Genomic DNA, 60,948 nt, shown 5'->3' with positions numbered 1-60,948 from the left:
CGAGAAGCCAGATACCTCGAAAGACTTAATTGAGATCAGTGTTTGCATGTGTCATACTCTCCTTTTTGTCGTTTCAAAATTTTGTTTCAAACACGTGTGAATTCCCGCAAAATTTTTTGGTTTTTTTGATTTGATGTTACCCAGGGCTGTTTTAGTTATGTCATCTTAAAGTGTAAGCGTAACTGCCGTGTACTATCGCTTGAGTCTGCGCAAAAGCTTCTGTTGGCAATGATTCAATGTTCAATGTTCGTAGTTCTTTTCTGTGTCGCTAGGGTTATGGGTTATATATGAAGTGCTGCTTCTGAAATAAAATTAGTTGCGAGTGTAGCGAGTGTCGTGTTTTCTTGTCCTCTTCGTCCCCGTGAAAATTGCGCTACTACACCATATGGTCAGAAAGCAAGTACTTGGTTCGCTACCTTGCACTGCGGAAAGTGTAGGGGAAGACAGTAAAATAAGCAAGAGGAAGAAAGGGAGGGAGGGAAGCAGAAACACGCACAAATGCACATGAGTACTACGATCGCTGAACGAGGTGCGTTGCTCGCAAAAACTTCAGCAGAGCCTCCGTCGCTTTCCGAGCCAGCGATCCTCCCAGGCAGTTTAAAAACTCCAGCTTAAAAAAAACTGCCTGGGTCGATCCTCCCAGGCAGTTTAAAAACTCCAGCTTAAAAAAAAAACATGGAAATAAAAGGCCTGGCAGTTGGGGGGGGGGGGGGGGGGGAGGGTGTTGATAGTTAGTAGACATGGTGGACATACTGCAGCTGCACGCTTTCTATTTTATCCGACACACGTCATTCGCACACTCTGATTTTCGAAAACTGTTTCGAAAAAAAAAGCAAACACTATGTGAACGTGATGCAGTGGAAGGAGTCATTTTAACGTCTGTAACATTGCATGTAAGAAGTGTAGAACAACTCCAGGTGTCAAAAACACGTGAATCGTGCAACATAACAAAGCGTTGAGACCCAGATAATCATAGACAGATCCAAAAAGCATCAGCAGAGTAAGCATCTGCGCTCACTTTGTTGATGCCTTACGGGCGTGTAGTGGTCCTCTCGCTGATTCGCAAAAGTAATAATTTAGGCGTAGTGGGCTCTTAAGCAGTGTACATGCAGTAGGCATTCTCGCACAAATTGAGACGGCTAACGTTACGCGCACAGTTGTTAGTTCTCTTACGGCATGGTAGAGGTATGCACAGACAACTAAAGCTACAATTGACAAGGCGATACGCAGGGCGCCCGATTACACCACTGTGTCAACCTATTTCTTTTGAAGTTATACGTATGAAGGGGAAACTCAAGGGTGCTTCAAGTCTTTGCAGTGCCATCGCATTTTGTGTCGCCAAGTCAAAATAGGCTGATTCTGACGAGCAATCAAGCTGTGGTGGCTGGTTCGTCATAGTTTGCGTAAGTACACGGCATGCATTGATGCAGATGGTTCCTAGTAGTTTTCAACCCTATCTTTATTGTGTTCACCCATCAAGATAACGCTAGAACACCATTGTAACAATCAGTTTATTGTTTATCTACATAGACAGCGGAATTTTCATGTAGGCAATAGCCGCTTCTAGCTGAAATATGCTTGGAATGGTACAATCGCAATATTTGTAGCAGGCAAACCTTGAACGAAACGTTGCTAACAGCAAAAAAATCTTGCATAAAGTTCGAAAATAATGATCTGAGTGCCTTCTGTCTTTCTGTCTGTTTGCTTGGGAGGGATACCGATATTTTCTTACTAAGTCGTTCATCATAGTATGCGGCTGAAGCGCGTACAATATGAACGAGTTCCCGCAGTGTATGCCAAGCAAATCATCCTTTTCAGTGTGGAAAGAATAAAACACATTGTCTTTATTAAGAGCGGAAGGAAAACAGTGTTTATACACATAACACAAGTGCAATATGTCCCGCAGAACAAATCATGGTCATGTAGAACCACTTAATTTGAGTCCTTGTTTGGAAATGGTGCCACCAGGCCAGCTGTGACCTATAGGCTGATCCATTGAGCACTACGACTTCACCGGCGAATTAGGAGTATGGGCGCTCTAATGAATGCCCCTTGATCTACGCCTTGAGCGACGCGATCGGCGATGTCGCGCAGACTGTGCTGTAGCGCGCGGTTGACGATGGTGAGTAGGAGTTGTGTTCTGCACAATAGATGGGACTTCCATGGTTGAGTTCTTGACCGGTGCTTCAGTACTCAGCGTGATAGATTTCGAATTCATGCTCGCTGGATTTATCTTGGTTTCGAGAGTTGAAGACGTGCTCGAAGTCATGCGTGAGCTGTTTGGTGGTGTGGCGTCATCTGCTATTTTCGAACTGTTGACAATTACAAAAGCTTGAGACGTTGTAGCGAAGTTCTTACTTGTTGGTGGCGCATTAGTTTTACAAGGTTCTTTCTTATTTTTTGCAGTACTTGAGTCGTTACTTGAGTTGCTCCCTGTTTCTTTGGTAATGAGGGGGCTAATAGTACTGGTCAGCTTTGAAGGATTGGTTTTTGTATTGTTTGAGTTGTTCCCTCTCGGTGTTGTTTGCGTATGATTAAAATTTTTGACAGGCAGTACAATGCGCGGTCCTGCATAGGAGATGTTTGCTGTCACGGAGCTCGTTGCAGCAGAAGATAAATTGGTCCGAAAGAGTAATCCGGGTGTATTGGTAGAGCTAGTTACTACTTTGGCACTGAATGTGTTCTCTTTTGACGTGTCTGAGGCAGCACTTATATTTTCGGCAGATGGATAACCGCCAGATGAAACGCCGGAGTTGCTTCCGGCTTGAACGTAGCTTTTGGAATTATTCAAATGATTACCAGCTGAAGTATGATTGCGCGCACTCGTCAAATTATTGCACGGGGGCGATTTTGCAGGTCCATATGTAGATGTACTTTGTTTTTCGGCAGTCCGTGTTGAGTCAGTAGGCATTTTCTCCGTTCTCACATCGTAGTGCCTAACTTTCGAGTCGTTAAAGGCTTGCGAAAGCCCAGCGGTGGTAGTCCAAATGTTCAAATAACTCACCGTGAGCTTTTGCGATGAAGTATTCTCTTCGGAATGAGAAGCAACATATGAAGTCGAGTTGCCGGCAAGAGGAATGCTTGTTGTACTAGTAGAGTTTTTGCATCCTGGTGTAGTCTTTAGTTTAGTCACTAAAGATCTGTTCGTACCGCTAATGTTATCGGTCGTTGTAAAAGTCTGCGCTGGCACGTCTGAGCCATTTCCATAGTTCAGAAGACCAGATTCCTCATCCCTGGTGTTGGGCTTGTCAGTCGAGCTCTTGCGTCCAGCCGTAGCATTCGTGTCACTTGGTTGGCTATTTGATGTGGAACTATTCTCATAACTCGACGTATCTTCAAAAGGAAAAGTGTTGAACCTCATGGTTGAATCACTCTCTACTTCGGCAGTACTGGCTTTAGATGATGAGCTGCTGTCCTCAGAAGGTGTGTTGGAAGAAGTAGTGTTCTTGCACGGCCGCACCGTCGTTGATTTACTTGCAGTATAATTGCCTTTCTCCGCTTTATTAGAGTTAGCGCCTGCTGAACCATTATGTACCGCACTAAAGATGTTGTCTTTTACTGTCTCAGTTGGTGCAGGAGTTGAACTGTTGTAGCCCGTCTGAGGAATGCTTCGTGTAGTATCGGAGCGTTCGCCTGGTGAAGTTCGGCTATGTTTTGCTGAGAAGACATCGCCTGTTGCCGCATGTTCTTTAGTATCACTTGTGTTCTCAGGAGTCAGATAGTTTGTCGGTGTCACTGTGGAATATTTCTCAATTTTTGTGGAATTACATATGGCAACAGAACCATTCGCTGCTGATGAAATGCCATGTTTAATGCTAGAGTTTTCGCCTTTTATGATATTCGCACCGTCTTCAGTTGGTGGGGTTACACCACGCGACGCCCTAGTAGAAAAATTCATTGTCGCAACGTTTGAGGTGTTTTTTGCTTTTACAGAACTAGGCTCCGTCGAAGCATGACTAGATGTAACAGTGGTATTCACAATAGAAAAAGTAGTATGGTGCTCAGAATGGGATGAATGGTCCGATGTCGCATGGCTGTTATTTGCTTTTTGAGAAATACATGGTGCAACGCTTGAGTTGTGGCCTTTTTGCGTGAAATTACGCTCCGGCATTGTGCCACTGCTCGTGGCATAAGTGCTCAGCAAAAACAGGGAGTCATTACTCCCTGACGATATATTTGTATTCTCTGCGAACGTTTGCGAAGTAGTACCTACAGTCGAGTTTAGATTCATGGAATAACTGGTGGGCGCAAAACTAGAGCTGTTGACAACTTGCGGTGTAGAGTATGTGGATGTAGACCTGTGCTCTAATGACGTTGGGCTAGCAACAGATGACGCTTTCGTATGTTGCGTGCCTGCCTTTTCCGACTTTCCTGAGCAGTTGCCTGCTTTCCCACTGCTAAATGAAACAGTAGAACTACGCTCAAGGGAAGAGTTATCGGCCGGTGTGGTCACACTATTCTGTTGTTCTACGCTGGGCTCAGAGCGCGACAAATCTTGACCTGTTGAATAGCTGATAGCATCTCTGGAATTGTTTTCCGTCATGGAACTTGAGGAAAGTGAGGTGTCAGACTGAGCAGTGCCGGGTGTCGAAGAAATTAAAAATTTTGCCGAAATGTTCGGGTTGGCCGTTGATTGCTTGGTTACAGTATAAGTCGGGTTCGTAGTATGCGAAGAAATTTTTGTTCCATTTGCCGAAATATTAGCTTCTTCATTTGAGTTTTCATTTGAGTTATTCATGTTAGTCCTAACGATTCCAATAGTGGAATCGCCTGAGCTGGAATTTTTACAAGGCTGAGTATTTCGTATCACTGAATTTGTCTTGGCATGTTCAGTAACGTTTACAACGTCATCAGTACTTGTGGTATGGCTCGTTTGCTCAGCAGGAGATGATGTAGTCATGTGAATGGAAGTGGAAATTGTTGCCGTTTTATTATTTTTGCCTGTCACATAAACTGACGCGTTATTCGCAGTTGGTTTAATTGTTGACAGGTCGCTCACGTTACTGGAGCTCTCGGTTGGCTTGGAATAATTGGTTGGTAGATTTTCTCCACTTTTGTTGCTAACTGACGTTGTCTCGGAATCCTTCACACTAACATTATTACAACCTTGGTCCTTTGTAATTCCTGGTGTTTCCGAGGAGCTGTGTCCGGTCTTCGTCGTTCTGCTCACCCCATCACTGGAAGTTGTAGCTTTAGAAGTGCTCATCGTCTTGCTTGAGTGGTCAGTAGGCGTCAGTGTGACTGAGGATAGTGTAGTGGTCTCGGGAGAGAATATGAGTGTTACAGCAGATGGTTGACGGTCCATTGATTTAGTAGTGGTTTCTGACAAGCTATATTTCGTTGCGAATGTCACGTTTCTCACGTCTGTCGTCCTACCGGCATTCTTAGTGGCATCAGGTAGAGTAATGGGACTTTTTCCTGTATCATTGGTTGTCGATGCTCTAGAGGGATCCTTACCACCTGGGAAAGATCTAGGTTGAGCAGGTGTTATTACTGAAACGTCAATGGAAAATTGCTTTCTGCCGGAAGCCGTGCTCGTTGCAACAGTTGAAGTTTCTCTTTTAGAACTACCATATCCTAAACTTTTGTCGTCAGCCGGGTGAGTCGGTGCGAATGCCGGTGTCGTATATTCAGCAGACGCTGCAGAGTCACTTAACGTTTGCCCAAGTACATCATCAGTTATATTTTTCACAATGATGGGTTTGGTGGAAGCTGGTGCCTTTGACGTAGTTGTCGCAACGCGTGTGGTGCCGTTGGAATGTTGTGCAACAGACGCCGCTAGTATGCTAGTTGAATGTGCCCTATTTGTGCTCGCGTTGTGTGGGGTTTTTGTCACTGCTGCTGGAGTTGTTTCGTTTTCTGAATGGTCTGATATCTTGTTTGTCGTTCCGGATACCTGTGAATCTCCTGGCGGTATTCCTGTACCTTCTTCGCTTGTTGAGTTGGTAGTTTCTCTAACGTCTGTGTTCGTGCTGTTTTGATGTGCACTTGACTTGCTTGCAGCAACCGTAGTTGTGTGACCAAGGCCAGTAGCAATGCTTGCTTCATGTGATGTTGATGTAAAAGTTTGTATGAGCACAGTTTGGCTGCGGTTAACTGATGTATTATTTGACGTTGGTGTTATTATTGCTGGTGGTGTTCTCATACCGGAATTTTTCGGGCCTGGCTCGTGAGCTTTTGTTGAAGCAGTAACGATGCCCTCTGTTGCAGAGCTTGATGTTTCAGCTGTGTAATTAGATATCTGAGAATTGCCAGGTGGTTTACCAGTACTTTTGGTGGCTGATGTCTCAGTAAAGTGGGTGACAGAGCCCCCCACTGTAATGTTTGCGCTGCTTTGCTTATTTGATAGATCTTTAGTTGTGATAGTTTCTTTTGTGGTGGTATCTCTGCTTGCCGTATAGCTTGATGTTCTTGCAGTTGAACTAGTTGCGAACACACTTTCGCTGCTGTTTCTGACTGTTGTAACAGACATCCTTGATGCAGTAGTCGAAGATTTCATGCCTGTGTGTTTTGGTCCTGTAGCGTTAGTTGTGGAATCGGTAATTTCTGCTTTCCAAGCTGAAGTGCCAGATACGGTACTTGAGTTCTGATATATTTGGGGATTCCCACTCACAATTATCGGGCTTTCTTCTGTCGATGTTGTAATATATGTTGCAGCAGAGCTTGGCGTGGTGGTGTAATTGTCACTGTTAACGTTTACGCTGCGTGTTGTACTCGAAGCGAAAGGATCCTTATCTGAGACGGTGATGTCTGCATCATATTGAGTTGTAGAAAGAGTGGTCACCAATGTACTCTTGTTCTTCATTTCATTGTGAGATGACGCGATTGTGCTGGTGGACATTGTTATATGCTCTCGTCCTACATTAGCTGTCTCTTGAGTGATATTTTCTGATACTGGCGAATTCGAAACAATGCCTTCCGTTATGTGAGGGGGAAGAGAAGCATGTTTCGTGCTTTTTTCGATTGATGTGCTGAGTGATTCCGTCGTTAAACTTTGCCTGTCACTGCTGTTGCTGTCAGTTTCTTTAGATTTCGCACTTTCTGTTGTAGAAATAGGATTTGTTGTAGTATTTCTGTTTTCAGTGGCGATTGGTGCGTGAGAACTGACACTGACAACCCTTCTTGAGGTCTCGGGCATTTCTGAAACTGATGCCGGTGATACGCGCGTCAATGACGTTGTCACATCTGTGTATGCTTCGTGCGTTGTTTTAACTGTTTCTACAGATTCAGGTTCTGTAATTGCCGAACTTGTCACATTCTTGTCATTCTCATCTATGCTAGAATTAATGGTCGCCGTCCTTGTATATTTTTTCGTTGACGGGCTCAGAAGGTTTACAGTTGTGCCTTCTCTGGAACCGTTATGACTGTCTTTTTCATTTATATTTGAGTCATTTGCCAGGGGATGAAGTTTCGCAGTAGTCGTGCTCAACCTAGCATTGGAAGTAGGCAACTTGGATGCTTTTGTGACAACCTTCGAGATGCTACTGGTTTCTTTTGTAGTTGAGACAGTTGTAATGGCCGTATTCGTGTATACATTATGTGCGCCTTTGGTCGTTGTAATTTCAATTGTAGTTTTCTCAGTGGAATAATTTGGTACTTTACTCGTTATCTCGGATATATGCGAAACGCCGAGTGGTGTCTCGGCACTTTCTTCGTTTGATGGCTGTGTCGTGCCTGATAGTGAAGTATTTGTAGTTCCCTTTATTTTTTCATGTGTATTTGACGTATCTGGCGCTGCCGTGGATGAGTTACCGAGCCCAGTAGCAATATCTGGCTCGTGAGGTGTGGATGAGGACGTTTGTACGGGCAGCGTATGACTTTTATTCGTTGATGAGGTGCCATACGTCGAAGTTACTCCCGTTGAAGGGGACCTCATACTCGAATTTTCTCGGCCAAGCTGATCAGATTTCGTGGGTGCAGTAATGGTCGCATCTATTGAAAAACTCGATATTTCAACGGTATTATTAGGTTCACCTCTAGCGCTCTCTCTACTAGTTATCTCAGTGGGGTTGGTGACAAAATTTTCTGTTGTAATCTTTTGGCTTGCCTCATTATTCGATTGGTGTGTAGTGGCAGTAAAGGTTTCTTTCACGTGGGCATCTGTGCTCGAAAAATGCGTTGATTTTGCCGTAGAAGTATTCGTGAACCCAATTTCACTGCTATTTATTATTATCGCATCGGATGTCCGTGATGCAACAGTCGAAGCTGTGGCGCTTGCGTCTTCGATTACTGTCGAGTGACTTGCTGTTTCCGTACTTTCTGCGTTCTCTGTTAAAGTGCTTGATGCGGTACTTGAGCTTTTGTATACCTGGATATCTTCACGAGTCACTGTTGCGCTTTGCTCACTTGACATAGCCGCAGATCTTGAAATCGAACTTAACGTGGCAGCGTCATTATCATGACGAACATCGTGTATTACTGTCACAGAAGAATGATCAGTCGCCGTGGCAAAACTCTTATTGTCATTTGGAGATTTTTCGGAAGTGGTAACAGCAGCGGAAATCCTCTTATTATTAGTTGATTTAGTTTCAGATGCCGTGGTTGGGTTTGTAGAGGGTATATGCCAGTGTGTTGCATTTGCACCCTGCCGAGTCACAGTTTTCGTTGTTGAAAAATTCGAAACAATTTTTGTGTCGTCAGTTATGTGAGAGTCCTGAGATAATCGCTGTGTGCTCCCTTCAGTTGACGTTCTAAATAATCCTGTAGTTGAACTTTGTCTGCCGTAAGTATTGCTGTTGCTTTGATCAAATTTCTTTGTTGTTATTGTAAAAACGCGATGTGTTTCCGTCGCTAGTCTTTCATCGGAAGTTGATGCATGAGGACTGAAAGTCACAGAACTTCTTGAAGTATTCGATATTTCAGAAAGGGATGATGCTGACACGACTGTTGAAGCTGAAGTCACACCAATGTATTCCTTGTTCGCCGTATTTCCTCTTTCCACAGGTTCAGTTTGAATAGTTATGGGAGTTGACTCATTATTTTCGCTTACTGGTATGCGGGATTCGATAGACGTCATTTTTTCAATTTCCTCTGTTGATGTGCTCATAATGCCCGCAGTTGAACCATCTCTGGCACTGTAATTACTATCCTGTTTATTTGATTTATCTGATGTATTCGTAGAAAGATCACGTATTGTGGGCGCTGTGTTAAAGCCATCAGTGTGATTTCGCATGCTGGATGTTGTTGTCCCAGCCTTTTTGGTACTGGTTGCTTGTTTTGTAACAGATGCCAATGACGTGCTAGTTGCAGATGTTATATTTGAACTTGCATTGTTTTCGCCTAAGGGTGTTGTCGCCGTCGCTGTTTTTTCAGTGGAATAATTTGATGCTTTTTTCGTAATCTCAGATGTATGTGAAACGCGGGGTGGTAGTTCCGTACTTACTTTGTTCGATGCAATAGCTGTACGTGTTGCTGAGCTCTGTGTGGTTTCATTTATCTTTTCGTGTGTATGTGACACGCCTACGGCTGGTGTAGATATTTCACCGAGCAGAGTAGGAATACTTGTTTCATGAGCTGTAGATGCGGAAGTCTGTAAGTGCCCAGATAGACTGCTATTCGCTGATGCAGCATTGGACGTTGAAGTTAATGTCGACGTTGACGTCCTCATACCAGAATATTTTGGACTCGACCCTTCAGTGTTTGTTGGAGTAGTAACGGTCTTCTCTGTTGAAGAACTTGATGTTTGACCAGCGTTATCAGGCTCCACTCCTGCCTTCTCTGTGGTAGATGTCCTAGTAGAGTGGGTGACAGAACTCATTGTATCGTTTTGGTTGGCTCCATTGTTCGATTGGTATGTAGTGGCAGTAGAGGTCTGTTTTTCGATGGCATGTGTGCTCGTCACATCAATTGATGTTCCAGTCGGCGTACCCGTGAACGCAGTTTCGCTGATGCTATTTGCTGTTGAAACAGACGTCCTCGGTATAATAGTCGAAGGTGTCGTGCGTGTATGTTCCTGTTCCTTTTTTGTGGCATTAGTCGGTGTTACTGTAGTTTCTGCCTTTCTGTGGGAAGTGCGTGAAACTGTACTTGAGGGTTCGTATGTACGGGAATTTCCACTCATTATTGTGATTTCTTTTGTGGTCTCAGAAATGAGTTTCGTAGCCGAACTTGGTCTCGTAGCGTTGTTGTGATCAATGTTTACATTGTGTGTTGCAGTCGTAGAGGAAGGGTCATTACCAGAAGAAATACCACCCTTATTAATTGTTGTCACACCTTTTGATGTTGCACTGGCTTGCTTCGTAACAGATGCCACTGATGTGCTTGTTGAAGATATATTTGTATTTGCATTTCGTATGGCTTTGGTCGTTGTTTCCGTTGATGTTATCTCTGCCGAATAGTTCGATACCTTACTTGTTATCTCAGGTGGATGGGAAGTGCCGGATGGTTTTGTCGTACTTTCTTCGTTTGATGGCTTTCCCGTGCTTGTTACTGAACTTTTTGTGGTACCGTTTTTGTTTTCTTGTGAATTTGACTCACCTGCAGCTGTTGTAGATAAATGAACGAGCCCACTAGCGATGCTTGCCTCACGAGGTATAGATGTAGAAGTTTGTGGGACCACAGTTTGGCTGCCTGGCACTGAGGCGGGATCAGATGTTGAAGTTTGGTATGTGGACGGTGTTGAAGCCCACATACCAAACTCGTGAGCCTTTGTTGATGCAGTAACGGTCTTTTCTGTTGAAGATCTTGATGTATTACCCGTTGTATTAGATGGTGTTCTTGCTCTCTGTGTGGTGGAAGCAGTAAAGTGGGGAACAGAGCTCTCTCTTTTGTGGTTTCGGCTGCCTTCATTATTCGATTGGTTCGTGCTTGTCATGGAGATATTGTTTGTCTCAGTATCTGTGCTCACCCCATCAGTCGATGTTACTATAGAAGTATCCAAGGGCACACTACTGCTTGAGTTTTCGTGTGCTTTAACAGGTGTCCTTGATGTGATAGTCGAAGATGTGATGCGTGAGCCTTGTAGTTCTGTGGCGTTAGTTATTTCGGCAGTTTCTGCGTTTCCTGTAGAAGAGAGCGATACGTCACTTGAGTTTTCATATATTTGGGAATCTCCACTCGTTATTCTTGTGTTTTCTTCTGTCGATGTAGTAACATATCTAGTAGCTGAGCTTGTTGTTGTCGTGTTGTTGTTGGAACGGACATTTGCATTGCGTGTTGTGGTAGTAGAGAAATTATTCGTTTCTGAGGCAATGTGGTTGTCGTCATTTAGAGACGCAGAAGTAGTGCTAAACAACGCACTGCGGTTATCATTTGTTTGTACCGTTTCAGTAGCGGGAATTAAGTTTGTGGAAGATAATATATGCTTGTTTGTCGCATTGGACATCTGATGAGTAACCGTTTCCGCTGTTGGAAAATTAGAAGCAGCGCTTGTTCCTCCCGATATGTGAGATTCAAGAGATGACCGTATTGTACTCCTTTTGGTTGATGTGCTATATGATCTTGTGGTCGAGCTTTGTTGCTCGCCATTACTGAGGTCACTTTCCTTAAGTTTTCCTGTTGCTGTTGTTGTAATGTGATCTGTTCCAGTAGAGATGCTCCCAGTAGAAGCTGCTGCGTGCGAACCGGCTGTCACAGTACTTCTTGAAGTGTTCAGTATTTCGGAAACGGATGTTGGTGATACACTCACCGAATGGAACGTTTCGTCCGTGTTGGCTGTGCTAGACGTTTGCGAAACGATATGTGGCATTTCCGTAATTTCTTCGTTTGCCGACTTGGTCGTGCGTGTTACGGAACTCTCTGTGGTCCCGTTCTTGTTTTTATGTGCAGTGTACTTGCCAGCAGCGGCCGTAGAAGAATGACCGAGTCCACTACCAGTGCTTACATCTGGCATTGTAGGTGTAGTAATTTGTACGAGAGCAGTTTGGCTGCTGTTCGCTGATGTTATATCGGACGGCGATATTTTCACATCTGTGGCTTCTTGGTCCGTTTCATGAGGTTTTGTTGGGACAGTAATGGTCGTCTCTTTTGAAGAGCTCGATGTTTTTCTTGTGTCATTATATTTAGGAGACTCACCAGGTGGTATTGATGCACTGTTTGCGGGACGTGTCGGAGTAGAATGGTTTATATAGTCCTCGGTTGTAACATTTTGACTGCTATGATTATTCGATTGATGTCCAGTGGTGGTAGAGGCATGCTTCGTGACCGGCTCTGTGCTCACCTCGTGTGTCGATGTTGCAGTAAGTGTGCTTGGGTCCACGCTTTCGCTTCTGTTTCTGGTTATGATTCTGGAAGACGTCATGCCTGTTTGTTCTAGTACTGGGGTACTAGTTGTTCCATCAGTTTCAACCTTCATTGTTGAAGTGCGCGACGCTGTACTTGAGTTTTCATATATCTGGGAATCTACAGGCGGCTTTCTAGGACTTTCTGTTGACACACGGAAAAATAGTGTAGCCGCACTTGGTGTGGTAATGTTATTCATGCCACCAGTGTTTCCGCTATGTGATTCTATCGTTGAGGACCGATGAGTCCCCGTGGCTACGCCTTCCTCATTCGTAGGAAATGCTGCAGAAGTGCTGATTAACAAATTTGTGTTAGCCTTCGTTATGTCGTTGTCAGATGCTGCAGTTCGGTCAGTGGTAGTTGTGGTACTCGTGATAGGTTGATGCGCTTTATTTGTTGTTACTTTTGAAGACACATTTGTGCTTTCCGTAGTGTGAGAATCAATAGACGTTTCCTCTGTGCTTTTTATGGTTACTGTGCTAATGGATTGTGTGGTCGAACTTTGTCGGTTGCCATTCTCGTGGTCGTGTTCATTTGATTTGTCTGTTACAGTTGTAGACATATTACGTGCTCCAATAACAGCACTATCAGTCGGAGTTGTTAGCTTAGAACTCGTAGCCGTAGCATTTCTTGAGATATTCGATGTATAAGATGCAGGTGAAGCTGAAATACTTGTAGCACGTGTGGTCACATCACTGTTTGCCTTGTGTGTGGTGTTAACTGTTTCCATGGTCACTAAGCTTAATGGGTTATTCTTAGTTCCCGTTATGCTAGAATCGACGGACGCAAGTTTTGTGCTTTCTTCTGTCGACGCACTCGTAAATAGTTTAGTTGAGTCTTCACTAATACTGTAAGTACTGTCGTGGTCATGCGATTTGTTTTGAGAATTTTCAGAAGGTTGGCTTATTCCTGCAGTGGTGGTGAGTATATGAGTGGAAGATTGTGCCTTGGACGTGGAAGTCATAGAGTTTGTGGTGGTGCCTTTTTGTTGCGTAACAGAAATCGTGAATTCGCTACTGGGTGATGTCACATCACTGCTGTCACTATGTTTGGCATGTATTCTTGTTTTTGTTATAGTCATGGTCTTGTCTGTCCATTGCGTTGATACCTTGCTTGTGGTATCAGATTTATGCCTATATCCGGGAGGTATCGCTGTAGTTTCTTTGTTCGATGAATCAGTAGTTTTTCTCACTGAACCTATTGTGGTAGAAGTAACGTTGTGATGTGTATTTGACTCGACAGCAGACTTCGTAGAAGAATTACTATACCCTGGAGCAATGCTTGCTTTCTGTGGTGAAGACATTGAAGATTTAGTGAAGTCTCTTTGGTTGCTTTTCATTGTAGTGGTTTCAGACGTTGCATTTTCATTCACCAGAGTTGCTCTCGTACTCGAATTTTTTTTCTCTGTGTGAACACCTTTTGTCGTAGCACTTACGGTATCAGTAAAAGAGCTTGCTCTGTCACTTACACTATTAGGTACATCGGAATTTCTCGGCGGCATCCTTTTGGTTTTCTCGGTGGATGTTTTAATAGAGCGAGTTACATTACCTTTTGTAGTACCGCCATGACTGTCCTGGTTATTGACTTGGTCTGTTGCGGTGGTAGAGGTTTGTCTAACGGCCGTATCGATGCTCACTTTGCGGTGGGTCGACGCTGCAGTAGAAGTGCTCGTGAACACACTCCTGCTGGTGTTCCTTTGTGATGCAAGAGATGTCCTCAACATAGCATTGGATGATGTCATGCGAGTGCTTTCCAGACTTGTAGAATCAGTTGCTGTTTCAGTGGTTTTTTCTTTCCCTAGTGAATTGTTTGTTACAGTACTAGAGTTCTCCAATATACCGGAATCGCCAAGCCGACCGCTTGTGCTTTCTTGCGTTGATATAGTCAAAGATTCTTGAGTGGAACTTGTTATGACAGTGTTATTATGGTGATATACGCTTACACGGGGTGCCGTTGTTGTATTGAAATGATGACCCTCAGTGGCAATACTTCCATTCATTCCAGATGCTGCAGTAGTGTTTATTACACTTTTGTTATTCTTATTGATAGCATCGTCAAATGCTGTTGTCATATTTGTGTAAGTTGTAGCCGCAATTGGCTCCTGTGTTACGTTAGCGGTTTCCGGCGTTAAAGTTCCCGCAGCTGTCAAATTTGAAGCAATAATGATGGTCTCCGTTGTGTAAGAATCAAGAGATGTCTGTTTTCTGCTCTCTATGGTTGAAGCGCTAGAGAAGTGTCTGGTTGAAATGTGTGGGTTGCCGTCATTGTTATCTTGTTCATTTGATTTAGTTGTTGCTTTTGTAGAAATATGATCTCTTCCAACAGCTGCACTGACCGTGGAGTTTTTCGTTTGAGAACTGGTTACCACCGCAGTTCTTGAGCTGTTCGATGTTTCTGATACGGATGACACTGATACGCTTGTGGAAGGTGTGGTTGCGTTATTGTTTCCGTTGAGTGTAGTATGAACTGTTTCCACACTTATGGTTTCTGTCGGTGCCGAACTTGATTGATCGTTCTTGCTGCCTGTTGTGCTAGTGTCTGTAGACACAAGTTTTGTGCTTCCTTCGGTTGAAGTTTTCGTAAACTGTTGAGTTGAATTTTTCGTTTGAGAACTGGTTACCTCCGCAGTTCTGGAGCTGTTCGATGTTTCTGATACGGATGACACTGATACGCTTGTGGAAGGTGTGGTCGCGTCAGTGTTTCCGTTGAGTGTAGTATGAACTGTATCCACACTGATGGTTTCTGTCGGTGCCGAACTTGATTGATCGTTCTTGCTGTCTGTTGTGCTAGTGTCTGTAGACACAAGTTTTGTGCTTCCTTCGGTTGAAGTTTTCGTAAACTGTTGAGTTGAATTTTTCGTTTGAGAACTGGTTACCTCCGCAGTTCTGGAGCTGTTCGATGTTTCTGATACGGATGACACTGATACGCTTGTGGAAGGTGTGGTCGCGTCAGTGTTTCCGTTGAGTGTAGTATGAACTGTTTCCCCACTGATGGTTTCTGTCGGTGCCGAAATTGATTGATAGTTCTTGCTGTCGGTTGTGCTAGTGTCTGTAGACACAAGTTTTGTGCTTCCTTCGTTTGAAGTTTTCGTAAACTGTTGAGTGGAATTTTTCGTTTGAGAACTGGTTACCTCCGCAGTTCTGGAGCTGTTCGATGTTTCTGATACGGATGACAATGATACGCTTGTGGAAGTTGTGGTCGTGTCAGTGTTTCCGTTGAGTGTAGTATGAACTGTTTCCACACTTATGGTTTCTGTCGGTGCCGAACTTGATTGATCGTTCTTGCTGTCTGTTGTGCTTGTGTCTAAAGACAGAAGTTTTGTGCTTCCTTCGGTTGAAGCTTTCGTAAACTGTTGAGTTGAATTTTTCGTTTGAGAACTGGTTACCTCCGCAGTTCTGGAGCTGTTCGATGTTTCTGATACGGATGACACTGATACGCTTGTGGAAGGTGTGGTCGCGTCAGTGTTTCCGTTGAGTGTAGTATGAACTGTTTCCCCACTGATGGTTTCTGTCGGTGCCGAACTTGATTGATCGTTCTTGCTGTCTGTTGTGCTAGTGTCTGTAGACACAAGTTTTGTGCTTCCTTCGGTTGAAGTTTTCGTAAACTGTTGAGTTGAATTTTTCGTTTGAGAACTGGTTACCTCCGCAGTTCTCGAGCTGTTCGATGTTTCTAATACGGATGACACTGATACGCTTGTGGAAGGTGTAGTCGCGTCAGTGTTTCCGTTGAGTGTAGTATGAACTGTTTCCACACTTATGGTTTCTGTCGGTGCCGAACTTGATTGATCGGTCTTGCTGTCGGTTGTGCTAGTGTCTGTAGACACAAGTTTTGTGCTTCCTTCGGTTGAAGTTCTCGAAAACAGTTGAGTTGAATTTTTCGTTTGAGAACTGGTTACCTCCGCAGTTCTGGAGCTGTTCGATGTTCCTGATACGGATGACACTGATACGCTTGTGGAAGGTGTGGTCGCGTCAGTGTTTCTGTTGAGTGTAGTAGGAACTGTTTCCCCACTGATGGTTTCTGTCGGTGCCGAACTTGATTGATCGTTCTTGCTGTCTGTTGTGCTAGTGTCTGTAGACACAAGTTTTGTGCTTCCTTCGGTTGAAGTTTTCGTAAACTGTTGAGTTGAATTTTTCGTTTGAGAACTGGTTACCTCCGCAGTTCTCGAGCTGTTCGATGTTTCTGATACGGATGACACTGATACGCTTGTGGAAGGTGTAGTCGCGTCAGTGTTTCCGTTGAGTGTAGTATGAACTGTTTCCACACTTATGGTTTCTGTCGGTGCCGAACTTGATTGATCGGTCTTGCTGTCGGTTGTGCTAGTGTCTGTAGACACAAGTTTTGTGCTTCCTTCGGTTGAAGTTCTCGAAAACAGTTGAGTTGAATTTTTCGTTTGAGAACTGGTTACCTCCGCAGTTCTGGAGCTGTTCGATGTTCCTGATACGGATGACACTGATACGCTTGTGGAAGGTGTGGTCGCGTCAGTGTTTCTGTTGAGTGTAGTAGGAACTGTTTCCCCACTTATGGTTTCTGTCGGTGCCGAACTTGATTGATAGTTCTTGCTGTCGGTTGTGCTAGTGTCTGTAGACACAAGTTTTGTGCTTCCTTCGTTTGAAGTTTTCGTAAACTGTTGAGTTGAATTTTTCGTTTTAGAACTGGTTACCTCCGCAGTTCTGGAGCTGTTCGATGTTTCTGATACGGATGACAATGATACGCTTGTGGAAGTTGTGGTCGTGTCAGTGTTTCCGTTGAGTGTAGTATGAACTGTTTCCACACTTATGGTTTCTGTCGGTGCCGAACTTGATTGATCGTTCTTGCTGTCTGTTGTGCTTGTGTCTAAAGACAGAAGTTTTGTGCTTCCTTCGGTTGAAGCTTTCGTAAACTGTTGAGTTGAATTTTTCGTTTGAGAACTGGTTACCTCCGCAGTTCTGGAGCTGTTCGATGTTTCTGATACGGATGACACTGATACGCTTGTGGAAGGTGTGGTCGCGTCAGTGTTTCCGTTGAGTGTAGTATGAACTGTTTCCCCACTGATGGTTTCTGTCGGTGCCGAACTTGATTGATCGTTCTTGCTGTCTGTTGTGCTAGTGTCTGTAGACACAAGTTTTGTGCTTCCTTCGGTTGAAGTTTTCGTAAACTGTTGAGTTGAATTTTTCGTTTGAGAACTGGTTACCTCCGCAGTTCTGGAGCTGTTCGATGTTTCTGATACGGATGACACTGATACGCTTGTGGAAGGTGTGGTCGCGTCAGTGTTTCCGTTGAGTGTAGTATGAACTGTTTCCACACTGATGGTTTCTGTCGGTGCCGAACTTGATTGATCGTTCTTGCTGTCTGTTGTGCTAGTGTCTGTAGACACAAGTTTTGTGCTTCCTTCGGTCGAAGTTTTCGTAAACTGTTGAGTTGAATTTTTCGTTTGAGAACTGGTTACCTCCGCAGTTCTGGAGCTGTTCGATGTTTCTGATACGGATGACACTGATACGCTTGTAGAAGGTGTGGTCGCGTCAGTGTTTCCGTTGAGTGTAGTATGAACTGTTTCCACACTTATGGTTTCTGTCAGTGCCGAACTTAATTGATCGGTCTTGCTGTCTGTTGTGCTAGTGTCTGTAGACACAAGTTTTGTGCTTCCTTCGGTTGAAGTTTTCGAAAACAGTTGAGTTGAATTTTTCGTTTGAGAACTGGTTACCTCCGCAGTTCTGGAGCTGTTCGATGTTTCTGATACGGATGACACTGATACGCTTGTGGAAGGTGTGGTCGCGTCAGTGTTTCCGTTGAGTGTAGTATGAACTGTTTCCACACTTATGGTTTCTGTCGGTGGCGAACTTGATTGATCGTTCTTGCTGTCTGTTGTGCTAGTGTCTGTAGACACAAGTTTTGTGCTTCCTTCGGTTGAAGTTTTCGTAAACTGTGGAGTTGAATTTTTCGTTTGAGAACTGGTTACCTCCGCAGTTCTGGAGCTGTTCGATGTTTCCGATACGGATGACACTGATACGCTTGTAGAAGGTGTGGTCGCGTCAGTGTTTCCGTTGAGTGTAGTATGAACTGTTTCCCCACTGATGGTTTCTGTCGGTGCCGAACTTGATTGATAGTTCTTGCTGTCAGTTGTGCTAGTATCTGTAGACACAAGTTTTGTGCTTCCTTCGTTTGACGTTTTCGTAAACTGTTGAGTTGAATTTTTCGTTTGAGAACTGGTTACCTCCGCAGTTCTGGAGCTGTTCGATGTTTCTGATACGGATGACACTGATACGCTTGTGGAAGGTGTGGTCGCGTCAGTGTTTCTGTTGAGTGAAGTAGGAACTGTTTCCACACTTATGGTTTCTGTCGGTGCCGAACTTGATTGATAGTTCTTGCTGTCGGTTGTGCTAGTGTCTGTAGACACAAGTTTTGTGCTTCCTTCGGTTGAAGTTTTCGTAAACTGTTGAGTTGAATTTTTCGTTTGAGAACTGGTTACCTCCGCAGTTCTGGAGCTGTTCGATGTTTCCGATACGGATGACACTGATACGCTTGTAGAAGGTGTGGTCGCGTCAGTGTTTCCGTTGAGTGTAGTATGAACTGTTTCCCCACTGATGGTTTCTGTCGGTGCCGAACTTGATTGATAGTTCTTGCTGTCAGTTGTGCTAGTATCTGTAGACACAAGTTTTGTGCTTCCTTCGTTTGACGTTTTCGTAAACTGTTGAGTTGAATTTTTCGTTTGAGAACTGGTTACCTCCGCAGTTCTGGAGCTGTTCGATGTTTCTGATACGGATGACACTGATACGCTTGTGGAAGGTGTGGTCGCGTCAGTGTTTCTGTTGAGTGAAGTAGGAACTGTTTCCACACTTATGGTTTCTGTCGGTGCCGAACTTGATTGATAGTTCTTGCTGTCGGTTGTGCTAGTGTCTGTAGACACAAGTTTTGTGCTTCCTTCGGTTGAAGTTTTCGTAAACTGTTGAGTTGAATTTTTCGTTTGAGAACTGGTTACCTCCGCAGTTCTGGAGCTGTTCGATGTTTCTGATACGGATGAAACTGATACGCTTGTGGAAGGTGTGGTCGCGTCAGTGTTTCCGTTGAGTGTAGTATGAACTGTTTTCCCACTTATGGTTTCTGTCGGTGCCGAACTTGATTGATAGTTCTTGCTGTCAGTTGTGCTAGTGTCTGTAGACACAAGTTTTATGCTTCCTTCGTTTGAAGTTTTCGTAAACTGTTGAGTTGAATTTTTCGTTTGAGAACTGGTTACCTCCGCAGTTCTGGAGCTGTTCGATGTTTCTGATACGGATGACACTGATACGCTTGTGGAAGGTGTGGTCGCGTCAGTGTTTCCGTTGAGTGTAGTATGAACTGTTTCCACACTTATGGTTTCTGTCGGTGGCGAACTTGATTGATCGTTCTTGCTGTCTGCTGTGCTAGTGTCTGTAGACACAAGTTTTGTGCTTCCTTCGGTTGAAGTTTTCGTGAACTGTAGAGTTGAATTTTCTGTAATAGCGTGATTAGTGTCATTTTCATTCGATTTATCTTGTGGACTTCCAGAGAATCGTCTTATTCCGGTAGTGGTCGTGACCACAAGAGTAAAAGATTGTGTCTTTGAGGTAGAAGTCACAGCATTTGTGGTGATGCTCTTCTGTTGTGTAACTGATACCATAGATTCGTTAATTGGGAATGCCATATTCATGGTGCTTTCATTATGTTTGGAATATGTGCTTGTTGTTGTTGTTGCATTGCTATCTGTTGAATATGTTGATATGTTTATTGCAGTGCCAGATATTGAAGAATCACCGCTAGTGCTTCCCGTACCACTTTCGTTTGACGCATTAGGTATGTCTTTTGCAGAAATAATTGTGGTACTATTATTTTTAGGTGGCGTACTTGATTCATCAGTCGCAGCTGGAGAAGAATGACCAATCATTGTGGTAGTGCTTCCCTCATGAGGTGTAGATGTGGAAGTTTGTGCGAGCACAGCTTGGCTACGGTTTGATGATCCGGCATCGGTGGTTGAAATTCCTCTCGCTGGAGATGTTCGCAAATCTGCGTTTTCTTTGTCCTCCCGATCACGCTTCGTTGTAGGAGTAGCGGTCTTCTTTGTTGAAGAGCTTGATATTGTACCTGTATTATCGGTGCCACCCAGTGATACTTTTGCGCTCTGCGTGGCAGCTGTATTAGCAGAGTGGGTAACAGAACCATGTATGGTTCCACTTTCGCCTTCCTGTTTGGTCGCTTCGTCTGTAGCTGTAGCAGATGTATGTTTTGTGGGAGTACTCGCGCTCACCACGTGTGTTGTCCCTGAACTAGAAGTGCTTGAGGACACACTTTCGCTGGTGTTACTCAGAATTGTATTGGATGGCCTTTTTATAATGGAGGTAGTTGTATTGTTCGTGCTTTCGAGTTCCGTGGTGTTACTTGTTGTTTGGGCGGTTCCTACTTGCCGAGTTGAAGTGCTGGATGCTGTACTTGAGTTTTCATATGCTTGGGGGTATCCGTGCGACATTACTGTGTGTTCAACTTCATGTATACTAACAGATTGTGTAACTGAACTTGTTGTGGTAGCGTTAGAGATATGATCAGTGTTCGCATGGCGTGTTGCTGTGTTAGTCGTAGAAAAATTATCCTTGCCAATGGCTCTGTTCTCCTTATGTGTTGCGGAATCTGCAGATGTACTTGTCAATGTACTTCTATTATTTCCTGTTTGGTCCACATGCGACGCGGTTGTTATCTTTGAGGAATCTGTTATATCAGTGATTGGCTGATGTGTTACGTCGGTGGTCTGGGGAGTTACAGATTGAACTGTTGACAAATTCGATACATTATTTGTGTTTTTGGTTATGTTTGACTCCCGAGGCGTCTGTTGCGTGCTCGCATGAATGAGGGTGCTAAACGAGTGTGTGGTTGCAGTGTCTCGGCTGCCATTATTGTTTCCGTGAGCGTTTGCCTTGAAAGTGGCATTTGTATTATTACGGTCAGCTGTGCCACCAGAAGATGTTTCTTCTTGAGAAGTGGTTACCGTAGCAGTCCTTGAGTTGTTCGGTGTTTCGAAAAATGATGAACTTGATACGCTCGCAGAAGTTGTCTTCCTATCCATATGGGACTTGTGTGTGGTTTTCACTGTGTCTAAAAGCACGGTTTTCATCGCTATAGAACTTGATAAATTTTGCTCGGGCGCAGGTGTGCTGGAAACAACAGTCGGCACCCGTGTCGTGTTTTCAGTTGGCGTGCTCAGAAACTTAACAGTTTTGCCTTCTTTGAAACCGAAGTAACTGTCGTCTTCATTAGTATTCACTGATTTATTCGCACGGGGGCGGAGGATCTTGGTAGCCGTGCTGAGTTCATGAGATAAAGTTGTGGCCTTCGTGATAGTAATCACAGCGGTTGCGGGGCTGCTGGCTTGCTCTGTAACAAGTGCCACTGATGTGTTAACTGGGAATGCACTTGTCGTGCTTGCACTGCTTGAGGCTGTTGTCATTGTTTCTGTTGCGGTTCCATCTGTTGAATAGTTTGCGATCTTCGTTGAGGTCTCGGATGTATTCGTTTGATATGTTGCTGTAGTTGAGTTACGCTTTGTAACAGTATCCGTCGTCACCACGTGTGTCGAATCTGTGGTAGAAGTGCTCGTGAACGCAGTTTCGCCAGTGTTCATTCGCGATGTAGCAGATGCCTGTGATTGATTTGCGGATGATCTCATGCCTTTGTTTCCCGGTACAGTGGCGTCAGTCGTAGTTTTAATAGTGTCAGCTTTGCTTGAAGTGGTCGTTGCCGTAATTGTGTTTTCGATTATCCTTGAATGTCCGTCAGACATTTCTGTGCTTTCTTCTGTAGATATAGTTACAGATCCTGTAACTGAACTGTCTCTAGTTGCGTTAATGATCTGATCAATGTTTGCCTTGCCTGTTGCTGTCATAGTGATTGAGGAATGATCAGTTACAGTGGTACTGGTTTCTATATCAGTTTCAGAGGCCGCAGAAGCGTTCATAGATGTACCTTTATTGTTCTTCGTAATGTCATTGTGAGATACCGTGGTAATGTTCGTGATAGTAACAGCTATAGCAGGCTCATGGGTTACATTAGCTGTTTTTTCCATGGAAGTTTCCGCTGTTGTCAGATTTGATGCAATACTTGTGTTTTCCGTTATGTAAGAATGAATGGAGGCACGTTTCATGCTCTCTTCTGTTGAAGTGCTGAAGGATCGTGTCGTTGAAGCTTCCCTGGTCGTATAATTGTTGTCATGTCCATTTGACTTGTCAGTAGCTGTTGTAGAAATATGATCTCCTCGATTGTCTGTGTTCTCAGTAAATGTTGTTGCTTGAGAACTGCCGTTCGCGACAATCCCTGAGTTGTTCGATGTTTCTGAAGTGGATAAAGCTGATTTACTCGTAAAACTTGTCACATATTTACGAGAATTATGTGTAGTTCTAGCAGTTTCTACAGATGGGATTTCAGTCGTTGTGGAACCTGATGTATAATTTTCGCTCCGACTTATGCGAGAGGCGATGTTTGTTGCCTCTGTACTTTTTTCTTCTGACGTGGTATGAAACGTCGTAGTTGCACCTTCTCTCGTACCGTGCTTACTGTCCTCTTCCCGAGTGTCACCCGGTTTATTCGAAGATGTATGGCGTTTCTCTGTAACCGAGCTGATTTCATTAGTGGGACTAGACGCTTTTGAGGTGGTTGTCAAAGCATTGTTCGTTCTGATGGCTTCTTTTGTAACCAATACCGCTGATGTGCCAGTTGTAGATGAAATTGTCGTACTTGTATTATGTGTGGCTGATTTAGTTGTCGCGGACGTTCCTGTTTTCTCCGCCAAAGGACTTGACATTCTAATTGAGTTCTTGGTTGTTTGCAAGTCACCGTGTGCTTTTTCCGTACTCTCTCCGTTTGATGCCACAGTTGACTTTACAACTTCACTCTTAGTGGTGTCGCTATTAGGTTGCTTATTTGACTCATCTGCAGCTGTCGTAGGAACAAGACCAAATCGTGTAGTGATGTCTTCTGTATAGGGTGCATATGTTGAAGTTTTGGTGAGCACAGTTTGGCTGCTGATCGATGAATCGGTGTCGGACGTTGATGGCGTACTGGTTGGAGATGTTCCTATATATCTGTTGTCGTGGTGTCCCTCGTCAGTTGTTTCTGAGGAACTTGGCATATTACTTGCATTATTTGACACTTGAGAATGTCGAGGTGATGTTCTTTCAATTTTTGCAGAAGTAGTCACACCTAATCGGCTGACATAATTCTCAGTGCTTCTGTTGTGGGTAACGTTATTGTTTTCTTGCTTTCTCGTTGAGGTTGTGGTATGCCTTACGACAGTACCCGTTCTCTCCCCACGGCTTGATGTTGTAGAGGTGCTCGTGAACACTCTCTCGCTGGTGTTACTGAGTGAGAGAACTGATGTGTTGGATGTAACGGATGAAGATGGCATGCCTGTGTTTTTCAGGACTGTCGCATCAGTTGGTTCTGCACTTTCTCTTTTCTCCTTGGAACTGGTTGTGACTCTTCTTGTGCTTTCGGATATTCCAGAATACCCATGTGGCACTTTAGTGCTTTCGTTTGTTAGTATAGTTAAGGTACTGTTACTGGCGTGATCAGAATTTCCATTATTGATGGCTATTGTAGACGAAGGATCAATATCAGTGTAAACAGTATTCTTTTCAGTTGAAGTTTGTGCTGCCGAAGAGGTTGTCTCGGCGTTAGTTGTAGAGTTGACTTGTGGCAAAACACTGTTAGGTGACGTGCTAGTTTCCGATATATTTTTTGTGATTTCATTTTGTGTGGTTTTTGCCGTTGTCACTGTTTTCTCTGTAGAATACTTCGATACCTTACTTGCATCGGGTATATGCGAACCACCGGTTGGTAGTCCCTCACTTTCACCATTGGATGCGTTTGTTCTAGTACCGCCTGAACTATATGTGGTGCTGCTAATGCTGTGTTGCGTACTTGACTGATCTGCATCTGATAACGTAGAAGGATGCTCGAACCGTGTAGAAGTGTTTGGATTAAAAACTGCAGATGTAGATGCTTGTACCAGCATGGTTTGGTTGCTGTCCGCAGGTGGTGTATTGGTCGTTAAAGTTACTTTTAGTCGCGGTGTTCGTTTATCAGAACTTTCTTTTGGAGCAGTAACGGTCTTCCCTGTAGAGGATCTTGAAGGTTCAGCTTTGTCAGCAGACACCTGAGAATCACTCGGTGTCTGTGCAGTAGATGTCCCAGTAGAGCTGGTGAGCGAACCATCTATAGTCCCATTTTGTACGTCGTGACGATTCGAGATGTGTGTAGATGCGGTATACTTTGTTGCAGTATTCGTGCTCGCCACATGGGATGTCGTTGAAGTTAAAATGCTCGAGAGCGTGCTTTCGTTGGTGTTTTCTAATGCTGTAACAGATGTCTTCGATAGAGCAGTAGAAGATGCCACCTCTGTATTTTCCGCTCCTGTGTAGTTTGTCGATTTGGAAGTTGCTGATTTTTCTGTTGCAAATCTAGATACTGTACTGGATGTTTCGGATGTCTGAGAATACCCAAGCGGCATTGTGATGTTTTCTTTTGTTGATGTTGCAGCAGAACCTGTAGCTGAAGTGGTGTTATCGTTGTCGTGAATAATGTTAAAATTGCCTCTTGCTGTCGTAAAAGGCTTACCAGTCACCGAGGGAGCTTTCCCTTCATCCGTTGAAGATGCTTCAGAAGTGCCCGCAAACACGCTTTGGGTATTATTTGTTAGTTCGGTGCCAGATGACGTGGTTGACTTCGCGAAAGTTGTGACCTCCATAATGGGCGCATGTGTTAAGTTGTCACTCTTTGGGGTTACATTTTCCGCCTTTGGTGAATTTGAAACAATATCCGGATTTTCTGACGTGTCAGAATAATAGGAAGTTCGATCAGTGCTCTTTTCGATAGACGTGCTTAACCATTGTGTTGAACTTTGTTTCTCATGACTATTATGGTCACGTCCGTTTGATGCCGTTGTCGAAGCTGCGGAAATATGGCCTGTTCGAGTATCTACGTTATTATTTGTACTTGTCACATAAGAACTAGCAGTCGCGACTGTTACTGAGCTGTTCGATATTCTTGAATCGGATGCCACTGATTCGCGTTTCGTAGGGTTGGACACAGTCACGTTTTTCTCGTTTGTTCTTTCAATTGTTCCTTCAGGTACTGTTGTCGTCGTTGTCGAACTTGGTACGTATTGTTTCCCATTCGGTATGTCAGAATCAATAGACGTCGCCTTTGTACTTTGTTTTGTAGACGTGCTCAGAAACGGTACAGTTGAACCTTCTTTGGAACCGTAACTACTGTTGTGTTCATTTGATTTGTGTGATATATTCATGGAGGAATGGCGTATCACAGAGCTAACCCCGTTGCTGGAGGTCGGTGCCTCCGAAATGGTTGTCACAGAGTTCGTGGCGTTGTGGCTTTTTTTGGTGATGGCGTGTTGTCGCGTAACAGGTGCCATCGATGTACTAGTTGCCGATGCAATACTCGTGCTTTCATCCTGCCTGGCTTTTGTCGTTGTTAACACCGTGTTCTCTGTCGAATAGTTAGCTGCCTTAGTTGTGATATAAGATACACGCGAATCACCGGTCGACATTCCCGAGCTTTCTCTGTTTGATACCCTAGTGGTGTCAGAGTCTGAGCTGGTTCTCGTCTCGTTATATTTTCTTTGAGCATTTAGAGTGCCTGTTTTGTTTGTGGTAGATAGATGACCGACTTCTGTGGTAATGCTCGCCACATTAGTTCCAGATGAAGAAGCTTGTGTAAACCCAGTTCGGCTGCTGTTCGCTTTTGCAGTATCAGATGTCGATGCTGTAGATGTTCGAATGTCCACGTTTTTCTTAGAAACAGTGACGGTCTTCTGTGTAGGAGAGCTTGATATTTCAGTGGTCGTATTAAACCTCGGAGGATTACTTGGTGGAGTTCTTGCGCCCTTTGTAGTGGATGTCTTGGGCACCTCCATAGTCCTATTTTGAATGTCTCGAACAGTGAATTGATTTTTATCAGTGGTAGAGATAATTTCTGTAGAAGTATCTGCGGTCACAATGTAGGTTGACGTTGACGTTGTAGTGCTCGTGAACGCATTTACTCTATGGTCTGCTTGTGATGTTGGAGATGTTTTGGACATATTTGAGGCAAATGTCGCGCCCGTATCATGCAGTGCTGTGTCGTTAGTTATTTTGTTAGTTTCTGCTTTTGCTCGTGTCGTAGTTTTTACCCCGCTTGAGTTTTTGTGTACCGAGTTATCTCCTTGTGATATTCTTCCCGTTTCATCAGTTGATATAGTAACAAACCCTGAAACTGAGCTCGCTGCAGTATTGTTATTGAAGGAAATAATGTTTGCATTTTGTGTTGCAGCTGCAGTAACTGTCTTCTCGGCAGACGTTGATATTTTACTTGGAGAATTTGATGTTGGAGAATTAGGAGGTGCTGTTCTTGTGCCTTCTGCATCAGCTGATACGCTAGATCGAAGGACAGAATCTTCTGGGGTCCGGTTCTGGCTGACCTGATCATTCGCGTGGTCTACTTTTCTGGTCGTCATGTGATCTGTAAAAGTATCCGTTGTCACACTGTGGGTCGACGTTGCGCTTGTGCTCGTGGGGACACTTTCGCTTTGGTCCGTTTTCAATATAACATGTGTCTTGGGCGTTCTTGTGGATGATGTCACACCCATGTTTGATAGGTCTGTGGCTTGAGTTGATTTGGTGGCTTCTTTTTTCCCTGTTGTAGTAGTATTTGCCGTTCTGGGGCTTTCAAATGTGAGGTTATCTCCACGTATGATTCGTATCCGTTCACTAGTTGATATAGTAGCTGATCTCGTAGCTGAAGTTATTGTGATATTGTTACTGGAGTGATGAAGGTTCTCATTTTGCGTTGCAGTCGTAGCTGTCAAAGAATGTTTAGTGCCAGCCGCAGTGCTTTCTTTAGCGGTCGTAGATGCTACAGAAGTACTTATCAACACACTTATGTTATTCTTCGTTAGTCGACTCTCATTTCTCATGAATATATTTGTTGAAGGCGTTATATTCGTTATTGTCTTGTGTGTTACATTAGCTGTTTGTGTGTTCACACCGTCTGCTGTGGTGAAACTTGAAATGATATTTGTGTTTTCAGATATGTGAGACTCGAGAGACGTCCGTTTTATGTCGCCGTCGATTGCTGTGCTGAACGATTGTCTTGTGGAAGTTTGATGGTTGCCGTTATTGCTTTCGGGAGCACTAGATTTGACAGTTGTTTCAGTAGAAACATTGCCGATTCCATTGGCTTTGTAATCAGCTGAACTTGCTTCTTGAGAACCAACTGGGACAACAGTTTTTGAGCTGTTCGTCATTGCTGGAACGGATACCGCTGATCCACTCGTAGAAGATGTCACATCCATGTGTACCTTGCCTGTAGTTTGAGCCATAACTACAGATACTGTTTGCATCTTTGCCGAACTTGATCTATTTTTTTGACTCTCTGATGTACTAGAATCGATAGTCGTCTCCATCCCTGTACTTTCTTCTGTGGGCGTCTTCTGAAGTGCTGGAGTTGCAAGTTCTGTAGAACCGTTATTACCTTGTTCATTTGTATTATGTGAATCACTTAGAGAGGAATGACGCTTCCCGATTTCTGTTACAATTTCATGATTGGGACTTTGACCTTTAGAAGTTGTTGTGAAATGTTCGGTAGTGCTGTTGCCCTCTTGGGCATCTGATGTCCCTGATATGTCAGCTGTCGATGTATTGCTCGAGCCTGCGTGATGTATGGATCTTGTTATAGCTGTTGCTGTCTTCTGTGTCGAATAGCTCGAGATGTTACTTGTTGTATCGTATATTTGCGAGCCACCGCGCACCAACACCGTCCTTGCTTCAGTTGTGTCTTCCACTAGACTCATCGTGGTGCCTGTATTTTCATGCTTATTTGACTCGCCTGTATCTGTCGTAGAAGGATGACCGAGCCCTGTAGTAATGCCCGCCTTATCAGTTGTAGATGTAGAAGTTGTAACAAACTCACTTTGACTGCTGTTTGGAGACGCAGCGTCAGACGTCGATGTCACACTCGCCAGTGATGTGCTGATACTGCCATTTTCGTGGCCTCTATCATCAGATTTTTTTGAAGCATTAATGGTCAACTGCGTAGAACTTGATAATGTACTTGAAGTATTGGACACATGAGAATCGCCAGGCGTTTTACTGACGCCTTCTGTACTAGAGGCTACATCGGATTGAGTGACGGAATCCTCAACGGTTCGGCTATGGCTGACCTTATCGTTGGCGTGGCCATCGACTGTGGAAGAGGTGTGATTTCTGAAGGTATTTGTTGTCACCGTGGGGTTTGACGCTGAAGTTAAAGTGCTCGTGGACGCATTTACGCTGCCGTCTATTTGTGTTGTGGCAGATGTCTTGAGAATACTTGTGGAAGATTTCATACTAAAATGTTTTAGGTCTGTGTCAGCTGTTCCGTTAGTTTTCGCTTTTCCTGTTGTCTCTACGGTACTCGAATTTTCGAATATCAGGTTATGTCCACGTGAGGCTTTTATCGTTTCATCTGTTGATTTGGTAACAGATGAGACGTTTGCCTTGTGTGTTTCTGTCGTTGATGTAGAAGAATGAGCACTTGCAGCTGAAACGCTCTCCTTGACAGTGCCAGGCGTTGCAGGTGTACTTGCCAACGCACTTATCTTCTTCTTTGTTAGCTCGTTGTCCAACTTCGTGGTTATGAGAGTGGAAGTTGTATCCGTAACTTGCTCGGGTGTATGGTTAGTGGTTTGGGGCGTCATAGTCTTCTGTCTGGTCCAGCTTGAGATACTGTTTGTGTTTATAGGCAAGTGAGACTCTAAAGGAGTTCGTTTTACGTTGTCTTCGATAGTAGTTCTATGAAAACTTGTGGTTGACGTTTGTCGGCTGTCATTGTCGCTTTCATGCCCATTCGGCTTGTCTGTTGGGACTGTAGAAATACGGTTCATTTTTATATCTTTGGTGTCAGTAGGCCGTGCTGCATGAGTACGGGCTGTGATAGCAGATGTTGAAGCGTTCGACATTTCTGAAACGAATACTGCTGATCCGCTCGTAGAAGACGCCGTCGCATCTGTGTGCATATTGTGTGGCGTTTTAACTGTTTCTACAGATACTGTTACCGTCGTTGCTGAACTTGACATGTTCTTTTCGCTCTTCGACATGTCAGAAGTGGGAGAAGTCGCTCTCGTACTTTTTTCTGTGGACGTGCTGCGAGATGTTGCATTTGCTCGCTCTTCGAAATTGTTATTACTGCCATTCTCATTTGCATGAACTGACTTCTTCGTAGAAGTATGATGTGCTAAAGTTTCTTTGGTAATCTTTTCAGTGGGACTTGGTGCTTTCGAAGTGATAGTGACAGCTATATCAGCGCCGTTGCTTTCCCGTTCAATTGAAGTGGTATTTGTGGATGTATTTGTCATATCTGCGTACTGCGTAGCTGTTGTTGTAAGTGTCGCTGTCGTCTTCGTCGAATAGTTCGTCTGGAAAGCATGCGAGTTACCAGGAGCTAGTGTTGTACTTCCTTGGTTTGATGCGTTAGTTGTGTTTACCTCTGAACTCTTAGAGGCCCCCGCATTATTATGATGCGTGCTTGTGTCAGCTGCAGCGGTCGTAGGATGATTACTGAGCCCTATATTGGTACCTGCTGTAAGAGTTGAAGATGTCGAAGTTTTAGTGAGCTCATTTTGGTTGCTGTTCTTTGAAGCGATATCCTTTGTTGGTGTTACACGTGGTGTTGATGTTCTCACATCGACATTGTCGTTGTCTCTCTTATCTGGTTTTCTTGTAGGAGTAACAGTTTTCTCAGCATAAGTTGCAGTATTTGGTGCCTCAGAACTGACAGGCGTTGTTATTACCATTTTTGGAGTAGTTGTTACAACAGAACCAGATACGGAATCTTCTGCGATTTTTTTATGGCTCACCTCCTCATTCGCTTCGATTGTGGAAGAAGTTTCTTGGGTGGTGCTCGTTAGGTTAGTCAGAGGTGTCATGGTTACGTTTGCAGAAGCATTTATGATAATATCTTGCTGAATGGTGGATTTTGATATGGTGTCTGCTTTGGTGGCACTAACATTTCTTGTTTCAGTTTCACTAATGGTAGTGTTGCCTATATTGATATAGTTCGGTGTTAAAGTAATACTTTTGTGAGTATGATTTCTTATTGTTAGCTCAGTAGGACCATCTTCACTTGTATGGAACGTTGATGAAGAAAGCGTTGTCGGTAGAATTTTTTCGGTTGTTCTGTGAGTACTTGGGGTCCCGCCTGTAGCATCATTTGCGGATTCTTCTTGAGATGTGCTCAATAAAGCACCTGAGTCGGTGTTTACTTGTTTAGGAACAGATGTCGTCGAGTCGCTTCCGAAGGACGAAATGGTCCTGGGTTGTGGCTGTTCTTGGCCATCAGTTTCATTAAGAACACTGAACACTTCAGTTTTCGTAGAAGTGTGCTCAACACCAACGTTTCGGCTCACTGAGTCAGTTGGAAATTCACTCGTAGAACTTGTCACAGGTACACTAGAAGCGCTGTTTCTTAGCGGTGTAACAGTTTCCGTAAGCGAGCTTGTTGTCGTAGTTTCGATTGTTGTAACTGCACCTTGTTCGCCTATTTTATTATTAGAACGTTTTTCATTGTTTAGGCTAGATGTTGTCCTGTTTGTTATAACATTGCTTGTTTCGGAGGTGTAAGTGTTGTTGAGCGAAGTGTTAGAACTTGCTTCGGTTTTCAATGTCCCTGACCTAAAAGTTGAACCACCTTCGATTGAACCTATACTGGTTGTAGCACGCGTTTTTTGAGGGGCTCTTGGATATTTTCGTTCGATGTTTTTAGTAGTGGATACTTCCTCGCTAGTACTTCCTGCGACAGAATTGCTATCCGATGTTCTTGTAGTGGTGTCTTGTTCCGTGCTGACAGAGTCTGTGGAGGAACTTATGCTGGTGGAGGTCATTCGTGTTGTCGATTCGGTCTTTGAAGCTGAATGAGTGGCCATTTTTTCATTGACTGATTTATTTGACGTGGCAATTGTCGCATTACTCGGGTTCGAACTCTCTGGACGGTTCGTTACCTGATTAAAACTGCTGTTTGTGGTGGGAAATGTGTCAGAACCTTTATTATTGTTGCCGGGCGAAACAACAGTTGTGTTATTGGACTTTTGTCCTATACGGCTCGGAGTCTGTTTGGCGCCCTCATTTGTGTACAAACCATCCTTGGTCGTTCCACTTACTTCGGGAGAGGGGTTCTCTGTTTCAGTGTTCGCAGATGCTGTGGCGGGGTTGATGGTGGATGGCATTGTGAGCGTAGCAGGTTTTTCGTGGAGTGTTGGTTGAGGAGTGGTTTCCGTATTTGTGGGTTTCCTTGCCGACTTTGTCGTATTAAGCGAATCATTCGTGGTGCTGGAATATTCTATCGTCGAACTTGGACTGCCTTCTTTTGCATCTTGGATGGAAATGGCGTTTTGGGGTTCGGTGCTGAAATAACTAGCAGATGTGGCCCTTTTTTTGTCTTCCATTGAGCTACGGGTGTGTTCATCGCCTGTTGTAATGTTCACTTCTTCAGCAGATGTTTTCGTTGGAGTTGTGTTTATCGCTGTAGCCGAATCTCTATATGTTCGCAAGGTGGTCGATGTTGCAGTTGACAGCAAGGTGGATGACGTGTCAGGTTTCAAGGTAGTTGGTTCTTGCAGTTTTGGATGAGTAGGGGTTATATTAGCACTTCTGGCCGTTGTAGTGTTTCCCACTGTATTTGATTCAGGTGTGTGCTGAGAAATAAGCGATGTAAAAGTTGCATCGCTTGTCTTTTCATTGGGCGTAGATGAAATAGTCGTACTTTTTTGGCTTGAATCAATGCTTGCAGCAGTATTTGATGATTTTGCATCATTTGAAGAAGTAAGCTCGGTACCTGTTGTGATACCGTGTTCATCGTTTGTCATTTTGACCGGTGAATCGCTTTTTCGCGTTGTTGAGCCGTCGCCTGATAGTTCGGTGTTAACCGTAGGCGAGTTTATCCCGGATGTCGATTGTTCCTCAGATTCTTGCCGGCCTGCCGGATCTGTGGTTGCTGTTATTCTGGTGACTTCGTTTGATGGTGAACTTCCGGTTGTATTGTTTGAGCCGTCGGCTCCGAAAAAAGTACTTTGTTCTGTACTTTCTGTGGTAAAGAGTGTTGCAGTGGAACTACTTTCGGTTGATGAAATGTTCGTGGTAGTATTTGTTTGTTGCTCGGCTTTCGTAATCGAATATCCACCATTCGTTTCAGTGGTCGCCTCATCGTGGTGCATTCCCACTGACGATCTGGTTGAAGCTGATTCTGAAGTGTGATCGACTGCTGCCGTGTGTGTTTCCGTAATAGAACCGGCCACACGGGTAGCTGTGGACTGTACGGTCGATTGTAGATTTGTCGGAGTAGTGGTGATTTTGTGTGGAGGAATGCTGCCTGTCGCAGGCGATAGCTTGCTGCTCGAGTTGTCAGGGGTATCGACGGGGGAGACCATATCTGTGGCCGCGATGGTTCCAGCGTCACTGGAATTCTTCGTAGCGTCCGGACTCATGTGGACATCGCTTGAGCTGTTTGGTGTTTGCAAGGTGCCGGATGTCGTGGTAGATCTCTTTTCTGTTGTGGAAATGCCAGATGACGAGCTCCCGTTTATCTCTGGCTGTGTATAGGTGTGCTCGGCAGTGTGGCTCTTGTCTTTTGTTGTCGTATTTAGTGCATCTGTGAAATCTTTGCCTGTAGGCGAAGATGTCACTGCCACACCAGAGGTTGCTTGCGCCGTAGTGAAAACACCAGTTGAGGAAGTGCCTGTTGGAGAACTTCTTTGCGTACTTGTAGGCATTGTTGCTGTCATAGTGGTAACTTCTATAGGCGATATCTTTTTTTCTGTAGTGGTCGTTGGAGCAGTCGTCGAGGCTTGCTGCGTGTAGTTGCGTAACATCTCAAGGAAGTACTTCTCGCATCCTTTGCAAACGGTCTTCAACGCTTTCCCGATTGCTTGTGTCACTGCGTCCTTCGCATGTGCCTCGAATTTCTTTTCAACTTTCGCAAGTAGAGATACGCCCGCTGGATGCGAAATATCAAGGGTTACCGAGTCCACAAACACAGCTATGGTGACGTCTTCTGGTTCTGTGGAATATAACATGTAAAAAAATATAACTAAAATAAAACAAATTGGGTAATTACACAATTAGCTAGACACTGGTGAAAATTTTTTAATACGTTACTTGAAGTGAGACATAGAAGATAGTAAAAAAAAAGTGTATTGAGAGCACATACCCTAGAGATTCAGAAAACTTACTAGACTCAATTTTTGGGATCCAGGCTAATAACTTCATCAGTAGAAGTAAAAAAAAAATAAAGATACCGACAAGAGCGAACACTTAGCGAAGGAATCTACTCGTAATGTGCCAAACAAACGTTATGCTTGAAGGTGTTTTTACCATACGTGGCAGGTGCGGGAGGCGCAGGCAGATACAAAGAGCTAAAGGGTGACAGAAAACTAGTTTTGAAAGGAACGCCGCTAACTCAGTAAAAATGCCACTATATGTAATAAAAAGTATTTTTATCTAGCAAAACCACTGTCTTTTTTCAGTCGAGTATTTTTAATTACTTTGGTATTATTGAAGATCTATACAGCCCTTTCAATTTTATAACCGTTTCGTCTGTCGATCGGAACTGTGAACCCTAAAATAGTGGTAAATAAAAGCACTCAGTTAAACAGCGCATCCGCGTTCACGCCACCGATTGTTTTGAGAGTAGAAAATGAAGCATTCTCGCATTCTCCGGCGAAAGATAAGGTTTTGGGCCGTCAGTGTTGAACTAGTGATTGCTAGCGATGGCTAGTCGTTGCCAGCTGTTCGTATGCATGTGCTTATCTTGGTTAGTGGTAGCCACCAGGAGGATAATGAGATTATACGGCAACTTCTATCACTAGTTATTCCGTGCCTAATGAATGGCGGAACTGGGCAGCATTCTTTGTTTCTCTTGTGTTTTCCCTTTCTTTAACCCTCTATTTCTTTCCCGTTCTCTTCTCTAGTTTCGTCTGTGTTTTTGTGTATTTATGTCTACGTATTTCTTTCTTTCTTTCTTTCTTTCTTTCTTTCTTTCTTTCTTTCTTTCTTTCTTTCTTTCTTTCTTTCTTTCTTTCTTTCTTTCTTTCTTTCTTTCTTTCTTGTTTCCTTCTTTCCTTCTTTCCTTCTTTCTTTCTTTCTTTCTGTTTCTCGCTTGCTTCCTCTTCCAATTTTTATACGCGGTTTGTGTTCCCGAATTTCCCTAGCCAGAGACCTAAATTCCACACTTTATATCACCCTCAAGGCGCTTGAAGAGCAAGAGGAAAAAGTTTCTTCTTTGGCATTAGCGCGTGCTCGATGTGCTACAGCTGGCTATGCTATATACAGTTAGTTCTGCCTGCGTTACGCCGAGCAATGACGACAGCATAATCCCGGCTGCAGCGGCTGCATTTCCGATGGAGGCGGAAATGTTGTAGGCCCGTGTACTCAGATTTGGGTGCACGTTAAAGAACCCCAGGTGGTCGAAATTTCCGGAGCCCTCCACTACGGCGTCTCTCATAATCATATGGTGGTTTTGGGACGTTAAACCCCACAAATCAATCTATCTAATGACGACAGCATACGACAGCCTTTCTCCCTAAAGTGTTCTGCTTTTAATATTGGCTCGGACGGCGTAGTTACGGCTCATATTAAGCTACACTGGTGCTTATTGCTGCTGTGTCGATAGTGTTGACCACCAGTTCCTCATGACCGTGATGTGGTGGCGAAGGATGTCTCGTAACTGCAAGCTGTTTGGTAATCTTGCAAAATGCGTCCCATTTTTTGGCTAATGGTTCCTAGGTTAGGCCAGCACTCTAATGTTCACAAACTGTCAGTTATCGTTGACTAACCCTAGGTGCAGTGTGCATCACGTAGGGACCTCTCTGCACCAACGGGAGTGCTTACGTTAGGTCTCGCAATGACTACCCTTTTTGTGTAGAGAGTTGTAGACGGGTCTGGTAAAGCTTACGTCACGAACACAACTATTCAATTTCTTCAAAGAATCTGATGCATCTCGTAACACTTGCCTCTAAAGCCAGCAATGTGATATTGGTAGCTCTCGCTGACTACTTGGCATAAAATCGACTCTTTGCATCTGCCGGCCTTTTTTCTTTGCAGCAGAGTTTTGTTAAGCCTTTCTTTTCACTCATCGTAACCACAAATATTATAGTCTCTGTTTTTCAGCTGGCATCTGCATGTATATGTTAGACTTAATTCTTGTTTCCAATGTCTTCAAGGTATGTTTGGCATATTTGTGAATTCGGCCTGTGTTTTTTTTTTCGTGGTTGATTTTTAGCTTTGCCGGTATTTCTTTCTAATATCTTCAACTTGAAAGAATAGAGTGAGCATCACGACTAATTAGCCAAGAAAAATAATTTCCCGTATGTTTTCCTTGGCTTAACAGTGTCATAAAAACTAGTTATGAAGTTTTCTGCCTTCATATGCTCAACTTTCTCAGACTTTTAACGGTGCTTTATTTACCTATAGTGGCGTATTATGCTCTAAAACAACATATAAGAAAACTAGGAATTGAAGCTACATAAACGATTAGCTTGACTTCTATATTGGTCCTAGGAGGAATGCTTGCGTTCGTTACAATTAAATTTCTGGGCATTATTATAGTCTGTATTACACCTTGCTAGGAAGCGCAGCCACTATTACAAAGAACACACAACACAAGCGCTTGTAATAGTGGCTGCGCTTCCTAGCAAGATGGATCCTTACCAACTGGCCCGATACGATTGTTTACTGTATTACACCACGTGTGAACTTATCACTCATACTTATGATGTCGGATAAATTACGGCAGCCATTGTGAAAGCACATCGATATATATCTCATCAAAGCAGTGGTGGCTGGAGTTTACAGTGGCACGCGGAATGATGTGAGTACACTGAATGAGAAGTTCAAAAACAGCAGGGAGTCACATTAGAGCATTCTATTTCATTCTCGGGATAGAATGTACAAAAGTAGTTACCGCAGCGCTGATTGACGAGGACAGCGAAAAAAGATGCCTGATACGAGCGCTGAGTTCGTGCTAAATATTATACAAACAAATAGTGTGAGAAACTTGAGACTTATAGTGTAAGGCTCATGCTCCGCACCAGCGCACCTGTAAAATCTGTCCTAATTTTTTTTCTGATTTTTTTTCGCTACTCGACAATACAGGCCCACAGTCACAAATTTGTTTTCGTGGTGAAAGGACACCTGTTGGAGATATAGTCCTTGAAAACCCCGCATTTTCATTATTTATTCTCGGTAAAACATCCATTTCATCAGAATTACAGCGAAGGAAGCAGGAGAAGTAGGCTACCAGCACCCCAACCCCGGCAACGCCTTGACCTCAAACGCCCTCCTCCCCCCCCCCCCCCTAGAGTTTTTTCGCCGTGTTATACATAGCGTATGGTTACAGACCTGCGGCAATTTTATCACATTTCGGTACCTCACTAATGCTGGCTCACTGCTACGAAAAGCAGGCAAAAAATTCAAGCATCAAGAAGGGATTATTTTCGAGTAATCTTCATTGGTTTCGCAGAAATATTTGATCAATATTTAAATATTTTTTCATTTAAGGATACACATACTTGATGCATTCAATTAGCAACAATTTTAGAAATACAAAGCACTTACTTCTACTTTCCTCCTTGAAGTGTACAGAGAAACGTAAGTAGCCTGTGTGGACATTGGCGATGATACGGAAATAGTCGTTGTTCCAGCGCCAGCTGTTTTTCTTGATGACGTCGTAGTGGGCAACGCTACCACCAAGATCAAATGTGCAGGACAGAAATAGGTCGTTTTTTGGTTTCGGTGCAAACGTGTTGCAGGTCCCGCTTAATTCACCCTTTTTAGGCAGATTTAGGAGGCCATTATTTAGAGCAAAGTCATATTTCATTAAAAAGTGCCGGAATGAAAATGAAGTGTCTTCTAAAAGTAGACGACCGTCCTTTCGAGTACAGAAGAAGCTATCCAGCACATCTTTTTCTTTAAACTTTGGGGGCGTTTGACCTGCGTACGAAAAAAAAATGGAGATTTATTTAATTCAATTGTATGTGTGAAAGGTAGCCGTTTTACGTTCAGACATTTGAGACACTAGCACCTCATCGCTGCATCACTCTTCATTTGCTGAAAAATGCACGAATAAGTTCACACATTCATTATCAGAAAAATTGAATGACTTTTTGGAGAAATAAAGGAGAGCTTTGTTGATTTACGTTTCCGTACTGTGTCTAATCAAGAATGCGTACATCAGTCCTAAATACTCAACGTGTTTCGCAACAAATGATTCACTATAAATACAAAAGAATGACCCCGTATCTGCATGTTTCATTGCAAATTTCTTTCTGGAGAGAGTGAATGAAACGTTCTTTTGATATTCTGCGCCAGAAAATTCTGCGCTAAAATCTTGGTTGCACTGCGTCAGACATAAGCGCCGTCTGTCAGTAATCTTAGAAAACAAAAGGATAGCCTCTGATATAGCAAGCGCTCGCCGTGCGTGTGCAATCTCGGAGGCCATAACTTGTAGAATGCAAAGTAGCGGCTAGGTGGCAGGACCTTATCGTCTTAGCCAAGCGTAGGAAACACCCGCCTTTTCGTGCGTAGCATCGCATCGTCAGCGCAGCGTAATAAATGGTGCGGTCCTTAGAAAGCTAACCATAGGTTCATGGCCTACACACAGATAGCGGAAGGGTTGCTGTGTGGTCGGGTTGTTGTTACGTAACTTCACCATGAATCAGCGCGACTGCCTAAAGAATGCCCGACACACAAAAAATTCTCTCTTGTTTCTTCTGTCCTATTCTGTTTTCTCTCACATGTTCACCTTCACTCATGCTACATAAACGGCCAAGGCAGGCGCTTATGATCCTACTGTATTGTAAGCTAAGGCTACACACTGTTCATTTCAATCGTACAGGCTAGGGACCACTTGACATCAATAAAGAGGAAGCTAGCTTACAAACGCGTGGTCGCACTATAATGTTTTACCACTTTGGAGAGTAAGCACAGACTTTCCAGGGAAAATCATTTTTATTTCCGGTGCAAACCACAAAGCAGTGCTCGTTGGAACAAAGGATTGCCATCAAGTTTTCTGTGAAACTCGGCAATACTGACGTGGAAACATTTCCTATGATAAAAATTTTGGTGATGACTGTCATTCCTCACGTCAAGTGGTACAGCAGCACAACGCCTTCTTAAAATGTCGTAAAGAGCTAGCGATGAAGCCCGATAGCTACGCGCCAGTTCACACCATCTTTGTCGACTCCCTTCCTCGTCAATTCACAGCTGCCATACAATCCTAATAAGATTCCTCTAGACTTTCTTCTCTTTCCACGCTCGGAATCTCCCATGAAAGAACATCTTCTTAGGGTTGTTGATAAAAGGAAAGAGGCTTGCACCAAGGCTTTGACGGGCCTTCCCGAGATCTACCAGGATGCCTTCGACGACTGGAAATCTCACTGGAAGCGAGATATTGTCGTCGGAGAAGCCTATTGTGGAATATTTAATTGTGCGGCACTAACCTGCTCAACACATTTTTAACCAACGCATTGAAAGTACTTTTCATACATACCCTCTATGTTTAAATTAACTAGAACTTGCCACGTGCCATGTTCGGCTTGCGGGTTCACGTACCTTTCAGCTAGTATATTCTGTTTTAATTTGAGTATAACTTTGCTGTTAAGTAAAGAGACATTGCGCTTCTATTTTTATCTTTTTTTTTGCCCAAGGCATCACTAAGCCTAACAGTTAAATTTTTTTTTGGTAACAAACTTCCGTTGTGCTGTTAAATGACATTTTCATATCGGTGGTTCTGACCATGTGCATTTATTGCTAAAATAAGTAGCCTGGTGCAAATAAAAAGTAGTAGCACCTCTGGCTGACAATAAAGTTGTGCGAACAATAAAAAAAACAGTTCGTATAACTGATTGTCGGTTGTATACCATAGTTCAATTACTGTACGTTGATATATGATGTGCTCAGCTCATGCGTACAAACGCTCAATGTCATTTACGTCTTGGAATATTCAAAGTTAGATTTTTTAACTATTGTCCGGCAACAACTTCTCGGGCACTAGTACCATACTTTTTCGGCACCAGTAAGGCTCGGGTGAAATCATTAACTTTGGTGTGACAGACTCCATAGTTCTCTGGCTACGAAGTATTGGGGTATTATAGGTGAAGTAAGATTGAATACGGCACACTTAATCAAAGCGTACTTTGCCGTCACTGCAAGCAGACTATAAATAAATATGAGTAAACTTGGCGATGCCTATATTTCAGCAAGACCTCTGAAACAGAAACCTGACCCTTAAATCGCTGCTGCTTGACGCATTGTTTTGCGTTTATTTCCACATACCAGACGAATAATAAAAGCAAGCTGATGCAGCGTGAAGGTATTGCCTTTTCCGTCACTGAGATACCTTCTTGGGTCATATTTTTTAAACGTTAATAATGCAAACAAAGATAAATTGAAATTCGTTTTACCACCGTTCAGTACAGGCACACTCTTGCTGCTTGCTAAATAAATTTGGTTGACTCATGAACCAATTCACCACACCACGAGGTGGCAAATGTTACACTCTTTACTGACAGAGGCCAACCATTTGCAGAAAAAACCAACGTTAACTTTGACTTTTCTTCGTCAATGAACAGCCTGGTTTGCTTAGCCATTATTAACTCCGTATTGGCTGCATCAGTGGACGCACTTTTTGGCGCATATCGCGCTGTATTACGTAAACGGGTCAACGTAAAAAGCCAGGTCCGGCCCTCAACTTTCTTTTTTTTTTCACAGAATAACTACCATGAGGAATGAGCCCTCATCATGCAAACCTATAGTCATGTCGCTGGCTGATAGTTGTAGCCTTCCGAAATAATAATGCTAGGAGTCGGCGCCATGGCGTTCCTTTCTGTATATATTGTTTCCTCACATTTGATTTCAGCAATACCAACGCCAAACTGACCTGCCTTTTCCCTCCCTGAAAAAATGCTTGGATTTTGATGTTGTGGTTGTGTTCTGTTCGCGTAATACGGCAGGTTTCTCCTTGCGCAAGTTACTGACGCGACAGCTGGGACAAAACTTCGCCCAGTGTCTTTTGTAAATCCCTTTTTGAAGTGTCGCCATAATCGTTTGCAGATGCACGCGGCGGCCATCTCTAGCCGGCATCCCCAAAGCTCACGTCTATTACAACTTCTTTCATTATTTTTGTTCTTTCTTGCCGCGGCCCATCGCATAAGCTTAAAAGGGCGTGCCGTATGCCAACGATTTAGGTGAAATTCTCAAGGTCCAGACGCAGTTCTCTCGACGCGCATTGCTCTGGCTTTTTGCAGTATCATTAGTATTTAACACTATATTTTCATCTACCAAGAAGGCATTCTGTTTCGGTAACGTTCTTCAGCAAACCAAAAATAGTGTAACTCTACTCTTCATATCTGCAGTCGACTCGCAAAGACAATGTACCTACAACCACTTTTGCTTTCCCGCGTGAATTGTCATTGTGCAAAGATAAACTATATTTTCTACGAACTGGTCGTCTTATCAGGATGAAGTTAATTAGAATACTATATGCCCCATGTTCGGGTGCTGATATCGCGTTAGTATAGAACGAGTTGTGCTTTTTCATTATGATACAGAGTCGCCCTTGAAGCATAACAGTTGATGTCTTTGTGCGTATTAGAAACGCTTAAAAGCGGTTTCCACTTTCAATATGAATGGTGTATCAAGTGCATCTCGTACATTTCTAATAAATGCATTGTGCTGGTCATTCTGAATGTGCCTGATAGGCATGTGCAGACAATCATATTTTGTACTCTATCTGTAACTAGATTCCTGTCTGAAAGTGCTTATTCTAATAAATGCCACAAAAATGTAGAAATAAATGACAATCTTCAAATTGTACAGAACGAGCCTATAGCTATTATCGTCACGCAACAGAATATAAATTTTTCCCCTCCACTCCCTCTTTTACACTGTAATCAACATGTGTTGACTAAGCGATGCCAACTATGTACCCGATCTGTAACTAGTTCACTGTCTGAAGCTGCTTACGCTAATAAATGCCGTGAGAATGCAGAATTAAGTTACAATATTAAAATAGTACAGAACGAGCCCATAGCTAGTATACTGGCGCGTTCACGCTAACACAATATAAATTTTCTCTCTCCACCACCTATCTTACAGTATCATCAACATAAGTTGACTGGGCAATTATATATGTGTGTGGAAAGTTTATGTGGTCAAAGTGTGACCATAAGTACATCTTTGTTACTTCGTTAGCATTGAGATAGCAGATGCAACGAAACAACGTGCACGTATCAAATATATGTTCTCGTCACAGGGATGTTTTGCAACCAAACAAAGCTTGTTTGTTCTAACGTTGAGCGACAATGTCTGCAAACTGCACTTTCCATGTAGAAATACTGAAGTATTGCAAGATGCTGATTAAAGAGACAGCATAATTAGTGCAACAAAGGCATGCGCCTGATGGCAGCGCTGCCAGAAGAACAACAAGCGTGCAATGAATGCTACGCGACAAACACTTAGTTTGAACGTTATTTTATATAACCCTTCTCACAAAAACTTCTTCCTTGAGGCATTATATTAAGAAGCTCTATTTATTCAACACACCTATGTGGTGGAGTACTGCACAGGTGGAACTCTCAAATAATAATACTGAAATAGGACTTATTTCACAATAAATGAAACACCTTTAAAGTTGTAGCACATCAGCTATGGGGCCTTTTCCAAAAAGCAATACACTGGGCGAATAAAAAACATCTAACGGTAATTCGTGGTGCTCTATTGCATATGTAATGCATACGAAAATAGGTGTCGTTTAAGACTGTTGCATAAAAATGATAACAAAAGCGGGTGTCATGTGAAGAAAAGTGTGTGTTTAAAGGTCATTCAGTTCGAAAATCAAAAGGACAGTAGCATCATAGATCCTGCATTGTAGAAGGTTAAACCTAACTTTGTTTGGAAGAGATCATGGCAAAAGTGTTTTTCTTGATTGACATATTTGATTGTTTAACATTTGTTTGGCAAGCTGCACACTACTGCGTGAGAAGCTGTCACCGCATGGCGCTTTGTTCTCACCGTTTGTCAGACTAGTAGAACTTCAGCATTCCTACAAGTGCAGAAATGTTATATTGTGTGCCCGCTATACTCCTCCAACTCATCTCAACTGCCGCCTTTCCTGTAGTTTCTGCTCGCATATGCTGGACTGGTCGTAACTTCATGCTTGTGTTTAACATACACGTACATGTAGCGCACTGTAACTTTCTTTTAAACAGCCACCAAAGCTTTTCTTATGTGCTCGAGTTCATGACTTTAAGAGAGGGCAGTGAACTGCCTGATAAAGTTTTTTTGTATTGATCAAATGAAGGAAAGGTGAATATCTTAGAAGGGTTCATGTGAGTGCCCCGGCTGAGCTCATTTCATTTAAATCTCTTGCATTTATATTTGTTCATTTTTCTCTTTTTTAAAAGGTAGGCAATGTCGGCTTGTGCTTGTACAAGCTTGTTAAGATATATATAGTCATAAATGTTTTTGCGCTTTCTTAAGCTACAGCTGCAATTGCACGAGGCCCTTGCTGCAACGTGCAAGGACCTCGTGTTTCACCTCGGAGGCCCCGAAGAGACACTTCATGTTTTGTGTTTTACAAGCAGAGCTGACAAGACATTTTGTATAATAAATGATACCTTTACCATAATTTAAAGGAGGGGCAGAGGGTGTCCGAGAGAAGTTTGCTAAGCGTTATCTCATCCAATGAAAGCCGGCCCATTCCACTAGTTGGGGACGCATAAATGCGTTTTTACACAATAACCTTTACAGATACAAACTTTTGAGGCCTCTGCCGTTTTCAAGTTCATAAATGTATGTATTTTGCTTGCCATCTTACTTTAACTACGTTTGACATGTACACGCTAGCGTTCCTGTCATCACGAAGACTTATCGTCTACTGATTTGTTCTAGTTGACAAGGAAAACTTTTTGACAATAATCCGTCTTTTGAAAGCTTGTTGTTACAAACTTTTTGTGACAGTTTACGTGACGTGCACATCTGATATGTTTTCTAAATGTAATTTTGACATCGGAGTCCTCTGTTCGAAGAAAATATTCCTCATGTGGGCGAACGGAGGAAACATGCTCTGAAGAAACGTCATATCTGTTTCTCTCTTGGACCGAAAAATCTATATGATTCGACACCTACTTCAAGTGCCCAAACTAGAAAACTACATTGGTCACATAGTATTTTAAGCAACCGCTGAATTCATGTTGCACACTACCACTCTATCAGAAATAATGTATACCTATTAGGTAACTGCAGGAAATAGCGTGATGTGCAAGTTAAAGCAGCTAAATGATTTGCGTGTCGCTTCATGTATGATTTCATTAAAATGCTAAAAATCTTTCAGTTAAATATAAACTCTAACGAGCGCGTAGGATCTCAAGTAATGTTTTGAAACAACCGTGAACGGCTAACGCCAGTCAGTCTTCGTATAAGTTGATCATAACCCTCATAGTGGTCTAGACTATTGCATTCCGCCTGTTTGCTTGTGTCGTATGATACATAGCGCAGTGAGAGTATGGTAAACACTCACTGTTGAGTGACTATCAAGGTTATCAGAATGTACGAAACGTAATTAGTGCCAGTTTGTTTGCTTTTCTCACACCATCCACCAGCTTGCACACTGCTCATTATATATGAACAAGATTGCATTTCTAAACAATAATTCACTTTCTCAAAGTACATGAATTCAAGTTTGAGATCTGCGACTTGTGAAAAAGACATGAGAATGAAATACATGCCGCTCTGCATGACCTATACGAAAGCATGCGAAGGTGGAACCTCATGCCAGCTTGAATATGGTGATATATAATAATGACAAAACACCTCTTTCGCCGACGAAGTAAAGGTGAAAAATTCTTACCCAGTGCGATGGCGAAAAAAGCGGCGACAACGCAGAGCGAATTCGGTTTCATCTGCAACGGACAAATATTCGGCTTTTAACTTCTGCAAGGCTGCATGTTTGCCTAACCACTCGAACAAGTCAGGTCGAGCACGAAGAATAGACGGCATCACACAAGGGCAGATTCACGACTGGATGTGCAATGCTAGTATAATTTTACAGAAATAAAATACCGTGACTCAGAAGCAAGCAAACAAATGTTTAGACATCCGAGTGAGAAAACCCGTGACGCGATGAAGCGCCACGTGAGAAGAGATTGCAAGGACAATCCTCTATGCACCAAGGAAATGTTTGCTGTGTACCAATAATGACGTCTCGCTTAAGCACGTGTCACCACATTTGCTGTTTTTGATCCAGTAGGCTTCAAGAGGCGGACTTTTTCTTCCTTTACTGTCCAGTGCACACGTTGTGAAAGCCTGAAATCACACGCTGATGTATGCTTCGTCAAATATGTCTGGCGGGTGTTTTTGGATCTAAGCGAACGTTCTTGCAAACCGTCATCAAATGCACAGGCTCGTTCGGTCAATGTAATATATTCTGGCAGACTTGGAATAACATAAATCGAATTAGAGAGTTTCAGAATAGCGTACGCAAAGCTTTGCGTTTGCGTTTCACCGCACTACGCATGCGTCATACTCTAACCCCTTCCACACTCCCGTTAAGTGACTCCCGCTACGCTACGCCCACAAGCTTTTCGTACGCTATGCTAAAGCTCTCTATTCTGACGTGTGCGAGGCACTAATATTGGACTGCGTCGCACTGCCAAGCGTTGAGCGCTACCTAATTTGCGTAGCGAGGCTGTAACACTTACATGTTGCACTTGCACTACTTCGCAAATGCTACACGATTTCTCTGGGCAGCAAATATTCATTCGTTTGAGCCATAAGATGTGAACTGCTGTTGGAGATGGGTACTAAGTCGGTTTTTTATAGCTACTCATACAATCACTTTGTTTACAGTACACACACCAAACCGCACTAATCAGATAAAATACGTTTCATGTGGGAAATTTTCGGTTAATAAGGGGTCAACTGTCATTTATTCAAGCTGCTTACTCGTGCCGATCTCTTTTATTGGGGAACAGAGAGCAATGCAGTGTTCTCTAGAATATTACACGAAGTTTATTGTAACATCATGAGAATGCAGTGACATGGTTAATAAATATTACAGAAGGAAGTCCTGAAGTGAACCCTGTCAGGGGGACCTCCTAGCGATATTGTATTAAAAGAATACAGGGCAAATGGTGAGGACAATAAAGTCATATTAGAAACACTGAATTGAAAAAAAAGAGTAATAAAACGAAAATAAACTTGGAACTTCATGTAAAAACAAGAAAAACAAGAACAGTACGGAAAAGGAATGATACATGATAAAACATATTGACGTGAAGTTTATGTACACAAGGCATAAAACAATTTACAAAGAACAAGAGAGAGAAGATGAAATGAAACTGCTATAAAAATGGTCAAGAAAAAAGAAAGAAAACAAAATGAACTGAAATGGTCAAGAAAAAGTGGCTTGCAGTTGAAGTGAAAAGCACTATCTGATCTGTGAATTTACAACACCCTGAACTCGCTGCAGCTTTGATAACAATGCTGGTTCGAACTTCACCTAAAATGTAACATTATTCGTCAAGATATAAGTATCTTTCGTGTAAGCAGTTTCGAGCAGCTGGGCTTATCCAAGTGTACGATTTTGCGTGTGCAGTTGGGCGCGTGCGCGTGCGGGTGTTTGTGCGCGAGTCTGCCACAGGGAAAGCTCTGCTGCACTGCGTTAAGTTGAAGCACACGTTTCACAAACGCTACATGAAAGATAGTATATATTTATTACGTAGTATTTGACTGCAGCAGTTGGCAAACGCTACGTGAAAGCTACGTATAATATTTGATTGCAGTAGTGAAACCGGTAAGCCCAGAATAACGACTTAAATGCGAAAAAAAAACTAACGAAAAGCTAATATGACTTCCAGTACGTCCTTACCACAGGAACTTGTCTCCTGGATTACTGCGTTCGGTCATCAGTTCTGGATCGTCTCTTAAACAACTTTGAGCAAAATAATAAAAAACAAGTCTGGTACCACTAAATTAGTGTCCTTTAGACAAAGAGAACCATAAGTGGACATATTCTGCATAAGATTCTTGCACTGGCACAGACGGTTTTGAGAAGATTATAAAACCTAATGCGTTTAATGAAGTCTGTTGGACGACGTCATCACTAACATTAAGCAGGAAAATTCTGTGAAAATGCTCATTGAACAACTCGTTTGTGACAGTACTGCGCGTGTTACTTCTTGACAAGGACACACGCTTTACGTCAGTCACTTCTTTGTTGCAAGGTGTCTTAATAGGCCATCGTAGTTTATGTCCACAAGGCTCGCTCAAGATGTCTCTCCTTGTTTATGCTGTCAGCCTTGATGCGGCGTCCGTCAGAAGGCCCTTTCTTGGCAGCCTTATAAAGTCCGAAACATGCTGCTTCGACAATGGCATAGGGTGCTGGGAGTCTGACCTTGACTTTTGAAGAAACTCGCTCGTCGCGTGCTTCAGCGCAATCTCTTCGTCGAGGGCAGTGCCTACTTTCTAGTCGCTCTGTGTTGCTACAGTCACTATACTCGGGGACAGCATTCAGTGGCGATAGAGTGAAAGGCATGAGTGCCCGATAAACTGGTTTCAATTTGAGCTTTGGCATGACAGATGAACGTTTGCTACAGTTCCTTTCTCTACATGTGCTCCCTGGCTGAATGCTTTCAACCATGATCTCCGAGCATGCATGCATACTAGCCTGCATGCTCGGGGATACTGGTTTCTAAGTAGAATTAAGGCAAATGTTTTGTCCAAAATATTAAATTATTCTATGCAGTGTCTAGAATACCATTTAGTTTGTGACGTTGAGCAGTGACTGAAATATTTTCAGTGCTGAAGTTTTAGGGCATGAACTGTTATGTAAACGCTTCTAGAAAGAAAAAGTGGCGCCTTTAGCGTGCTTACATAACGTGGGCGCGATAAACCGAAGAATAGCTCACACACTCTGCCACGCGAAATGAAATACTGTTTGGATCACTATGAGCGCGACGGCCCCAAAGGGTACCATTGGCCCATTGCCCACGCGCTCCGCGTCTCGGAAAACGTTTAGTGGGGAGCGGTCGCTGGAGAATCCACGAATCTTGTGCTTTGTCCCCATCCCTGTCCATTCCAGTCGCTGTGATGATCACCGTACAGGCATGCGGAAGTGTCTCAAGATACTGGTGGGAACCAATGGAAGGCGTGTCAACCAGTTCATGGTTGTAAAATGTCACGTTTGCTAAACATACACAATCAGCGCCAGTTCTTAAGCTTAAATAAATGGTGATCTACCATATCACCAGCAATCACTAGATTCTGAAATCGTTAACAGCATTTCAGTTGCTTATGTTGCTAAGCGCCTGCATTAAGAACCACACTAAGGGCGGTTATTAAACAACCCCTCAACTTTCCACAGTAAAATGTGAATTTTTGGGACTGTAGCTGAGTTTCACAGACACAACTCAAGAACGCCTTGTAAATGCAGGGCTGCCCCGGCCAGTTGCATAGAGCTGTATATCTGGACACGGCGAATAATTTTAGGAAGAATAAATGCTACTGAGCGAGAAATTGAAACAGCCGAAGCAAGTTGTTCGATTATTTATTTCTACTATAATCAGCTGGTTAAAATATAAAAGGTGCTCGACTAGTAACACACATGCACACAAATCATAAGAATACACCTTTAATACTGTGGCCCGACATTTCAGGCCAACTTTAGCAGAGCCAGACGGCCATGTATTTCCAATTAAAACATTTATGACTCCGCTAGCGATTATTTGAAGTAACAGACTACAATGTTGAGTAAAACATTTACGTTAAGCGTTAAACAACATATACCTACCTAATTTCTTTGCAACAAATATAACAAAGTGTCACTATGCCCTCGCACTGAAACGTCCCTGGACGTTTTTGTACACCCTGCTGCTTCACCTTTCGAGTGTTCGATTTTACACAGCAGGCCGTCGGGTTTGCATGAAATTGTTTTTTTACAGAGGTTATAGCTTGTAGCTGGGGGAAAATACATATTTTCGACATTAAAAGGTGAGATCATCACGTTTAGCCCCGTTGCTTACCCTTGTAAAGAAGCACTTGAAAAATTATTTGTGCTCAGTGTGCTTGTTTACTTTAGTAATTTGCTTGTGTAGTCGAAACAATTAACAAAGCATGAGCTAGTGGGCACAAATAATTATCTGTGCCTAAAGTCTAAGGTGTGGTTACATTTTTATTTCTAGACGACATAAGCAGTTACAAAAGCTAAGACAGTAATATATTTTTTGTAGTTACTACCTCCTCGCACCTCTTGACATATAACAGTTCAGTCTTGTCAGTTCATCCACCCGTAACAATTATTTGGAAAAGCTGTTTACAGCCCCTTGGGTTGTAATCAAGTATTCTCTTTGCATTTCTTTTGGGTGATGCAAGATATCTGATGCACCACTCAGCACTACTCGATCTGAGAATTTGTCCTCAGCTTCCGTTTTATATATGACAAAAGGGCAAGTGGTCACCAGTGCCCCCACAATAAGGGCCACCCTCAACTGGCAATCAAAATACTAATCCACATGCTGGCGAGAAACCCACTAAATGATTGCTTGGTGCTGCACGCAACTGGTACCCCATGAGCTCACAAACAATAATTTTAGGCTGCTAGGCAACAGAAAGGTGGTGGTAAAGGGTGGGGTGGGGTGATGTCGCCACAGGAGGAGTTAGCCTGGTAGATTTAGCCGGCAATCGTTATAAAGCATCTCATCACAGGAGCCAGCGCACACCCCGTTTATCAGAGTGCTTCCATACCAGTCATTTCAATGACACAACTCTCTCTGGAGCTGCTGGAGTTCAGTCCGGAGGAATTATGGTACTATCTAGAGTGGTATCGATTGCACCATCTCTCTCGCAGACTTATCGTTCAAGGCACTCCACTTCAGAGCACCACTCAAGAACTCTGCCTTGAGCCGTGCAACAATGCGGTCGCTTACTCCTGTAAGATGTCTAACCGAACGAAACGCCGAAGTAACGCGAAGTAATAATAACATCTTGGGTTTAACGTACCAAAACCACCATATGATTAAAAAAGACGCTGTCGAGCAGGGCTCCGGAAATTCTGACCATCTGGTCTTCTCTAAAGTACACCTACATATGAGCACATCGACATCAAGCATATCCGCCTACATCGAAAATGCAGCCAGTGCGGCCGGGATTCGATGCCGCTATCTGCAGGTCGCCTAATAGGTGACCAGTAAAAGAGCGAGAGATTGTGGGATGCACCATCTGCTATCGGTTTCCGGTTCGAGAAGAGTAGACGACGGTGAACCATTCGTCGCAAGCCTCATATTATTCGGGATTCGCACGTGCGGTTGCCCGTTTATCTTCGTCCTGATAAACCATGGCCGGTTGTTGAGCCGTTGGCTGCTCCAACTCTAGCGTGAAAGGCAAACGAATGAATCAATTGCCACAAAACAAACAAAGAAAAGTGAGGTGGGCCGCGGCTGTGAAGAGAGCCACGGCGACAGGTAGTATACACGGAACGTTAAATCCAGAGTGTGCGAAAAGAGTTTTATAAGAGATACATATGTATTCCATATTAAAGAAAAGCTTACGTATGAATGTGCTGTGAATATTAACTGTCGCGCAGGCGCATATATATATATATATATATATATATATATATATATATATATATATATATATATATATATATATATATATATATATATTGTAGTGAAGAAGATGAGTGCTACTCAGAAAGGCAGTGGGTACGACTCAGTCGGTGAAGAAAACGACGTTTGGTTGGCTGGGTACTCAGGCTGGTTCCGCCATTACCACTTGACTTGTCATGACCGCTCTCCTGTTTTATAAAAGAGTGCCACTCTAAAACGCCTCACTTTAATTGGTGGAGGTGCCGGGTAACGCCTAATCCTGGAATTGCGAAACCGTACGTTGCCTCCAGTTGCTACAATGTCCACGGACGACGATCAGCAGGCGGCCGCCTCGGCTCCTTTCGGCAACGCGATCCGCCTACCTTCAGTGGAACCGATGACAAAGACGTGGAAGACTGGCTCGACGAATACGACCGGGTGAGTAAGCACAACAAGTGGGACGATGCGCACAAGCTTACTGTCGTCCAATTTTATTTGACCGACGTCGCCAGTCTGTGGTACCGTAATCCCGAGAGAGACCTCCCCACCTTGTCGGCCTTCCGAACGGCGTTCGTGGACTTGTTTGGCCATCCAGCGCTTTGCAAGGTAAGGGCTGAACAGCGCTTGCGTACTAGGGCTCAGCAGAATGGTGAGAATTACACCAGTTATATCGAAGATGTGGTCAACTTTTGCCGGCGTGTCAACTCGGCCATGACAGAAGCCTAGAAGATCAAACACATCTTGAAAGGCGTGACTGACGACGCATTTCAGATGCTTGTCGCCAAAAGCCCGCAAACGGTAGCGGAAGTGATACAACTTTGCCAAAGCTTTGATGAGCTCTGGAAACAGCGTGACACCACTCGTCGTGCCAGCGCGCCACGTGCAACAATCTCCGCTTTAACGTCGGCTGGTGCTATAGACCACACCACTTTGCTTCTCGAGATCAAGCAATTTGTACGAGAGGAGGTCGCACGCCACTTGACCCTCGTGCCTTATACCTCCGAAGGTGCCCCATCTACTTTAGCGCCATCAATACAGCGAGTAGTCCAGGAGCAAGTGTCCGAGGCACTACCAACAGCTCACGCACCACCTGTGGCTGCTCCATTGACCTATGCCGAAGCACTGAACGGAACTCGACATCCGCCTGTCGCGAACGGCCACGTTTCTTTGTCGCGAACGCCTACGTCCACGCGCCCCTTTGTCGTACCGACTGAGCATATATGTGCCAGGCTGCCCGTCCTTTCTCGCGACCACCACCTCCACGCTTTCAGAACCCTTGGCGCACTCAAGACAACCGCCCCATATGCTTCGCCTGTCGAATTGCGGGTCACGTGGCATGATTTTGTCGAAGGCGTGAGTTTTTCCTGCGTGACGACGTCAGGCCAAACAATTATGATTTCCCACAACGACCACAGCCTGCTGTATCTGGCGAGACTGCCACCATGTACACATTTTCACCTCGCCGGAACTTCAACAGACACCGGTTGCATTCACCTCAACGCCCGTTCCCTTTCCCCTATGCTACGTCGACCTCGCCCTGTCTCTGAGGAAAACTAGGAGCCGCAGTTCCGGGGGCAAAAACTGCGGATCTTTCGAACTCCACAAGACCTTGTTTTTCGCCGTCCAACGTCGTTGCTGTCTCCGTTGAAGGTATACCTGTTTTTGTATTGGTCGATACTGGCGCCGCAGTGTCTGTAATGACGGAAAAACTTTGCCGTCGACTAAAAAACGTCACAATGCCTCTTCTCGACTTCGTTTTGAGCACTGCGAGCGAGCAATAAATTCGCCCTTTTGCTGCATGCACAGCACCTGCCGCTATTGCTGACGATATTTATGTCGTCGAGTTTATAGTGCTGCCGCAGTGCTCCCATGACATTATATTAGGTTGGGACTTTCTCTGCACTCATCATGCCGTCATCGACTGTGCTCGCGCCGAAGTGGAGTTCGCGCCGTTATGCGACGCTGCTTTACTCGACTCGTCCCTTTCACCTGCAAAAGTTTTCGTTGCCGCCGACACTTCGATACCCCCGTTCTTACCCGCCTTAGTTCCGCTTTCCTGTAACGTCTCTTGGCTCAACTGTTCTTTTTACGTCTTCTTAAACCGCTGTTCGCCGCAAGTGCTTCCTGATTCCTTTCGTCGTTCTGAATGTTCACAATTGATCAAGTGTAATTTATGTTTAAAATCCGTTTCCCTTGCCTTCCAAGTTACTGTGCGGAGAGTGCTTGGGCTTTGCCGATGACGTTGATCCCTCGAGTGCACGTGTAGTTCCTGACTACTCGACTACGCTACCTATTGACGCTGTTGATTGCTGTGCGCCATCCTCTTCCCCATCATTCACCGACGCAATTTCGCGCTGCACCGACACCAACCTTACGGCCCAGCAGCACACCGACATCATCGCCCTCCTCGAGCGCTTCCGCGCCAGCTTCGACCATCAGCAATTGACTTTGGGCCGTGCCTCCACAGTTTCTCACGAAATCGACACTGGCCTTCACGCTCCTTTACGTCAGCGTCCGTATCGGCTATCGGCATCTGAGCGTCACATAATCGCGGAACAAGTTGATGACATGTTGAAAGAGGTGTTATTGAGCCCTCTAACAGCCCGTGGGCCTCCCCAGTTGTTCTAGTCAAGAAAAAGGATGGCTCAATAAGATTCTGCGTCGACTACCACCGGTTGAATAGGATCACGCGCAAAGATGTTTACCCGCTACCTCGCATAGACGATGCCCTTGACTGCTTACAAGGCGCGGAGTTCTTCTCGTCACTAGATCTTCGTTCAGGTTATTGACAGGATCCCATGGCTGAGGCTGATCGCCCCAAGACGGCTTTTGTTACCCCCGATGGCTTATACGAATTTAACGTCATGCCATTCGGGCTCTGCAATGCGCCTGCCACTTTCGAGCGCATGATCGACAACATCATCTGTGGCCTGAAATGGCAGACATGTCTGTGTTATTTAGACGATGTCGTGATATTTTCAAGCGACTTCTCAACGCATATTCAGTGGCTCGAGACAGTGCTTACTTGCCTCACCTCCGCCAGTCTACAGCTCAACTTGAATAAATGCTGCTTCGGTGCTCGAAAACTCCTAATTTTGGGCCATGTTGTACCTAGAGATGGCATTCTTCCAGATCCGACGAAACTCCGTGCCGTTGCCGAATTTCCTAAGCCGAAGACCTTAAAAGAACTTCGCAGCTTCCTCGGTTTATGTTCATATTTTCGTCGTTTTATTCGCAACTTCGCCTCCATCATATCGCCCTTGACTGACCTTCTTGCCGGCAACAACGACCTTTCTAGTTGGTCGTCAGCTTGTGATGATGCATTTGCCACACTCCGCCACCTTCTTACGTCACCTCCTATACTGCGACATTTCGATCCTCTTGCCCCGGCGGAAATACACACGTATGCTAGCGGAGTTGGCCTCGGTGCTGCGCTCGCCCAGCGTAAACCTGGATTTGATGAGTACGTCGTTTCGTACACCAGCCGTGCACTCACAAAAGCAGAAGTCATCTATTCAGTCACCGAAAAAGAGTGTATAGCCATCATATGGGACATAGGCAAGTTTTGACCCTATCTTTATGGGCGCCCATTCAGCGTGGTTACAGATCATCACGCATTATGTTGGCTCTCTTCGTTAAAAGATCCCACCAGCCGGCTTGCCCGTTTGGCGCTTCGGCTACAAGAGTACGACATTCACATCGTTTACCGATCTGGCCGAAAACATTCCGACGCAGACGCTTTGCCCCGATCACATCTACGATGCAGTGAGAAGTCGCCGTCTTCGCCTGCCCCCGACGTATCTGCACTTAGTGTCAGCGACATGCTACAGGAGCAACGAAAAGATCCTTGGATCGCTTCACTTATCAACTTGTTGAGTCGAGCTCCCTCGCAAAATATCCCTAGAGGTATGCGCCGTCAAATACAGCACTTTGTTATCAGAGATGGTTCGCTATAGAGACGGAATTATCTCTCCGAAGGACGCCAATGGCTCCTAGTCATTCCCAGACGTCTCCGCTCAGACATATGCGCCTCCTTTCACGCCGACCCACAATGCGCCCATGCTGGAGTGTTAAAAACCTACACCCGCCTGTCCCACCGCTACTACTGGCGTGGAATGTATCGCTTCGTTCGTCGCTACGTAACTTCCAGCTTCACTTGCCAATGCCGGAAGAATCCCACTCCAAGTTCTCCAGCTCCACTACAACCCTTACCTTGTCCTGTCCGACCATTTGACTGTGTTGGTAGTGTATCGATCTGTATGGACCTCTTTCGATTACACGAGCTGGAAATCGCTGGGTAATCGTCGCTATCGATCACCTTACGCGCTACGCAAAAATTTCAGCACTCTCTCCTGCGTCAGCCATTGACGTCGGTCGTTTCATATTGCATCAGATCATTTTACGTCACGGTGCACCACGCGAACTCCTGAGTGACCGAGGGCGCGTGTTTTTGTCGGACGCCGTCGAATCGCTTCTCAAGGAATGCCAAGTCATTCATCGCACCACCACCGCGTATCATCTTCAAAATAATGGCATTACAGAACGATTCAACCGTACATTAGGAGATATGCTGTCAATGTACATCGCAACCGTTCACATCAACTGGGACAGTATTCTCCCTTTTGTAACATACGCGCATAATACTGCTGTCCAGACAACCATAGGTTTCTCTCCATACTTCCTCCTTTATGGTCGCGAGCCCTCTTACACGCTAGACACCATCCTTCCTTACCACCCGGATGTTGCTGAGTCGACGACGATGTCACAAGCTGCTAAATATGCGGAAGAGTGTCGTCAGCTTGCCCGCTCCTTCACAAGTGCTGAACAGCAATGCCAGAAAGACCATCACGATAGCCCGACGCCTCCGGCTTCTTATGCATTAGATGACCTTGTCTGACTTCGCATCCCTTCAACCAGCCCTGGTCTCTCAACGAAACTGATGTACAAGTATGACGGCCCTTACCGTGTGGTTAAGCAAACTTCACCCGTCAATTACATCGTGGAGCCGCTTGAGCAGCCCCATGATCAACGACGCCGTGGACGTGAGACCGTCCACATAGACCGTTTAAAACCGTACTACGATCCCTCTATTGTCTCCTGCCCATGAGTCGCCAGGATGGCTCTTTTCCGAAGGAAAGGAAAATGTAGTGAAGAAGATGAGTGCTACTCAGAAAGGCAGTGGGTATGACTCAGTCGGTGAAGAAGACGACGTTTGGTTGGCTGGGTACTCAGGCTGGTTCCGCCATTACCACTTGACTTGTCGTGATCACTCTCCTGTTTTATAAAAGAGTGCCACTCTAAAATGCCTCATTTTAATATATATATATATATATATATATATATATATATATATATATATATATATATATATATATATATATATATATATATATATATATATATATATGTATATATATATATATATATATATATATATATATATATATATATATATATATATATATATATATATATATATATATATATATATATATATCTTATTTTTTTTTTGCAACCAACTTCAATATGTTTGCTCTTTTTGCTGCTGTTAGCTTTTATTATAGGAGGTCCCCCTCTGACAGTCTCGTACTTTGGGGCCTCCTGATTCTGTATGTATCATCTAACTGGTTTTGTACATACAATAATAATGAATATGCTTTAAACTTGAAAAAAAAAAAACATGTAGCATATGCCGACGGAGCCAAATGGCAGACGTCAGGTATTTTCCGATTTCTGTGCATGCTAATCCACTCCAGCTGGTCCAAATTAGCCGAAGCCCTCAGCTTCGGCATCTTATCTAACCTGGGCCGCTTAGGAATGGTAAACCCCACAAAAAAAAACGAAAATAAAGCCAAACACCGTAGACATGCCATTATACTGATATGCATGGTGTTTCAGGAAACTACGAAAAGGAGGCATCTGCGTTGTTTATGCGCTATTCTCTTTACTTTGGGAGAATGCATCTTCAGATGTGTAAAAACAATAATTACGGCAGTAAATATAGAATGTAAAACAATTAACTTACAAGCAGTCCAGATCGCGGGTCGAGTCAAATGAGCGAAATAAAGCTCTTCCTACGAACAGTCTATAGCTATTTTGAAATTTCAGAACGGTGGCGAGTGGTAAACACCGTTGAGCGATGAAATCTGGTTAGTTTAGCTGGCTAAACCGAAACAGACGCACCAGGCAGCGCATATACCATTTACTTCGAAAACGCCCTCAATGAAAAGTTAACTATTTTAAATTTTCTGGAAAGTTTTAATTGTTTTAATTTCTCTAATTACTGCCGTTGTTATAATTTGTACGCATCTGAAGATGCCTTCCGCCAAAGTAAAGGGGACATAACACGTAGAATGCAGATGCCTCCTTTTTGTAGTTTTTCAAAAATATTGGATCCATTTCTTGAAGCACCCTGTATATGAGACCCGGGCCTAATACGGACCTGATTCTGGCTTGAGTCTGACCCGAGCCCAAAGCTCATGGGCCCGACCCTTGCCCGTGCCCGATACAACAATGCCTTACCCGGCCCGACCCGGCCAGGGTTTTCGGGCCGGGTCCGGTCGACCCAAATGTGCTCTAATCAAAAGTGTCAAGCACATTCCATTTTCCAAAGTAGGAGTGGCCGGCAGAAACACTACAACGAGCAGCCCTTTCTGTGCAACTGAGATAAACATCCGGCTGCTTGCCACTACAGCGAAAAAAAAAGAACTAATCAAATGATATCACGTGCGTAGTCGAATCCGCCGATAAGCAATGAACAAGCGTTTATTTAAAATGTGGGCATTCGGATGAGCCAACAGCAAATGGGTGGCTTTCGGCCGCTCCACCGACCACCCCTACTTTAGAAAATGGATTGTGCTTGGCACTCTTGATATCGGTGGGCTCAGGAAAAACGCAGCGCCGGGTATCGCAATTTTGCGGTTTGGCCACCGCTCACTTGTGCTAATTTTTTCCCCTTGAGACTGTGCACCTGGCGACCCATAGATATGAAAATGGGACTTCGTTAAGAATTATGTGTTCGCTGAATTTTTCGTGAATCAACAGTACTGCAGCCATGTTTTCTGCGTCTTCACGAAAGAAGCCCCCTGTTACTTCTATTATTTCTGGTATTGGTGAGTGGATTGTTAAGCTATCTAACGCGTTACAATTTGCATGCGTGCATGCTTTACACGAAACGGTAATTTATCTGAGCATAAAGGTACGCACTCAATAGTAGAAAAAACGCGTGCGGCAAACGCGTTTGCGGCAAGCGTGTGGATTCGAGTTCCCATTCCTGTTTTATGCGCCGCTGCAGTGATGCATGTGGTCTCGGGTTATCTCGATGCGTTCGATAATTTTTGTGAAAACATGTACCTATGCACAGCCTTCGTTCATCCAGTTTCGTTTTCACCCACGCATCTTTTGCTGGAGGGTGTAGTACGTCAAAGGTTTTTGTCAGCTGTGGTTGATTGATTGATTTGTGGGGTTTAACGTCCCAAAACCACTATTTGATTATGAGAGACGCCGTAGTGGAGGGCTCCGGAAATTTCGACCACCTGGGGTTCTTTAACGTGCACCCAAATCTGAGTACACGGGCCTACAACATTTCCGCCTCCATCGGAAATGCAGCCGCCACAGCCGGGATTTGATCCCGCGACCTGCGGGTCAGCACCCGAGTACCCTAGCCACTAGACCACCGTGGCGGGGCTGTCAGCTGTGGTTGTTTACAGGTAACTCTCAGAGTGATCTTGAATCCTGACAAGGATATACTCACACTGGGTGCTATTTTGTAAGCATTCTAGCTTAGAACTGGCGAGGGGTCTATCAAAAGGACCAGAAGGAGCCAACAGTCAATAGGTTGAGTTGAGTTGAATTAACTTTATTTGTCCAGCGGTTATTACTGTGCCCGGGGCTAAACTGCCAGAAACACATCGTTCGAGAAACATCTTCCGAGGCCCTCAGCGACGGCCCTGGCCCGCTGGACGGCCCACACCTGGTCTTCGAGGGCCTCGCTGAGAAGGGCGACTTGCCATCGCTCAGCAAGGTGCCCCATTTCGGTGGGTCCCTCAGTTGACGTCCTCCTTTCTCGTGGCCTATCTTCATCTCTTTCGCATTGCCAAAGTATATGTGCCATATCGGCCCGTTTGTGCGCGCACCATGGGCAGCCAGGCGACGGGTGCAGCGTGGGCCATAAGCAAAACAGATGGTAGGCGTTGGTGAACGTGCCCGTCTGCAGCCTTTTCAGGTCCACCGCCTGCGACCTGCCCAGGCGCACGTGGGGTTGCGGAAATTTCTTCCGGTCTTTCCTATAGTGCGCAAGCACGTCGTGGTACGCGGCAGGAAATTCTTCGCCATCGCGGTCGGTGCACTGAGGGAATTTAGAAATGTTTATGGTGCATGAGCAAACATGGAATTAGTACAGCTAAACATCAATGTCAACAGGCATCGTTCTCCAAAGCTTAAGATTGCAGAGTGGGATGACTAGCGATTCATTCGTGTTAGTGTCTTAAGTGGACGCTAGGTGGCATCGCGATTGGATGAGTCGTTTGTGGGTGATTTTCGTCCCAGGATCGGGGTACGCCAGGTGCAAAACAGGTTAATTTGGATCTCCGCACTCAAGCACATACGTTCCAATCGAGTCCACGTCATTCGAAGATTATTTTTGTATCCATTCTATTGATAGAACTGGGCCCGAGTTCGTTTCATTGCCTCCTTGCTCGTTATATGCAAATTTCATGATTATTATCGTGCTTTGACCATCAGAATAGCCTCGACGGACCCCATGCGGCTCCCTTTCATCCATTTGTGCGAGCCCTGTCCTGTTATAAGCTAGAACGCTTACAAAATACTATCCGTGGTGACTGCTGGTCTTATACTGCTAGTTTGTAGTGTAGTGCGGCGTGCGAATCAACTAAACCATAAATGGCGCTTGCCATAGGCAACAAAAACAATGCATTTAAAAGGCGAGAACAAGATATCTATCACCACCGAGCATGAACTATATACGCGGATTGATATCATAAACGCGTAGGATGAGTGGTCGGTTAGCTGCCCAATCGTGAATCAGCTGTTTTCTTGCTGTAAATTTGTGTCTGCGAATTCCCTCGGCTGTACCCTCAAAAGTCGTATTCTTAAATGGGCACACGTCCTCTCATCCTCCTCGACACACTTAATGCGACTGTATTGTGTTGCCCCCCCCCCCCCCCCTTAAGCTTTTCAAAGTAAGGACACCCAATCGTCCCTGTTATTCCCGTAATCTGAAAAACTAATTTGAAGAAAACAATAGAACATGATAACGGCTCGGGAATATGTAGACACGAACTTGACGTTCTTAGTTTGTAAATTTATAATTTCGCACTATTCCGTCAAAATGTCCGGTCATGTCATATTCGCTCCCAGAGTCTTTTGGAGCTCAACAAACAACAGAAAAAAACGGTTGAAAGTGAATGCCAGCCCGACATTTTCCAGTGCCCTCCTTACGTAAGAATCTTTAGTTTAGACAACGATATTTCCGTTTCTCAATGACATATTAGTGTACGTCCCAAATATAATGCTTTGTCAGCACCAATAATAAGAATTTCTAGCTGTAATAAAATTCCCCCCACCCCCCCTTCCCCCCCAAAAATGGCAGCATATCCACGGAGTGAATGTTGGAGAGTGGGGCGAAGAATTCGTCCGTCCATGCATCCGTCTGTGTGACCGTCCATGCGTCTGTTCGTGCGCCCGTCCCTGCGTTCGTTCATGCATCCGCCCCTGCGTCTGTTCATGCGTCCATCCATGGATCTGTCTGTGTGTCCGTTCGTCCATCTATTCAACATTCCAAGTCCCACCATCTCGCATCTTTTTATCATATATTCCCCATATAGAAGCACCGCCATTCAGTGGACATTCCAAGGACTAAACGAGAGGTGGCACACGCACACTTTCTTACGGCTTGCACTCCGGGTCTACTTCCGACCTTCAACCACCTTGAGTTCATGGTATAAACTAGTTCACTGTATTCATGGCACTGCGACCCAATGCTCGCTAAACCTTTCTAATACCAAGGAGGTTACGCTTAGCGAGTATAACGTAGCAACCTTTTCCTGTCAGATAGTGCTCAATGTACATGCCAGTGGCTGCTAATGTGAAATGAGAGACAGGAGGATTCAGCTTTTAATTTCTTACGGCTTGCGCTTCGTATCTGCTTCCCCCCTTTAACCACCTCGATTCATTCATGGTATATACTAGTTCATTGTATTCTTGGCCCTGCGGCTCAACGCTCGCTAAACCTTTCTAAAACTAAGGTGGTTACACCCAGCGAGTATAATGTAGCAACCCTTTCTTGTCCGATAGTGCTCAATGTACATGCCAATGGCTGCTAATGGGGATCGCAGCGTGCGTGTTGACTAAAAGCCGATTGCTCCTGTCTCTCATTCCCCATTAGCAGCCATTGGCATGTACATTGAGCACTATTTTTTATTGTTAAACAACGCACAGTAGAAATCTCTCACCGGCACCACCTTGGAGGTCAAATGTTATACCTGTTTCGGGTATGTGCCACTGGTGGTTACGTACTACGAGGGACGCCCAAGCCACGCCATAAGGAGCTTCGCCCCTGAAATTTATAGACACATGGCAAGTAAAGGGGGCAGCAAAAACGCTGGTCTATATGCTTATAGGAACTCGCATGTTAAGCAGAAAATAGACAACATCTGTGCTCTGTGTACCCTCGGCTTCCTCACCAGTATTTCTCCCACTTCTTAAAAGATGTAACGTGGTATTCTACACAGTTCCTTTTTGTCTGTCTGCTAAGCTTAGGTTAAAGCTTAATGAAAGCAGTTATATTGATGTACAGGGCCACGAATTTCACCTCGCTGTTTAAAGAATGTATTTCTAAACATGAAATAATGTACTTTTAAAACGCAAACTATGTGACGTTCGGTAATGGCAGTTCATGTTTCGGACCTACGTGTGTTCTGTAAATGTCAGCAGAAGTGCTCCGAGAGTTCAATAACATTTTTAGTTACCCAAGAATATTGAAAACAAATCTGAGCATGACAGAACATTTGAGTAAAGTTTCTTCGAGTGATGTGTATTGTGGTGCGCTGACGTGGGTAACGAAAACGGCATTT

The 60,948-nt window shown here is 44.1% G+C and overlaps 1 protein-coding gene across 1 annotated transcript; it reads right to left on the bottom strand.

Annotated features, from left to right (window-relative positions):
* Positions 1-1,811: 1,811 nt before the first annotated feature.
* On the bottom strand, positions 1,812-46,294 carry LOC142814532 (uncharacterized). The gene is made up of 4 exons (XM_075893381.1): positions 46,141-46,294; positions 44,122-44,173; positions 36,831-37,205; positions 1,812-33,276 (listed from the first exon to the last, which is right to left on the bottom strand). Exons 2-4 carry the CDS (start codon positions 44,171-44,173, stop codon positions 2,039-2,041), a joined length of 31,665 nt encoding a protein of 10,554 aa, XP_075749496.1. The 5' UTR covers positions 46,141-46,294; the 3' UTR covers positions 1,812-2,038.
* Positions 46,295-60,948: the final 14,654 nt, after the last annotated feature.

The sequence above is a fragment of the Rhipicephalus microplus genome, chromosome 4 (assembly GCF_043290135.1).
Source record: "Rhipicephalus microplus isolate Deutch F79 chromosome 4, USDA_Rmic, whole genome shotgun sequence".
Classification (NCBI taxonomy): domain Eukaryota; kingdom Metazoa; phylum Arthropoda; class Arachnida; order Ixodida; family Ixodidae; genus Rhipicephalus; species Rhipicephalus microplus.
The sequence above is the reverse complement of the archived record's forward strand: the minus strand, read 5'-3'. Positions and strand labels throughout refer to the sequence as shown.

Coding starts and splice junctions, on each gene's coding strand:
- LOC142814532 (XM_075893381.1), bottom strand. CDS start 44,173: ATGAAACCGAATTCGCTCTGCGTTGTCGCCGCTTTTTTCGCCATCGCA. Junction 37,206..44,121: donor TTTTTTCGCCATCGCACTGG/GTAAGAATTTTT, acceptor TTTCGTACGCAG/GTCAAACGCCCCCAAAGTTT. Junction 33,277..36,830: donor CTTCAAGGAGGAAAGTAGAA/GTAAGTGCTTTG, acceptor TATATTCCACAG/AACCAGAAGACGTCACCATA.